The sequence below is a fragment of the Camelus bactrianus genome, chromosome 18 (assembly GCF_048773025.1).
Source record: "Camelus bactrianus isolate YW-2024 breed Bactrian camel chromosome 18, ASM4877302v1, whole genome shotgun sequence".
In the NCBI taxonomy this organism is placed as follows: domain Eukaryota; kingdom Metazoa; phylum Chordata; class Mammalia; order Artiodactyla; family Camelidae; genus Camelus; species Camelus bactrianus.
This window is the reverse complement of record NC_133556.1, coordinates 41255260-41327348: the sequence shown is the minus strand read 5'-3', so window position 1 is coordinate 41327348 and position 72089 is coordinate 41255260. Positions and strand designations below refer to the sequence as shown.

The 72089-nt window shown below is 40.8% G+C and overlaps 1 long non-coding RNA gene across 1 annotated transcript; it reads right to left on the bottom strand.

The window, feature by feature from the left end:
- Positions 1-23470: 23470 nt before the first annotated feature.
- On the bottom strand, positions 23471-60291 carry LOC141573950 (uncharacterized). Its single transcript, XR_012500458.1, has 4 exons — positions 60062-60291; positions 57366-57586; positions 28251-28408; positions 23471-27422 (listed from the first exon to the last, which is right to left on the bottom strand). It is a non-coding gene; the product is annotated as an uncharacterized LOC141573950 (long non-coding RNA).
- Between the last annotated feature and the right edge of the window lie 11798 nt (positions 60292-72089).

Sequence of the window (72089 nt, the reverse complement as noted above, 5' to 3'; positions counted from 1 at the left end):
CCTAGTGCCGGATTGAAGTTCCTGCATTTTTCACTGTAAAACAGAGTTGGAGCTAGTACCTCCCCATATATATGTATGAATTGGTGTTTGCAACTGCAAAGAAACTTTGTGTTCCCAACAAGCTAGTTGAAGGACGGCTTTCACACACACTTATCTCTCAGAAATGAGCATGTGGAGAGACGTTCGTTCATATAGCACAAAGGGAACGGGTTGCAGGAGAAACTTTTTCTCTGGTTTCTCAGTCTGTTTCCTAGTGCCGGTTTGAAGTTCCTGCAGTTTTCACTGTAAAACTTAGTTGGAGCTAGTACCCCCCCATATATATGTATGAATTCTTGTTTGCTACTGCAAAGAATCTTTGTGTTCCCAACAAGCTAGATGAAGGACGGCTTTCACACTCACTTATCTCTCAGAACTGAGTATGTGGAGTGACGTTCGTTCATCTAGCACAAAGGGAACGGGATGCAGGGGAAAGTTTTACTCTGGATTCTCAGTCTGTTTCCTAGTGCCGGTTTGAAGTTCCTGCAGTTTTCACTGTAAAACCGAGTTTGAGCTAGATCCTCCCTTTATATATGTATATATAGGAGTTTGCAACTGCAAAGAAACTTTGTGTTCCCAACAAGCTAGTTGAAGTACGGCTTTCACACACACTTATCTCTCAGAACTTAGCATGTGGAGAGACGTTCGTTTATCTACCACAAATGGAACGGGTTGCAGGAGAAACTATTACTCTGGTTTCTCAGTCTTTTTCTTAGTGCCGGTTTGAAATTCTTGCAATTTCACAGTAAAACCGAGTTGGAGCTAGAACCTCCCCATATATATGCATGGATTGGAGTTGGCAACTGAAAAGAAACTTTGTGTTCCCAACAAGCTAGGTGAAGGAAGGCTTTCACACACACGTATTTCTCAGAACTGAGCATGTGGACAGACGTTCGTTCATCTAGCACAAATGGAACGGGTTTCAGGAGAAACTTTTACTCTGGTTTCTCAGTCTGTTTCCTAGTGCCGGTTTGAAGTTCCTGCAATTTTCACTGTAAAACCTAGTTGGAGCTAGTACCTCCCCATATATATGTATGCAGAGGAGTTGACAACTGCAAAGAAACTTTGTGTTCCCAAAAAGCTAGGTGAAGGATGGCTTTCACACAAACTTATCTCTCAGAACTGAGCATGTGGAGAGACGTTCGTTCATCTAGCACAAAGGGAATGGGTGGCAGGAGAAACTTTTACTCTGGTTTCTCAGTCTGTTTCCTAGTGCCGGTTTGAAATTCCTGCAGTTTTCACTGTAAAACCGAGTTGGAGCTTGTACCTCCCCAAATATATGTATGAAGTGGAGTAGGCAACTGCAAAGAAACTTTGAGTTCCCAACAAGCTAGGTGAATGTCGGCTTTCACACACACTTATCTCTCAGAACTGAGCATGTGGAGAGACTTTATTTCATCTAGCACAAATGGTGCGTGTTGCAGTAGAAATTTTACTCTGGATTCTCAGTTTGTTTCCTAGTGCCGTTTAGATATTCCTGCATTTTTCACTGTAAAACCGAGTTGGAGCTAGTACCCCCCATATATATGTATGGAGTGGAGTTGGCAACTGCAAAGAAACTTTCTGTTCCCAACAAGCTATGTAAAGGTCGGCTTTCACACTCACTTATTTCTCACAACTGGGCATGTGGAGAGACGTTCCTTCATCTAGCACAAAGGGAACGGATAGCGGGTGAAACTTTACTCTGGATTCTCAGTATGATTCCAAGTGCAGGTTTGAACTTCCTGCAGTTTTCACTGTAAAACCGAGTTGGAGCTAGTGCCTCCCCATATATATGTATGGAGTGGTGTTTGCAACTAAAAAGAAACATTGTGTTCCCCACAAGCTAAGTGAAGGACGGCTTTCACACACACTTATTTCTCAGAACTGAGCATGTGAAGAGACGTTCGTTTATCAATCACAAAGGTAACGTTTTTCAGGAGAAAATTTTACTCTGGTTTCTCAGTGTGTTTCCTAGTGCCGGTTTGAATTTCCTGCAGTTTTCACTGTAAAAACGAGTTGGAGGTAGTACCTCCCCATGTATATGTATGGAGTGGAGTTAGCAAATGAAAAGAAACTTTGTGTTCCTAACAAGCTAGTTGAAGTACGGCTTTCACAAACACTTATCTCTGAGAACTGAGCATGTGGAGAGACTTTCGTTCATCTTGCACAAAGGGAACGGGATGCTGGAGAAACTTTTCCTCTGGTTTCTCAGTCTGTTTCCGAGTAACGGTTAGAATTTCCTGCAGTTTTCACTTTAAAACAGAGTTGGAGTTAGTACCTCCCCATATATAAGTATGGAGTTGTCAACTGGAAAGAAAAATTTTGTTCCCAACAAGCTAGGTGATGGACGAATTTCACACACAGTTTTCTCTCCGAACTGAGCATGTGGAGAGACGTTCGTTCATCTAACACAGAGGGAAATTTTTGCAGCGAATATTTATACTCTGTTTTCTCAGTCTGTTTCATGGTGCCGGTTTAAAGTTCCTGCAGTTTTCACTGTAAAACCAAGTTGGAGCTAGCACCTACCCATATGTATGTATGGAGTGGAGTTTGCAACAGAAAAGAAACTTTGTGTTCCCAACAAGATAGTTAAAGCACAGCTTTCACACACAATTTTCTCTAAGAACTGAGCATGTGGAGAGACTTTAGTTCATCTAGCACAAATGGTGCGGGTTGCAGGAGAAATTTTACTCTGGATTCTCTGTCTGTTTCCTAGTGCCGTTTAGAAATTCCTGCATTTTTCACTGTAAAACCGATTTGGAGCTAGTACCTCCCCATATGTATGTATGGAGTGGAGTTGGCAACTGCAAAGAAACTTTCTGTTCCCAACAAGCTAGGTAAAACTCGGCTTTCACACTCACTTATTTCTCACAACTGGGCATGTGGAGAGACGTTCGTTCATCTAGCACAAAGGGAACTGGTAGCAGGTGAGACTTTACTCTGGATTCTCAGTATGTTTCCAAGTGCAGGTTTGAACTTCCTGCAGTTTTCACTGTAAAACCGAGTTGGAGCTAGTGCCTCCCCATATATATGTATGGAGTGGTGTTTGCAAATATAAAGAAACATTGTGTTCTCCACAAGCTAAGTGAAGGACGGCTTTCACACACAATTATTTCTCAGAACTGAGCATGTGAAGAGACGTTCGTTCATCTAGCACAAAGGTAACGTTTTTCAGGAGAAATTTTTTCTCTGATTTGTCAGTCTGTTTCCTAGTGCCGGTTTGAAGTTCCTGCATTTTTCAATGTAAAACCGATTTAGAGCTAGTTTCTCCCCATATATATGTATGGAGTGGATTTTGCAACTGAAAAGAAACTTGTGTTACCAACAAGCTAGTTGAAGGACAGCTTTCACACACACTTATCTCTCAGAACTGAGCATGTGGAGAGACGTTCTTTCCTCTAGCACAAACGGAACGGGTTTCAGGAGAAAATTTTACTCTGGTTTCTCAGTGTGTTTCCTAGTGCCGGTTTGAATTTCCTGCAGTTTTCACTGTAAAAACGATTTGGAGGTAGTACCTCCCCATGTATATGTATGGAGTGGAGTTAGCAAATGAAAAGAAACTTTGTGTTCCCAACAAGCTAGTTGAAGTTCGGCTTTCACACACACTTATCTCTGAGAACTGAGCATGTGGAGAGACTTTCGTTCATCTTGCACAAAGGGAACGGGATGCTGGAAAAAATTTTCCTCTGGTTTCTCAGTCTGTTTCCGAGTAGCGGTTAGAATTTCCTGCAGTTTTCACTTTAAAACAGAGTTGGAGTTAGTACCTCCCCATATATAAGTATGGAGTTGGCAACTGGAAAGAAAAATTGTGTTCCCAACAAGCTAGGTGATGGACGACTTTCACACACAGTTTTCTCTCCGAACTGAGCATGTGGAGAGACGTTCGTTCATCTAGCACAAAAGGAACGGGTTGCAGGAAAATATTTTACTCTGGTTTCTCAGTCTGTTTCCTTGTGCCGTTTTGAAGTACCTGCAGTTTTCACTGTAAAACCGAGTTGGAGCTAGTACCTCCACATATATGTGTCTGGATTTTTATACTGAAAAGAATCTTTGTGTTCCCAACAAGCTAGGTGAATTACGGTATTCACACACAATTATCTCTCAGAAATGAGCTTGAGTAGAGACGTTCGTTCATCTAGCACAAAAGGAACGGGTTGCAGGAGAATATTTTACTCTGGTTTCTCAATCTGTTTCCTAGTGCCGGTTTGAAGTTCCAGCAGATTTCACTTTAAAACCGAGTTGGAGCTAGTACGTCCCCCTATATATTTATGGACTGGAGTTTGCAACTGAAAAGAAACTTGGGCTTGCAAACAAGTTAAGTTAAAAAACAGCTTTCACACACACTTCTCTCTCAAAACTGAGCATGTGCAGAGACGTTCGTTCATCTAGCCCAAAGTAACGGGTAGCAGGTGAAACTTTTACTCTGGTTTCTCAGTCTGTTTCCTATTGCCGGTTTCAACTTCCTGCAGTTTTCACTGAAAAACAGAGTTGGAGCTAGTACCACCCCATATATAGGTATGGAGTGGAGTTTGCAACTGAAAAGAAACATTGTGTTCCCAACAAGTTAGGTGAAGCACGGCTTTCACACACAATTATCTCTCAGAAATGAGCTTGTGGAGAGACGTTCGTTCATCTAGCACAATGGGAACGGGTTGCACGAGAAATTTTTACTCTGGTTTGTCAGTATGTTTCTAGTGCCTTTTGAAGTTCCTGCAGTTTTCACAATAAAAGAGAGTTGGAGCTACTACCAACCCATATATATTTATGGAATGTAGTTTGCAAATGAAAGTGAACTTTGTGTTCCCACCAAGCTAGGTGAAGTCGGCTTTCACACACACTTCTCCCTCAGAACTGAGCATTTGTTGAGACGTTCATTCATCTAGCACAAAGGGAACGGGTTGCAGAAGAAACATTTACTCTGGTTTCTCAGTCTGTTTCTTAGTGACGGTATGAAGTTCCTACAGATTTAACTGTAAAACCTAGTTGGAGCTCTACCACCCCATATAAATGTATGGAGTGTATATAGCAACTGAAAAAAAAAATTTGTGTTCCCAACAAGCTAGGTGAAGACGGCTTTCACACACACTTCTCTCTGCCAACTGAGCATGTGGAGAGACGTTCGTTTATCTAGCACAAATTGAACGGGTTGCAGGAGAAACTTTTACTCTGGTTTCTCAGTCTTTTTCCTAGTGCCGGTTTGTAGTTCCTGCAGTTTTCACTGTAAAACCGATTTGGTGATGTACCTTCCCTTATATATGTATGGATTGTAGTTTGCAACTGAAAAGAAAATTTCTGTTCCCAACAAGCTAGGTGAAGTACGGCTTTCACACACAATTATCTCTCAGAACTCAGCATGTGGAGAGACGTTCGTTCATCTAGCACAAAAGGAACTGTTTGCAGGAGAAAGTTATACTCTGGTTTCACAGTCTGTTTCATGGTGCCGGTTTGAAGTTGCTGCATTTTTCACTGTAAAATCGAGTTGCAGTTAGCACCTCCCCATATATATGTATGGATTGGATTTGGCAACTGAAAAGAATCTATGTTTTCCCAACAAGATAGTTGAAGCACGGCATTCACACACAATTATCTATCAGAACTGATCATGTGGAGAGACTTTCGTTCATCTAGCATAATGGGAACGGGTTGTTGGAGAATATTTTACTCTGGATTCTCACTCTGTTTCGTAGTGCCGGTTTGAAGTTCCTGCAATTTTCACTGTAAAACCGAGTTGGAGCTAGTACATCTACATATATGTGTATGGAGTTCTTAACTGAAAAGAAACTTTGTGTTCCCAACAAGCTAGGTGAATTACGGTATTCACATACCATCATCTCTCAGAAATGAGCATGAGGAGAGACGTTAGTTCATCTAGCAAAAAATGAACGGATTGCAGGAGAATACTTTACTCTGGTTTCTCAGTCTGTTTCCTAGTGTCGGTTTGAAGTTCCTGCAGATTTCACTTTAAAATCGAGTTGGATCTAGTACTTCCCCATATATATTTATGGACTGGGGTTTGCAACTGAAAAGAAACTTGGGGTTCCAAACTAGTTAGTTGAAAAACGGCTTTCACACACACACTACTTTCTCAAAATTGAGCATGTGCAGAGACTTTCGTTCATCTAGCACAAAGAGAATGGGTTGCAGGTGAAACTTTTACTCTGGTTTCTCAGTCTGTTTCCTAGTCCCGGTTTGAAGTTCCTGCATTTTTCACTGTAAAACCGTGTTGGAGTTAGTACTTCCTAATATATGTGTATAGAGGGGTGATTGCACCTGAAAAGAATCTTTGTTCCCAATAAGCTAGGTTAAAGACGGCTTTCACACACAATTATATCTCAGAAATGAGCATGTGGAGAGACGTTCGTTCATTTAGCACAAAGGGAAATGCATGCAGGGGAAACTTTTACTCTGGTTTCTCAGTCTGTTTCAAGTGCCGGTTTGAAGTTCCTGCAGTTTTCACAGTAAAAGAAAGTTGGAGCTAGTACCACCCCATATATATTTATGGAATGTTGTTTGCAAATGAAAATGAACTTTGTGTTCCCAACAACCTAGGTGAAGTCGGGTTTCACACACATTTGTCCATTAGAACTGTGCATGTGGAGAGTCGTTCGTTCATCTATCACAAAGGGAACGGGTTGCAGAAGAAACATTTTCTCTGGTTTCTCAGTCTGTTTCCTAGAGACGGTATGAAGTTCCTCCAGATTTAACTTTAAAATCTATTTGGAGTTCTACCACCCCATATATATGTATGGATTGTAGATAACAACTGAAAAAAAAAATTTGTGTTCCCAAAAAGCTAGTTGAAGACGGCTTTCACACACACTTGTCTCTCCGAACTGAGCATGTGGGGAGACGTTCGTTTACCTAGCACAAATAGAACTGGTTGCAGGAGAAATTTTACTCCGGTTTCTCAGTCTTTTTCCTAGTGCCGGTTTGTAGTTCCTGCAGTTTTCACTGTAAAACCTATTTGGAGCTGTACCTTCCCATATATATGTATGGAGTGTAGTTTGCAAATGAAAAGAAACTTTGTGTTCCCATCATGCTAGGTGAAGAAGGATTTAACCCAAACTTATCTCTCAGAACTCAGCATGTGGAGAGAAGTTCGTTCAACTAGCACAAAGGGAAATTTTCGCAGGAAAAATTTATACTCTGTTTTCTCAGTCTGTTTCATGGTGCCGCTTTAATGTTCCTGCAGTTTTCACTGTAAAACCGAGTTGGAGCTAGTATCTCCCCATATATATGTATGGACTGGAGTTTGCAACTGAAAAGAAACTTTGTGTTCCCAACAAGATAGGTGAAGAACGGCTTTCACGCACACTTATCTCTCAGAACTGAGCATGTGGAGACACGTTCGTTCTACTACAAAAATTGTAACGGGTTGCTGGAGAAACTTTTACTCTGGTTTCTCAGACTGTTTCCTAGTGCCGTTTTGAAGTACCTGCAGTTTTCTCTCTAAAACCGTATTGGAGCTAAATCCTCCACATTTATGTGTATGGAGTTGTTAACTGAAATATACTTTCTATTCCCAACAAGCTAGGTGAAGGACGGCCTTCACACACACTTATCTCTCAGAAATGAACATGTGGAGGGACGTTCTTTCATCTAGAACAAAAGGAAGGGGTTGCAGGAGAAACTTTTTCTTTGGTTTCTCAGTTTGTTTCCAAGTGCCGGTTTGAAATTCCTGAAGTTTTCACTGTAAAACCGATTTGGAGCTAGTACATCCCCATATATACGTATGGATTGGAGTTTGCAACTGAAAAGAAACTTTGTGTTCCCAACAAGCTACGTGAAGTAAGGCTTTCACACACACTTACCTCTCAGAACTGAGCATGTGGAGAGACGTTCGTTCATCTAGCACAAAGAGAACTGGTTGCAGGTGAAACTTTTTCTCTGGTTTCTCAGTCTGTTTCCTAGTCCCGGTTGAAATTCCTGCAGTTTTCACTGTAAAACCGTGTTGGAGTTAGTACCTCCACATATATGTGTATAGAGGGGAGATTGCACCTGAAAAGGAACTGTGTTCCCAATAAGCTTGGTGAAACACGGCTTTTACACACAATTATCTCTCAGAACTGAGCATGTGGAGAGACGTTCGTTCATTTAGCACAAAGGGAAATGGTTGCAGGGGAAACTTTTACTCTGGTTTCTCAGTCTGTTTCTAGTGCCGGTTTGAAGTTCCTGCAGTTCTCACAATAAAAGAAAGTCGGAGCTAGTACCACCCCATATATATTTATGGAATGTAGTTTGCAAATGTAAATGAACATTGTGTTCCCAACAAGCTAGGTGAAGTTGGCTTTCACACACACTTGTCCATCAGAACTGTGCATGTGGAGAGACGTTCGTTCATCTAACACAAAAGAAACGGGTTGCAGACGAAAAATTTACTCTGGTTTCTCAGTCTGTTTCCTAGAGACTGTATGAAGTTCTTCCAGATTTAACTGTAAAACCTATTTGGAGTTCTAACACCCCATATATATGTATGGAGTGTAGATAGCAACTGAAAAAAAAAATTTGTGTTCCCAACAAGCTAGTTGAAGACGGCTTTCACACACAATTGTCTCTCCGAACTGAGCATGTGCGGAGACGTTCGTTTACCTAGCACAAAAAGAACGGGTTGCTGGAGAAACTTTTACTATTGTTTCTCAGGCTGTTACCTAGTGCAGTTTTGAAGTTCCTGCACTTTTCACTGTAAAACCGTGTTGGAGCTAGTACGTCCCCATATATATGTATGGAGTGGAGATTGCAACTGAAAAGAAACTTTGTGTTCCCAACAAGCTAGGTGAAGGAAGGCTTTCACACACACTTATCTGTGAGTACTGAGCCTGTGGAGGGTCTTTCGTTCATCTAGCAGAAATGGAACGTTTTTCAGGAGAAACTTTTACTCTGATTTTTCAGTGTGTTTCCTAGTGCCAGGTTGAAGTTCCTGCAGTTCTCACAATAAAAGAAATTCGGAGCTAGTACCACCCCATATATATTTATGGAATGTAGTTTGCAAATGTAAATGAACATTGTGTTCCCAACAAGCTAGGTGAAGTCGGCTTTCACACACACTTATCTCTCAGAACTGAGCATGTGGAGAGACGTTCCTTCATTTAGCACAAAGGAACGGGTTGCAGGAGAAACTTTTACTCTGGTTTCTCAGTCTGTTTCCTAGTGCTGGTTTGATGTTCCTGCAGTTTTCAATGTGAAACCGAGTTGGAGCCAGTACCTCCCCATATATATATATGGAGTGGAGTTGGCAACTGCAAAGAAACTTTGTGTTCCCAACAAGCTGACTGAAGGACGGCTTTCACACACACTTATCTCACAGAACTGAGCATGTGGAGAGATGTTTTTTCATCTAGCATAATGGGAACGTGTTGCAGGAGAAAGTCTTACTCTGGTTTCTCAGTCTGTTTCCTAGTGCCGGTTTGAAGTTCCTGCAGTTTTCAATGTGAAACCGAGTTGGAGCTAGTACCTCCCCATTTATATTTATGGAGTGTAGTTTGCACCTTAAAGGAAATTTTGTTTTCCCAACAAGCTAGTTGAAGGACGGCTTTCACACACACTTATCTCTCAGAACTTAGCATGTGGAGAGACTTTCTTTCATTTTTCATCATGTGATGGGACGTTCTTTTATCCAGTTAATAGGTAGAGTGTATTTTAATAACACCTTCTCTTATTTCTCTGTAAGGATTCAACGGTCGGTTTTCATGTAAATCTTTTTTGCTCTTTAAAATATTTTTGCAGTAGTGCTTGCCCTGTGATATGTAAGTAGTGTAGTTTCTCTAGACCAGTAACTCTTTTTTTCCAAGAATTTATGTGAAGGACTTCTCCAACACACATACTGATGTGGGAATTCACCATGTGCTGAGCCATTCTATCATCCAGTATTTAAGTTAAATAATACAGAAACACTTACTCTGTTTTCTCTGTTTGTTTGTCAAAACCGGTTTCCAAGAAATTTTTTTGCACTGGAAAACCGATTTGGTCCTAATACATAGCCATATATATGAAAGCAGTGTAGTTTCCCCTGGCCAAAATCTCTGGTTTCCCAAGAAGCCAGTGTAAACATGGCTTCCATACGCATACAGACCTAAAAATTTAGCATGTATAGAGGCATCATGTCTTCCAGCATAAAATACAAGGGGACTTCTAGAGACACATTCTCTGATTTCTCAGAATGTTTCCTGATGCCGGTTTCAAAGTTAAAGCCGTTTCCTGTGGATAACCGTTTTGGAGATTATGCCTCCCTTTACATATTTAATTAGTGTAGATGCTCTAAGACAGAAGCTCTGTGTACCCAAAAATCTAGTTTTACAACAGCTTCCACACAGATTGAGATGTCAGAAGTGATCATGTGGAGAGGCTTTTTACATCCGTCATAAAAGGTAGAGTGACATGTAGAAACACTTACTCTCTTTTCTCAGCATGATTCTTAAAGCCGGTCTCTAGTAAAATCGGTTTGCAATGGAAAAGCGCGCTGGAGTTTTTGCCTCCCCTTTGATATGTAACTAGCCTATTTCCCCGTGGCCAGAAACTCTGGGTTTCCAAAAACCTAAGTGAAGGAGGCTGCAACACATATTCCGTTCCCAAAATGGTACATGTGGGGACGCATTCCTTTATGTAACGTAAACAGCAAGGCTACACCTCAAGCACTTATCATGATTTCTCAGCATGATTTCTACAGTAGGTTTAAAGCTAAAAGCATTTTTCGCTCAAAAACCTTATTAGAGCTTGTTCCTTCTTTTATATTTATAGGTCGGGCAGTGCCCCTAACACCAAAATTCTGTGTTCCAACAGGGTTGGTGAAGGATGATTTGCAAACACATTCGGTTTTCTCTCCTCCTCACTCTTCTGCTAAGGGAACCATGCAGGTTGTCTATTCTGGAAGCCAAGGAAAGTTTTTTCATTTAGGGTCAGCCTCTGAGAAAACTGAGACCTGCTTCTGCTTCTGCTTCTTTTCCCTGCTAGATTTCCTCTTGATGCATTTCCAGATCCTCACGAGTGAGTTCCTGTAACCAAGAAATTATTTCAAAGAAAATGAGCAGGTTTCCGTAAGGCCGCTACTTCTTTTATATTCTTGCTTTTTAATACCTCATTTCCATCTCTTTATCTCCAGGTGTCTTATTTCTATGTTCTTTGGTTGGGGCTGAAGTCTAATCAGCAATAGTGTAGAAATTATTACTTGATATTACTGATCTACTTTCTTTCCATGGATATTTGAATTATCATTGGATTTTAGGGAAGATACATTCTTTAAAAAAATTCTGGTAAGTATCTTGTGAGTGATTCTGATTCTCTTTGTCTAGAATTATAATGCTTAATATCTGAATAAGTGATGCTTTCATAGAGCTCAAAATTCCAAAGGTTTGAGCGCCACCACTGTCCCGAAGCCTTTCAAATTTTCCTTGGGGGCACTCAGAACTGCGTGTGTCTCTCTCTGTGTGTGTGTGTGTGTGTGTGTGTGTGTGTGTGTGTCCTTCTGGACTTAGTTTAGCCTGAAATGAGCAAAAGGAAGTACCCCTCTTTTTACACAAACAGCAGACGACTTTCACAAATTTATAACTTTTAAAAATATATGAACTGTAATATTGTAGAATTTTACAAGAGGCAGTGACCTTCAGAGCTGTCAATAATGGAGGCAGAACAGTTGGAAGGACAGAAGGTGCTCGTGCTCAGTGGCTGAAGTCACAGAACATCCACGGCCACCTCTGGTTAATCTTATAGAGTTGGTGCTGTCTGCAGGCATTCAAGGCTGTGCCCCCCTCCCCACCAAATATATGTATTAGGAAAACTGGTGAGCCTCAGTATGAGAAACAATAAAGTATTAGAAGGGGAAATTGAGTATATTGTTTTAAAAAAAAAATTAGCATCCAGGTAGTTTAATTTCAGCTCCTAATAGACTGATGTGATGACATTGACAAGGATGCGTAAACACCTGTAAGATCAAGGGACAGGACCGGAGACTCTGAAGCAGCAATCACCACACACAACCTTCACTGCTGTCCTTGACAACCTTATTGAATTACTTGATTTAAAATAGACTATAGATGTTAAACATCATCATTTTGAGAAAGCAGATCTTTTGAATTCTTATATATTAATGTAACTGAATTGGATAAAGAAATGCTAAATTTGTAATAAAGTATCCAAAGAGGTAACGATTACTGTAAACACCACAAACTGAAGAGGACCACAGCATAATGTGCATATATAGTTTAATGATCTGGAAGAATCACTCACCATTGTATTCAAGACATCTAGAGATGATGTTAAATGTGGTTGTCCTTGGATAGATTTTTTGTGAATGTTAGAATGAAATCAGGGTCAAGCACACAAGTTTAGTTTAAAAGCAAAAGGTGAAACAGACTTCTTTTCAAAAAGCTATTGTGTCTGGTTAGAAATCATCGAACCCATGGGTCAAGGGAAGGAAAAAAACCTAGTGACCACGTGACTGTTTCAGGAGCTGGTAGTAAAATGAAAGTTGACAATAGTGTAAATAAGATATGATATTGATGTCCAACTGACCCAATGATTTTTAGTCCATGTGTAAAAAATATATCAAGGAATAAATACTGATTTATGTGTTCTCAGCTCTGTTGCCCCCCTTCAAGCCTGCATTCTGGTTGGGAAAATAAGATCTTCTACTGCAGGGAGGAGGATTTTCAAAAAAGCAGTGTCCCCCAACCGAGAAAATAAAGAAAAAGTAGACGACCACTTTAGAGACACAGGGAGATCTGTTGAGCCAGATGACACTTGCTTTACTGTCAATTAGTAGGAGGCACAGCTTTTTGATGAGTTGGGTAAAGTATTGCTGCCTTTCTCAAGGTATTGCCCACGGCTCTTGAGAAGCGATGAAGTGGGGCCAAGGAATTAGCCTCCTAATGCCCTTTGCCATGGATGTTGTCTCTATTTTCCACTTTTAATCTTTAGCTTAGACAAGTTTCCGTGTCTTGCCAAGTGAGCTACAGACAGTAAGTACATCTTGAAGCACACGGCTCTTTCCTCCTCACTGCAGCAGAGAACCTCTGCATTGGAGCATCCTGAGATGTCATTGGTGGTCATTTTTCATGTTAGGAATCAGTAAGGATGCTATGTCCACATGGATGAGGAGGGTAAGGTTTCAGTCTCTAAAGTGTAATGATGGGTTTACCTTTTCACTTAAAGAGTCTCACATCAACAAATGCGGGTCTGTTCTGGACCAAGAAGAAACAAGTGTTTCAAAAATAACAGCTTGAAAGTTCAGTGGGACATGCCAGGCATCTTCTTCATGTCTTCAAGTTCGGGTATCAAACATGGGTTTCCTATCCTGAGTGATAGTGATAATTTGTCATTCTCTGTGCCTCATGTATACCAAAGGCTTTCCTAGATAAAATGTCTAGAAATGGTAACATTCTTGATATCTGTTAAACAGGGGAAGATGAAGGAATTAAATTTAGTCCCTAATGTGCATTGATTCTTTTAAAGACATCAATTTTATAGAAACTTTTGAAGAATTAAAGTGACAGAAAATTGTAAAGCACCTTCTCCTTCTGGTAGAAAACTATTCTGTTTTCGTTTTTTGAAGAATGTGACATAGAATCAGTACTAATATTTTTTGTATTGTACTTAGTGTTTACAGAGTGATTCACAGATATTCTCCTATTTCATCTGTGCAATGACCTCTGGAAGATAAGATTTCCTAGTTATGCTTTTTAATGTCTGTTTCCTAACTCTGTCTAAAAGCAGATTGATTGAGCTCCATTTGCTCAATTTAGAAGGCTGGACTGATTAATTGTGTCAGAACATTCCAGGAGGCAGAGGAAAGGAAGAGACAGGGGTTCTACACGATGGAAGCTGCTCCTGAATTGATTTGACCAGCAGCCTTATCCATTTTTCCCAAGGCTGGAAAGAAAAGACAACCCAAGGCAAGGAAAACAGGGAGCCCATGAGACTCCAACCTTGGCACGTAGAGTCACGGCTGTCCTCCTGTGCCTTGGAGAAGAGGAGGCTTTGTGTCTCTGTTCTATAATCTCTGTTTTGCTTTTTCTCCACAGTGTCTTGTTTTACTAGCATATGCTGAAACTTGATTTACATTTCATAGCATTAAAACAAAAATCAGGAACTCTTTATCATTTATTAACTATTTGGTAAATAGTTTTTGGTGAATCTTAAACTTTATTATTAGGACTTACCGTGGCAATGTACAACACCTACTTCCCCAGATAACAGCGATAGCTTACACATGCTAAACTTGTATTTCCCTCTTACATAAAGAAGTCAAGCAATCGGTACCACAGGGCTGGTTTGCATGAAGGTCCCAGGGTCAGAGAACCAGATGCCTCTTATTTTCAGCCCGTCAACTTGATGGCCCAAAGTGTCTGCCTGAGGGTCAAAAATCAGGCCCACATTCCAGGCAGCAGAAAGGAGGGAAGAAAGGTGCTTCAGTTCCCTTTTGGGTTGATTCTGTAAAGTCCCAGGTAGCTTTCCTGCTTTTATCTTGCTTTAGACAGAGGGCTGAGAGACAGCTTGCTATGAGGTAAGCTCAGCTCAGGACCAGCCATCTCCATCGAGGGGAGGGGAGGGAGGGGGCGGGGAGGCACTGCTCATCCTGCACATGGTGTAAGACACCACGATGAGACGCCGGGGGCCTCCGCAGTCCGTCCATTGCTTTGGGCTGCACTGATCGGTTGGTAACGGTTGAGATTTTCCCGTAGAAGTGCATGTATGCTCGAACAATTGCTCGGTTCATTTAAACTAGTGGCTACCAGAGCACGTTGGAGAACACATTTGTTCTCACCTTCTAGCCAGTGACTCTCCCGCCATGTTTCTGTCCTACTGTTCATTTCCACCTAATTTTCCAAGACTCCCAGAGGAAATGTAAGCAGCCTGATGCTCAAATGCTTTTCTGTGTGATTCCCCCCTTGTTCTTTGAAGGAAAAACAAATTCCCTAGAGAACAGTGGACGAAATGCCAACCCCCCATTTCTTTAAGGGTCTGAGATTTGGTGTTAGGAAATAGAAGAAATTTCCAGAAACACCCTTAAGAAACATTATTTCTTTCAAATGTGATTTGGAACAACAAAGGACAATATATTTTATAGCACAGCTTTTAAGACAAATGAATTGGCAGTAAGTTCGCATAATGAAACTTCCAACGTCTTTATATTTCTCCTGGAATTTCCTTGGTTCTTGGTGTAAATTTTTAATAATTAATATCAGCTTTCTATTCTTTCTCTTCCTGTAGTTGTAGAGTTAACGTGAAAATAGCTTGTTGTGTCACTGAGAAAGCCTCCTGGTCAGCCTTCTAGTTAAACAGCTTGTGTGCGTTTCAGTGGCAGGTGTGCCAAATAGTAGTTTTCAGGCACTTGAGGGATGCCCATCACACCAGCACTGCGGGAGCCTATTTCTCACCCACGACAATGTGAGACCCTCCTTTCCTCCGCTGCCTCGCCCAGGCCCCCGCATTCTGGTTCTTTCTCATGACCCATTTTCATAAAGTTCAGCCCTGCACCAGCAGAGCAAGTCTTGGTTTCTCAAAGACCAGGAACTTACTTCTAGGCTTTCTGTTAAAGGACAGTGTATAAAATCAGGCAAATTGATATGTCTTTTGAGGCCTCAGGATCTCTGCATTTAAAACAAGAACTTAAGTTACAATACTATTCTCTTCCACTTTTGAAATTCTAAATCTCCACACAATAGGTTTTTTAATTGCTAAAATTTTTTTCTAGACTATATTTTTCGAAGATTCACAAATATCTGTTAATTTATATTTAAAGATGTTATATTTAAGAAATGGAATAATTATTTACATTTAAATAGGAATTTAAGTCAAGAAATATTTGATACTGAATGTTTACTCTGAGTTCAAGTATGTAAGCTTAATTTTTGTGGTACTGTCGATAAACCACAAAACGTGAGAGTTGTTGGTTAAAGTTTATCTGGGGCAAAATAAGGACCAAAGCCCAGGTGACAGCATCTCAGAGAGCTCGGAGGAACTGCTCTGAAGAAGAGGGGGAGCTCAGAATTATATAAGATTTCAGTGAAGGGGGACGTGCGGTCCAATACAAGTTTAGGCAGAGGCTGCTGCTAGTCAAGAAGCAGGTGTCTCTGTTAATGATTTTAGTGCTTTTCTAGATAGGAGGGGATGCAAGAATTTGGGTGCATAAAATTTCCTGAAAATGTCTAACTATCTGAAGACTCTTCTGCCCATTTTCCCAGAGCACAGAGCACCCCATTCCTGATTTCCACACTTAACTACTTTCAGAGGGTGTTGAAAGTCAGCAGCTGCAGTGGCTCATGACTTAACCAAATCAGAGGCAGATGACTAGTGCCAATTTTTAGTTGACAATATGTATATATTGTAGGAAAAAATGTTACTTTCCAACCCTAACCGTGTTCTAGTTTTAGTTAGAGATCAACGGATAACTGTGTTCGATGACTTAGGTCAGACGAGGGGGCGACGGGGTCGTCTCATGAGCCGGCCAGTGCTCTATGTCAGCCTCCTTGATCACATTCAATTTTCTTTCTCTTCAAACAGTATGCTTCAGATTTTGTGAAGTTTTGAGCCTGTCCTGAGCACATGGGACCTGGAGGTGGCCCTGTTCCTGTGGTCTTTGTTTATTCTATGAATTATGGTGTGAATCTTTATGTGCCCAAGCTTCATCATAATTTCAAACTTAAAGGATTTAAATATGGGAGATGGATGCCAAGTTCCGGGAATAGATTTTCAGGATAACAGCCAGGATTGGTAGAAAGTAGGGAGAATGGATACGGCCTTCAAAAAAGAAATGCTATTTTACAATTTCTTGTAGACAAATTAAAGTGCTTGTTGGGATTCTATCAGGAATGTTTAATTGGGAGACTTGCCTCCCATTTTCATGAAATAAAAAAATTTTATTATTTGTTTAGTGCCTACTGTCTGGCAATGAAGTAGCCCCTTTGCATACAGTTTTATCATTTAATCTCTACAAAGAGTCCCAGGAGAACACATGTGTCACCGGTGAGGGAACCAAGATCATCCAGGGTATGTGGCTGGAAGGCAGATGGGCTGGAGGGCTTACCCTCCTTCAGGCTGAGACAGAGACACCAAGGTTTATTGACAAGCATGTTGCAGAATGGCTTACTTAATACTTTGCTTCCTTGATGAAGTGGATCTCTTGAAATTGTTTATATCTGGCTTATATTCCCCTCTCTCCTCTGCCTCAGGACTTCTCGTAAGTAGAATGAATTCAGCCTGAACTGATTCAGGAAAATCAGAAAATATAAAATTAGCTCACACAAATGTCTGATTAGTCCTTGTAATTCAGTAATTCCTAAAACTCCTAGAAATGCAAGGAAGGTGTGTTACCTCAGGGACTGAGTGCATTTGAAGAGTGAGAAATTTAGTGTGATCTGGTAAAGGCACAGGCTCTATAGACAAAGATCCGGGTTTGGATCCTGGCTCAACCAAGTACTGGAAACATGACCACACATAGCCTCAGTTTCTTCATGTGTTAAATGGGCTGATGGTGCTCACCTCTAAGCAGTCAGGTCAAAATAAGATGGTACGAGTGACTCTCAGGCAGAATGCTTGGCAAAGTGCTAGTTGCTCTTGCTGCTTTTAATGTCTTCTTAGGTAATTCCGTTGTCCATTGGCTTGCAAATATCTCCTCATTTGATTTAAGAAATATAGCATGCCTTAAGAATTTTAAAATAAGCAATGAAGATTTACTGGTTAATGCTGGGTGTATTTTTATAGGTCATTTATTAAAAACAAGTAGTTCTCTAAACAGAATTTATTCAGTGTGCCTAGAATATGATTCAGTTAAAAATGATTTTCCTTTAAATTCTTTTCAGAAATTTTCTGTGATATTTTTATCGAATAGTAGTCGAAGTTTTCTGAGGAGGGGTTACATTTTGAAAAGAATATTCTAGTAACAATTGATATATTAAATAAATGATTCATATCCCTGGACAGCGTAAAGCCCTGTTTTTTTTTAAATATTTATAATTTTGGGGCTTAGTTCTATGTCATTTTATTGGGCAGAAGTATTTCCCATTTCCATTTTACAGGCAGAGAAGATGAGTCATACGATACTCATTATACAAGAGCAGCAGAGGCTGATTAATTTGGGCAGAGGAGGAAAAGTGTGTGGAGAAAAAATCTTTATTCTCAAACTGGACACATTCTGCAGTGCTGTGCAGCTGGAACGGTTTTGAATTTGCTTCTGGGTTGTCCTAGGTTTCGGCCCATGTGCCTGGAAAGGTCACTCGGGCAAACATGCTAATTTAAGAAGTTTGTCATTCTAAATGCTCTTAAGAGGATTAAACAAAGTCCACAGCAAATAAATGAACATGTTTGGAAGGTTTTCCACCCTCATGTAATTTCCAGAAAACACACATGATTCACTTGCTAAACCAAACACACAGGTATATTAATGAGCCTGGTTCACATGACTGGACAGCACGGAGGGAGCCTCATCTATTGGCGTGGGTTCTGCTGCAGGAACCGCACCTGAAGGTTTAATTAGAATTTATTTCCAGCGAGTGCTGCTCCAGCCTTTTTCTCCCCAATGTAAGAAAGCGCCCTCCTTGCCTGGCCATTAGTCTGCAGAGCCCCGCGGCTCACACACTCCCCTGCTCATCAGGATGCTGATGGAGCCAGGTTGCTTAGACACACTTAGCTACACTCGCAGCGGGGATCATCAGTCTCTTCTGTGTGTTCACCTCCACGTGCAGGGGAGAAAATCGAGTTTTGCTGGCGACAAACGCTAATTGACCACCAGTTGTTTCAGAGGGACTGTGATGTTGAAAACTGGAGTCCCTTTCATTTTTATATGTTGGATGCAGACAAACTGCACGGCGACACCCCCACTGTAACTACACCTACCAGGGAGGGGGTCAGAATTTGGATCTGCACGTATTCAGATCCTGGCACTGGTCAGCTTACAGTGTTCTCGCTGGGTTTGGGAGACTGCTTCCGTAGTGATTTATTTGGTTTCCAATAAATTTGCACAGCCGTCTCCTTCAGTCGAGTTCTGATGAGTTCAGTTGGGAGGGGCATGTGAAATTGGGGCAGGCAGAGAGGTGCAATGAAGACTAGACACCATCTGGTTACCTCTCATTTTTTATGGGCCCCAAAATGCTTGTCTTGTTTTCTTTTCTCCTCCATCTAACCCTTCAGGTCAGGGAGTCGTCTTCAAGAATTTCATCCTAAAATATAAAGTAATGAAGAAGGCAGTGTGTCTCTTTGGTTGATTTCATTTGACTTGGGTTCATTTTTAAAGATTTTCCAGTGAGGAGTTTGTGAGCTTTTAAAAGCTGGAAGTGCAGCACAACCAAGGAGAGAAAGTCAGAGAAACGAGTCAGCGGCCCCTGTGATGTCTGCAGGACGAAGGCAGGAGGTGGGGCGGAGGCAGCACCGTGGCCTCCCCTGTAGCCCTGAGGCCAACGTGGGCATGAAAAGCCAGCGTCTCTTGTCGCCATGTGTTCTACCAGGTCTCCAACTAAAGGAATGCGAGGAGATTTGGGGAGGCCTTACCATTTACCCTCTTGTCAAACATCTTTAATGCTGACTGTATTTATTCAAGATGACACAGAGATCACCTGCAGAGCTTGAGGGAGCGGTGCTTGCTTCCTGACTTGCCCGCCCCAGGCTCACTCATCAGACACCTGATTCTTGCAGGCACTGCAGTGCCCGTGGGGGGCGCTGTGCTCCTGGGGGGTCTCTGCTCCTGTGGGGGGAGCTCTGCTCCTGGAGGAGCTGGGCACTGGAGTGCTCACATTGGAGCCGGTCGCACAAGCGCTGATCCCTCACCACGTGATGAGCCCTTTGTGTAAGTAGTAGAGGTGGGAAACAGAGTCTTCCTGTGTCTACGGAGTTCTCCAGTAAAGCCAACTTGGAGGAAAGAAAGAAAATGCCTACTGTTCCATGACTGTGTCCTAAGGGTTTAAAGCTCACTGCGGGGCACACGTGAGATCTCATCCATTAAATACTCTGGGGTCTTGACTCTGACATGTCATGACTTTGGCATTCTCATAATGTTATTTCTCTTAAAATATGTCTAAGCAGTCATTTTTGTGTGATGGTTATATGTGCATAAGTGTCCTGAAGAAACTGTTGTGGATGGAAGTGTGGGCATCAGTGGTACCAGAATGGCTGGTGGTCCTGGGGGCTGCCCGAGCTGCACACCATTTGTTACCAGCAGTCTTTCAGGTCGCATCTTATTCCAGAGCTCACCGGGGCTCCCATCTCTCACTATGTGTCTTGAGAGAATATTTGTTCAAAGGGTAGGGGACAGGGTGCTTCCAAGTCTGGGTTCTGGGGTTCCCTGTCTAAAGGTGGCACTGGCACAAATCCTTTATTCATGGGGTAATTAAGCCACACAGTCTCGTGGTTAATTTGGCCTCCCTGTCCTTCTTCATGTTAGGAGCTGGAGGGCTTGGGTAAGGCCCCCAAACCTGTTTTTGGTAAGCTTTCAGCCCTACCACACAACCTGGGTTGTCCCGTTTCAGTCACATGACTTTGATATTTGCAGGTAGGTGTGACTCCTGGACAGTGCCTGGGACTTCCAGGTTTCCCCTACAGTAGGAACACTGAAGAAATTTCAACCCGTAAGTTGTGTTTGGGGGCCTCGAGGACAAGTAGGGACCCACAGAAAGATATCTGGATGGGTGGCGATCAGGCCCGAGTCTTGGAAGGACAGAGATTCCATTATTGTTGTAACAGTGAACTTAAGGGAGGAATTCGGGAAGGTCTGATGCAATTGAGGTTAAAAATATTATCTGGCTTTTATTGTTAGCAGTAGTGGTTTTTAAACCTTAGACCCATTCCCGCTTTTTATAAGAAATATTTTGCAACCTTTCTTTTTTGGTGCCCAGAATTGAACATCATGGAAAGTGTAACCTAAGTATAAATATGATAAACAAATAGACAGGTAGATGGAAAAATGGGGTACCTAAATTCTTATATTATGGGGTATTTTATATTTATGCTAATTAGTGACCTCTCAGGACAAAAGGCACATACAAAGGGAGTCACTTCTAATAAACTGTTTTTCCAAGCCTTACCTAACTGGGAAACAAGTGGCTTCAGAATGTTAGAGCACCTCCCAGGTCCCCGGGGAAATCTCCTTGTCAGAGTTACACTTGCTGATGGTGTCCTGTGCCAAGTGCAAGCAGATGCCGTTTGGAAGCTGCCCGGGGGCTGACTCCGGGGATTCCTTCTCCGTCGCAGCTGTGAGGGAGCCTTGCCTTTCCTGACCACAACCACAGAGGCGATTTTGAATCTCTGAAAACTGCCATACCAGTATATATCACAACCCCCACAAGATATGTTGAATAAAGTAGAAAACTTTAAGTGCCTCCTTTAGGATAGAAATAGGATATAAAATAAATCATGATTTAAAAAATTCTAGTGCCCGAATAAGTGCTACATTACACTGGCTGCATTATTAGGTTAGACAACTTCATTATTGCTTTCCATACCACATCTTCTAGTTAGATTTTATTTATCTTTTTTTTCCCTAAAGAAAAAAATCATATGATGCATTCTTGTGTCAGAGGTGACAAGAAGAGAGCAAGTGTAAAACCGGAAATCGTGATGCTGGTCAGTCTAATATCAGCTCCGTCACTGCACAGATCATCTTAACTCATTTTACTGCAATTTTTGGAATTACCTTCTCACTTGGAAAATCCCCTGTGTCAGATAGATTTGCTAGTAAAACAATTTTTTTTCTTACTTAGTGCATCAGTGATGTTTTCAAGATGATAAAAAATTTTGCCCATGGTATTTTAACAGTTGCTTCTTCTCGTAATTCATGGTTCACGGTCTTGTATTTGTCACAACTGGAGAACTGTGTTTTCTGTGTGCAAATTCTCATTGCTTTGGTGACGCAGGGACACTTGTCCTTACTGGATGGAGTATGATAGTAGTTGTTTGAATTCTCTCTCTAAATCTGGAGTCCTGTGTTATGATTCCTGTTAACTTAAAAAATATGAATATTGTTATTTACCTAAATAGATAACATCACACCAGTGATGTATATCAAATTTGTCCAACTAGGAATTCCAATATTAAATGAGACAGTAATTTCACAACTCACTATTCCAAAAATTTGGATTGATGGTTCAATTATACCAGGGACATTACCTGTTGTAATTGAATCAATCATTGCTTTCTTCAATAAAAGTTTCCATTCCATCTGTTCTTTTGTTTTATTGTCCTTCTGTGTTTTGTTTGCTTTCTTTCCCAAATATATATGATTTTGGGTTTTGTCATTGAAAATCCTTGCTGGTTTTGCTACCTCATGCTGCAGAGAAAGCCTTGTGACTGTTTTATAGTCACTGATTTCATGGTTGTATGAGTGCTTAATGCCACCTTGCAGGGATGTGGAGACCTAATGAAGTGTGTGCATAAAAGGCTTAGTCTACATTGAGTGCAGGGTTAGTGTGAGCAGCTCATGTCATCAGTATCATAGTTAATCCATTACAATCATCCTCTGTTAATCAGTGTTATCATTCTAACGTCTCCAGGAGAGGAAATGTAGTATTCTAAATGCAAATCTTTGCCACTCTTTTAGTCAATTCAACACCTTTAAAAATTTGCTGTAATAGGACTGTGTGCCTGGTATCCCTACTTTTGCTTCTCCTGACCCAGGACGCGGTCTCCATTGCTGATGATCCATGAGACACTGGATTCTTGGTCCCATGGCTCTGTGTGTTCTGGGACATCTGGGGACTTCAGCACTGTTTTAGGGGCTTTGGGTCCCACCTCTTCATAGCATTGCTGAGATGAGATCTGTGGGTTCACCCTCATTCTTGAGTGTATGGTGCATTTTTTCTAGAACCAACACACGCCACCGTGGCAGCACTGCTTTGGCCACGTGCTGGGGCAGCGTGTGCTTGTCAGTTCTTGGGTTTAAATTTTCTGTTCTAATTTCTATAATGGGGTATATTGACAGATACTCTCCATGTAAACAGAAGCTCTGTGGGGTTTTCAGCAACTTCTAAGAGCATAAATATTCCTGAAGCAGCTAATCTTCCTCCCAACAAGTTAGGAGCAAGCTGGCAAGTCCTGGGTGCCTGTGGCGGCCAAGCTGTGCAGCCCAGGCTGCTCACCGAGGAGCAAGGAAAAAACCTTAAAAACCTACTTCCATGCTGTCTTTCACAGAATCTCATAACTGAATGTTTTAATATTTAAAGAGGGGTGATTAGTTTTTTTATATATTATTTTATTTTTTTCCATTTTCAGTATTATTAGGTATAATTATTACAGTTCAACTCCACATACACATTGCATGTAAATACATGTATAGAGTATACTGCATTTTTGTAGTTACATATATGTACTAATTATTGTTTCTAAGAACAGATTAGAGTTTCAGATTTTTAAACTTACATAGTTACCAGAGGAATAAAGCCAACTACAAAAGAATAATAAACAGAATATGGTAATCCAATCACAAAGGACAGTCATATGTTCTTAAGCATATTCAAGAAATCAAAATAACAATTAGTTCATTTGTGGTCTTATTATTATTGCTATTAATTTTAGATTCCTCATAAATGAAGTCATATGGCATTTTTCTTTCTCTTTTCACCCCACTTCACTTAGAATGACAGTCTTCAGGTCCATCCATGTTGCTGCAAATTGCATCTGTTTTGGCTGAGTAGTATTCCATTGTAGATATGTATCACCTTGTCTTTATCCAGTCATGTGCTGATGGACATTTGTGTTGTTTCCATGTTCTTTGTTCTATGTCCCTTCTGGCAACAATTACTGATTTTAAATATTTTCCACCTTAAAATCCTTCCTGAAGGAGACGTGGTAACAGGAATCAAAAACAGTTACAGCACAGGGTTGTGTGTGATAAGCCCTAGGGGCTTGGTAGGAAGGTTGGCAGAAAAGATTTCAGATTCTGATCAAATGATTCCTCCTCTTGTAGCCCTGCTGACCGCCTCTCTCACGGCCTGCCCTACTAGTCTGACCAGTCCCTTCTGTGAATCCCACTGTATTGTGCACAAATTTTTTCCAATTGGTGTCATCCCGCAGGGACCTTAGGTGAGGCACCTAAGCTCCTGTGTTGGTTTCTTCCATCAGCCCTAAACTTCCTTGGGAGCCAGGACTGTCTCATTGCCCCAAGGATTCCTAATGCCTAGTGAGATGCCTGATACAGCTGGTACTTAACAAGCACATAAGTCAAATGGAAAAACCTGATCAAAGAAATGGCCCTCATTTTTCAGACATGCCTACTTGAGTACATAGGGTAAAATGACATGTTTTCTTGAATTTGCTGTCAAATACTTCAACAAAGGACAAGTAAAAGAACAAAGGTCTGAATAAAGGAAATATGGAAATGCTTGTGAATTCCTTAATCTGGGTGATGGGCTTATTGTACTATATTTATTGATGTATACTTAAGTTATTTTATAATTTTCTTATCATTAGCTGAATAGCAAGTATTAATACGTATTAATTGAAATCCTTTGAGCCGACCAAACTTACCCCACACAAAATCCTTAATGTCCTAGTAGTGTGTCTTACAGAAATCTTTTCCCATAAAGACAGGAAAAAAGGGAAAGACAGATCTGTGCAGTATTTCCACATTGTCAAAAGACCAAAGACCGACACAAAGAAGAGATTCTAAAAAAGATAAAGAGGCTGAAATCAATGTCCTGAAAACCTAACCAAGAATTCTAAATGTCCCAACTTAACTAACCTCAGCACTGCTGCATCAAGAATGGGGCAAGTAGAACCTTGAGGATTTTTTTTAAATAAATAAATAATGATCCAGTTCCTACCACAGGCAATTATGGTAAGAGTGAGTATAAGTTCTAACACCAACTAGTGTACAAATTATAATTTATACTTGATTCAAACTGCTTCTTCTATAAAATCTGAATCTTTTTATTCTTAAGACAGATTTGTGGCATATGACCTAGTGATAAAATTTTCAACTTGCTTGTATTCAAAAAGTTCACCAATGTGAGAGTTTATTACAACAACTATTGCTTTTTGGGAAACCCATGTGCCTTGTCACTCTCTTCCATAATATTTCCTGTGGAAAATTCAATCCCTCATTCAGGAAGGGGCTGAGCAAACAGTCTGATGGAAAACCTTCATACACTGCAACACAAGAAAATGAAAATGACAGTGAGCAGCCCGTGAAGCCGGCAGACACACACAGCTCACGGCTGTGTTCCCGCAATGACTTTCTGTAACCAGCAGGGAAAATGTGCATTTCAAGAAATAGACATAAACACTTTTCAGGACCTGAGCACATAATTTCCCTTTCAGGGTTTAGTGGGCTTCCATTTAATTCTATGAGAAGTGTTTAAAACAACAGAACAACAGCTGAGGTATGGTTTAAAGTAACATTTGTCTTAGTGAAAATAAAGCCAGCTGATAGTTATCATTTTTACTTTATTTGATCTCACTCTCCTACTTTACCTCCCCAACCTCCTCCACAAAATGATGGTGAACGTCCCCTCCTGGGTCAGAAGGCTAAGTAGAAAGTACCAATCACATGGAGGTGTGCTTTGTTGTTTTATTTTTCAAAAGAAACATGTTTCATTCATGTGATTTAAAATTAAGATCAAGAAACAAACTCTATTCAATGAATGGTAGCCAACACATGTCGTCATAGCTGATCATCAGGTTTGGCCCCACGTTACACACATTTACATGGACATGTGACATGTGCTGTCATGGGACATGGTGAGTGGGGACAGGGTCTCTGCTCTCACAGGGCACACAGCCTGGTCGGGGAGGCAGTGTTCAATCATTGCCTTTTTTTTTTTAATGTACTTACAAATTATGGGAAATGCTATTTAAAAAGAACAAAGTGAGTCAATGAAAGTGAAAAATTCAAGGACAGTATTTAGGCTGAGGGAAGACAGGGAACCTCTTTGAAGAGCTGACACTCCACTGAGACCCAAAGGACAACTCCGGTGCTGCAGGTGAAGGGCAGGGACACATTGATAAAGGGCTGATATCCAGAATACACCAAAATCTCTTTAAACTCAACAAGAAGAATGAATAACCTGCTTAAAAAATGAGCAAAATGCCTCAACACACACCTCAACATAGAAGGAAACTAGATGCCAAAGAAATCTATGGAAAGATGCTCCACAGCATCTGTCATCAAGGGGCTGCAGACTGAAACAGCGAGGTATCACTGCACACCTGTCAGAACTGCCAAAACTCAGAACACTGACAGCACCAAATGCTGGTGAGGATGTGGAGCGTCAGGAATTCTCTTGCATTGCTGGTGGGAATGAAAAATGGCCCAGATACTTTGGAAGACGGTCTGGCAATTTTTTACAAAACTAAACGTACTCCTACCATATGATCTGGCAACTGTGCTCCTTGGTGTTTACTGAACAAAATGGAAAATTACGTCCACACACAAATCTGCATACAGATGTTAATAGCAGCTTTATTCATAATCACCAGAACTCAGAAACAACTAAGCTGTTCTTCAGTAGGTGAATGGATAAATAAACTGTGGTCCAGGCAGAAAATGGACTATTTATGGTGTTAAAATGAAATGAGTTATCAAGGCATGGAAAGACATGGAGGAACCTTACATGCATATTACTAAGTGAAAGAAGCCAATCTGGGAAGGTTCTGCAACTGTCTGATTCCAACTGTATGGTGTTCTGGGAAAGGCAAAACCACAGAGACTAAAAGATCAGTTGCTGTCAGAGGCTAGAGGGGAAGGAGTAATGAATGAGGTGCAGCACGGAGCATTTTTAGGGTCACTAAGACAGACTACTCTGTATGATGCTGTGATGGTAGAAACGTGTCATTGTACATCTGTCCAAACCCACAGAGTGCACACCACCAAGTGTAAATCCTAGTGTCAAGTATGGGCACTTGGTGATGATGACGTGTCAGTGTAGGTTCACCCATTGTCGCAAATGCACGCTCAGGTACAGGCGTCAATAGTGAGGAGGCTGTGGGGACAAACTGCAGTTCATACACCCAATCCAGCCCCAGCCACTGCTGTGAATAAAGCTCTGTGGGTGTGTGGACTGTCCGGCTGCTCTGGCGTCTGAACAGCAGAGCTGAGCAGCTGCACCAGAGATCAGGAGGTTTGCAGATCCTGAAATATTGACTCCCAAGCCCTTGACAGAAAAAAGTCTGCTGTGTCCTGTTCTACACGAATCACAATTCACCCTGATGAGACAGGAGAGCAGGGCCCAAACAAGGCATGGTTAATCGGACTGAAGCAATGTTTTAGTTCCAAAACCTTTGTTGAAGTCCTGCAGAATCAGTGACAGACTGTAGCCAGGAAGCGTCTGCAGAAGGAGTCGGTAGCAGGCCTTCCCTCCAGGCTCCTGGATGCCGGGGGCCATGCGCTGCACGGGGGCCACCCGCTTGAAGAAGACGGACTTGCAGTGGAAGCCGATCAACTCATAGAGCTCGGAGAGGATGCTGCACTGCTGAATTCTCTCCTAGGAATGCTGAAGCACAGGGAGAAAAGCAACAAGCATCTGAACGAAACATGTAAGTGAAAAAAGACACGTAAAAAAGGTTTTCCATAAAACAGAGACCTGATGACACAGGAAGGAAGAGGAAGGCTGACTTCGTGCACTGATGGGACCGGATGCAGAAATGCAGCGAAGCAGCGCTGTGCAGATGCTCCAGACCCCCTCCGGCCCCACCTCTCCACGTTCATCCTGTCCTTTTCCTAGAAAGGCCTGTATTCCCTGAAACAGAGGAATCTGCTCCCTACACATGAAACCCAGAGAAAGGAAGGAGCAAAAGAAAGGGAAAGTAAAGGAACAACGTTTCATCTAGACCCTAGTATTTGGGCAGGACTTTCACCAAACACACATCTTCTCAAAGCACAGAGCACACAGTGAGAAGCTGACAGAGTGACTGCGACTTCTGCTCCTTAAGCACCAGCTACCTGCCAGCACACGCTGCCCCCCTTACTGAATCATTACAATCATCTCAGAAACTATTACTACCCCGGCTCACAGGCAAGGAAATCTGAAACTCGGGGAGGAATTATTAACATCCTGGACAATGTCCCACGACCCAGAATTGTCAGAGCCTCCACAGACCCTGGACTAAAATTCTCCACTTCACCACGGGCCCTGAGCCTCAGGCTGAGGACACATCAGGTCTGCACGGACCAGAGCACGAGTATGTGGGACAGGGAGTGGTCCCACTCGAAGTGCCAGGCCAAGGCCCTCAGAAACCTATGAAATGAAACCAAATCCCCAAACTCATTTCCAACCCACTGCCCTGTCCGGGAGGACTGCTCGGCACATCTGTGCTGTCACCTGTGCACAGGCTGAGCAAGGGGCCCAGACAGTGACGTGACGTCCCAGTGGAAGTGTCTCGGAGACCGCTTCATCACAGGACAGACTCTCCCGGCTTCCAACGTTACTTCTCCATTCCATTTTCAACTGGAAAGTAAGTTTAGACTTGTTTTCCTCTCCTAGAAACAAAGAGAGTGGTAATATCAGCAGGAAACTCAAGACTGAGGAAGAGTCTCCTGGCCATCTGGAAGGATAGGCCGGGGAGGGAACAGAGACAGGGATCAGAAAGACACGTGTTCCAGTCCAAAGTCTGCACAGCACTCGCTTTGACAGTTTACTTATTAATACAGGTGAAAAAAATCTAATTATGATTGTTGGGAAAACTAATTGAAATAACTTATGCCACTAGCATACGTCTAAAATCCTTCATGAGTGTCCCAGAAATGGAAGTGATCGTGGTTAGTTACTGTCTGCCAAGTCTTGGGTGCTAAGCCCACATCAGCCAGCCAGAGATGAGCCAGAGAATGCCTCACCAGCTAGCAGCCTTCTCCAACTTGGAAATTCACAGTGTCTGAAGAACAGGCAGTGGTGGATGCTTTGGGACACTCTGGAGGTAGCACTCCAGTGATGACTTTAAAAAGCTGAGGAGAATTTAGGGGACCATACAGTTCAAATACAGAAAACACATTCCATGTCTGCCCACATTCATCTCTAGCCATGATGATTCAGAGAGGAAATACATATTCAAACGTACACCATTTTCCCACATAAGTGCATCAAAACAATTTGGAAAGAATGTAACTTTCTTCTCTAGATCACACAGCGGGGATTACAAGGTTTGTACTGAGAGCCCTACTTGTAAAATATCTGCTAACATAAGTGGGTCCACTATCAGTTCATTCAAAGAGAAGGATGGAAAAGAACAAAGCCAAGCTAATACGCTCCGGTTTTTGGTGGGTTACAATGTCACAAAGGAGATGGACAGGTCATCAAGGAACCACCCTGCCATGATCACGGAGCCGGGCAACGGGGTGGGCGGCAAGATGTATGACGCAGCCGCAGCTGTGCCCGCGCTTCTAGGCAGGTATCCAAAGTCTCCTCGACATGGCGTCCAATGCTTGTGCCCACGTCCTCATCACCTGAGATGTATTTAAGAGAAATGAAAACTAATAAACGGAAAATACCTTTGGTGGGCACACCGTCCAAAGAGCAAAGTCACAGTTTGACAACTGGCCATCCCGGTTCCCTGGGATTCATTCTTGGAGAACCTTAAAAACCACCCCTCTGTCCTCAAGAAGTGCTGCCTAATTGTCCTATCTTTGGCTCAGGGATACAGCACGTTCACGTGAACTTCAATGTCTGCACAGATTTGACTGTCTTTCTCCAGGTTCATTTGTCCATTCTGAAGAGGCCTGAGTTAAGTCCATCTTCTGTAAGATCAATTCCCTCCCGTGAAAACTCATCAAGCCTGCAATTAAAAGCCAACTGAACAGGACTGTCCTCAGCTAAAAAGTTCACCCACCCTTCACTGCTTTCTTAATTTCCTTTGCTAGCTAATTGCAACAGACTAAAACCTCCCTCCACCCAGATCCCCAACTGTGTCAAACAGAAAGTAAGGTCCATAAGAGAGGAGACAACTCCATAGTCACCTCTGAATTCCTAGCATATACTAATGTCAATAAATAGAACTATGTTTATGGCTTCTTTCCTTTAAAACCTTTCTGGTTATTTAAATGAGACCTTGGAAGAGAGCTGTTTGGGTCTAGTATCTTGATCCAGAAGACTCAGGAGGCCTTTTTTAGGAATGGCTGTTCACTGTTTCATTCAAAACACAATTTCTCATTCCGGGAGGAGCTGTGATTTTCTGCCAGGAGATTGTGGTCACTCTCATGCCAGAACAGCTTTAAACTAAATCCTTACTTTGGATTTTTTATTTTTCCCTGCTTCCCCAAAAATTGACTTTCCTTAATTTCTTGCCTTGAGGAATGATATTTTTCTTTCTTTCTAATTCACCCTTTATTAAACAGGATTCTCAGGATGTGCTTGGCCTTACATACGATGAGCCATCCAACTCCCAGTGTGAGAGGCCTGGGGTTCACCTCCCGCCCTCCTGCCAGGGCAACTAACACTCAGTTCAGGAGCCAACCGGCACCCCAGGGCTTCTAAGGCTCGTGTATCTCCCAGAATCCCTGCTTTCTGGTATGACTTGGATTCTGAGGATTTCCCCTCACTTTCTTGAAAATTAGCTGTGCAGCTTGAAAGATGAGGAAGGAAGGATTTATTTCTTAATCAGCATTTTAAGGAACTTGTGTAATGAACGTTTTCACGAGTTTCTAGAACCCTCCATTGCCGAGACAGAAAACACAATAGATATTTTCTAAACTTAGGTATCATGTGCATTGTTTCTTTGCTTTTGTTTTCTTAACTACTAACACACATTTTTCAATTAAAAAAAATAAGGCACGAAATAGGATAGAAACTTGAAGGGGCAAACAAAATTTAAGGGCAAAGAAAGAAAAATGATAAGTACTCTACAAAGTTAATATAATACATACACTATGGATCAGATCAGCAATTCTCAGTAACAGCTAATTGAAACATGACCATGAGGTAAAACGTCTCTCCTGTCAGGAGATGACCAACAGATAATAGAATTAAAAAAACAAATTAAAATTCTAAGTCTGGCGAGGTATAGAAGGCTACCAGCTAAATGTGTCTTCTTCTGGAAAAGAGGGAGGCTCACCATCTCTTTACTGTGGAGCCTGAGCCTAGGGGAGGGCGGTGAAGAACCGCCCTGTAAGTATCCAATTAACAAAGTGGGTTATGAATAAAGAGACGTGAGCTTTGATGACAGAGATGATATTACTATTCACTTGTCCTGTAAAGAATACTTCACGTTCAGCCATCAATACCTCGGCGTCCTCAGGGATTGAGATTATAGGAAAATGCACAGCCCGGGCCCAGACCTCCTCTGTGAGCTCGTGACACTGCACTTAGATGTCTCAAGAGCAACTCCAACTCCACCTGCAAAGAGCTGACTTCACGGTGCTCCTCCCATAGCCGTCCTGCCCAGGGCCCCTGGTTGGGAGGGAAGGTCTCTCTGCCCCTCCCAGCTCAGACCCATCACTCACAGATGTGACTGGACCCCTCCTTCAGGGCTCAGATTTCCTCAGTCACCGAGACCCACCACCGACACCTGACCTACCAGGTACTCACAGGCACTCCCTCAGCACTGACTCTGGGCTGGGGACCACGCTGCACACTGTGCGAATGTTATCTCACTGGATCTCCACAACAGTCCTGGGAATTGGGTACATCACTGCTTCAATTGATTAAATAAATTGTTTCACTTCCTTGAGTGAGTCATCCAAAGTGACACGTCTACTGAGCCACAAACATGGGACTGAAAACCACTTGAAAATTGAACACTGCTACACCTCAGAGCCACCCTACTCTGATTCGTCACATCACTTTCTGCCGAGCCTACTGAATGTTTGCAAGCATTCTACAAACACAAAAGTGATCTACGAGAGCACCCCACTCCCCTAATTAAAATCTGTCAATGACGGTCCACTGCTCTTCAGAGAAAGCCTCACCAGGCCTGAGCACAGCCCAACGGCCCGGCATCCTCGTTCCCTGCGCGGCCACGCCGCCTCACCCACCACGCAGCACAGTGCCGTGTCCAGGACTGGGATGCTGACTCTGTACAACACGGGGCTCTTCTCACTCGAACAATGATCACCCTCTTCAGTGGTCACCCTCTAAAATGCTGACTCTCAGAAAAATATTTTCTCAGGATGAATCAATATCTTTTTCCTTACAACTTCCAGTCATTGATAATGAGCTCCCCCAAAAAGAGAGAAGACTTAATCCTCAGTCTCCTTATCTGTAAAGTGGGAATAACAAGGAAATATGTAAGGTTTTCAGAGAAATAAAATTCATGTGAGTCTGAGGGACAATTCCCAACATACAGTAAGCACTCAATATGGGCTTACTTAGTATTAATAAGAATATGTTGCATTCCAGCAACCTTAAATCAATGATTTATGGCTTTATCCAACAGACTACTGACAAACAGTTGGACGAACCCCTTTGAGCAGATCAGCACAATTGTATTGGGAGAGGTAAGCGCTGCCTCCAGTTACAGCTCAAACTCTTACATGTTGTTTGAGCATTTTGTTGTCGTTATTGAATAAAGACAGGTGTTCTTTAGTCAAAGCTCCTGAAACATAAATCTTCAAAGATAGATACAAATTAGGTTTCAAGTACAACATTCTCACTAGAAATTATTTGAAAATGATAGTCTTAGCTCCTCTGTACATCAAAAGGGCATGTTCTTAATGTATCTGACTATATACACTGAAAGGATTGTTTAAAAGAAATTAAGATGAAGCCATCCTAAATAAGTTCTCAGTATCATCTGCACAAAGCCCCACCCAAGGGTCTCATTTCTCACTTCCACATAGGTGTTCAGGTAGTTTAACCTGGGTCTTGGTTTTTTAAAACACAGGGGAGGGAAGAGTTGTGGATAGATTTATGTAGCAAATATAAACCTAGTGTATTTGATGTGTAGGAATCCTAGAAATAAATTGATATATAGTCCCACCCTTAAGAAGCTCAGCCTTTCCATTTACAACAGCATTAAAAATAAAATGGGAGATACATTTAACAAAAATTTACAAGATTTGTACATTGAACAATTTGAAGTATCACTGAAAAAATTTTAGAAGATCTACATATACGGAAGACATCCCATGTTCATGGAATAGTAGACAATATTGTTAAAAATGTTAAGACTCCCCAAAGTGATCTACAAATTCAGTGGAATCACTATCAAAATTCCAGCTGACTTCTTTGCAAAAATTGAAAAACTGATCCCAAAATTCATATGGAAGTGCAAGGGGCCCAGGACAGCCAAAGCTATCTTGAAGAAGCAGAGCAAAGTGGGAGGACTCACTTTAAATGTTACTACAAATCTATAGTACTGAAGTCATTATGGTACTGTCATAAGTTTGGATACATAAATCGATGAGACACAGTAAAAATTCCAGGGGGGAAACTTATATTTACAGTCAGTTTTCAACAAGGGTGCCAACAACACTCCATTGAAAGAATAGTCTATTCAACGAATGGTGCAGGGAAAGCTGGGTATCTGCAGGCAAAAGAATGAATTTAGAATCTGAAACCCCCTATTGTATATAACAAATAAAAATTAATTGAAAATGGATCACAGACAGAAACGTAAAATCTAAACCTATAAACTTTCTAAAAGAAGACATAGTATAAATCTTTGTGGTCCTAGGATAGGTTATGGTTTCCTAGATAGAATACCAAGAGCAGAAGTGATAAAAAAAACCAGATAAACTGGACTTCATCAAAATTAAAACCACTTGTTACAAAAGACATCATCAAGAAAGTGAAATGAAAGGGGAAGTGGGTAACTCAAGTGATAGAGTGCATGCTTGGCAAAAACTAAATAAATAAATAAATAAAATGAATAAATCTAATTACCTCCCCTATAAAGAAATTGTCTTAATGTTTAAAAAAAGTAAAGTGGAATGACAATCTGCAGAATAGTAGAAAAAATTTGCAAAGCATATATCTAATAAGAGACTAGTATCCAGGATAAAAAAAAAGTTTACAACTGACCAATACAAAGAAAATCGACCCAATTTTTAAATTTACCAAGGAATTAAATAGATACACAAATGGCCAATAAGCATATGAAAAGATGCTCAGCATCACTAGTCAAATCAAAATCAAAATGAGATCTCATTTTATACCCACTAGGATGGTTATAATCAAAACACGGACAATAACAATTGTCGGTCAGGAGGCAGAGGAATGGGAACCCTCAATATGCAGCCATTGGAAATGGGCATGGTGCAGCTCCTTTGGAAAAGTCTGGTGTTTCCTCAAAAGTTTAGTGTTATCATATGGCTCAGCAATTCTACTCCTACATATAGGGTCATCCCTCAGTATCCTCGGGGGATTGGTTTCAGGAACCCACCACCCTGGATTCCATAATCCAAGGATGTTCGAGTCCCTTTACAACCAGCCATCTGGATCCATGAAGTGGAAACTACAGATATGGCGGGCCAACTGTACAGCCAACAGAATGAAAACATATTCTCACAAAAATTTGCACATCAATATTCATAGCAGTATCATTCAGAGTAGCCAAAAGTTACAAACAATGTCCATTCATCAATGAATGGGTGAAAAAATTATCAAGAATAGTCCCAAAAACTTTTGGTTATTGAATCTTTGACAAAGGATGTGAGAACATACAATGGAGTAAAGACAGCCTGTTCAGAAAATGGTGTAGGGAAAACTGGACAGCTGCATGTAAATCAATGAAGTTAGACTACTCCCACACAGCACACACAAAAATAAATTCAAAATGGCTTAAAGACTTAAACATGTAGACAAGACACTACAAACCTCTTAGAAGAAAACGTAGGCAAAATATCTGACATGCATCTCAGCAATGTTCTCCTAGAGCAGTCTACTCAAGCAATAGAAATACAAGCAAAAATATACAAGTGGGGTCTAATTAAACTTACAAGCTTTTTCACAGCAAAGGAAACAGTAAGCAAAACAAAAAGACAACCTATGGAATGGGAGAAAATATTTACATTAAATGAGACTGTCAAGGGGTTAATTCCCAGAATATATAAACAGCTTTTACACTTCATAAGAAAGAAAAATAAACAATTCAATCCAAAAATGGGCAGAAGTGCTAAAGAAACTTTTCTCCAATGAAAACATACAAATGGCCAATAGGCACATGAAAAAATGCTCAATATCATTATCAGAGAAATGCAAATCAAAACTACAATCAAGTATCACCTCACACCAGTCAGAATAGCCATCATTCAGAAGTTCACAAACAATAAATGCTGGAGAGGCTGTGGAGAAAATGGAACCCTCCTACACTGTGCTGGGAATGCAGTTTGGTGGAGCCATTGTGGAAAACTGTATGGAGATTCACCAAAAGACAAAAAATTGACTTCCCCTATGACCCAGCAATCCCACTCCTGGGCATATATCCAGAAGTAACCCTAATTCAAAAAGACACCTTCCCCCAAATATTCACAGCAGCACTATTTACAATAGCCAAGACATGGAAACAACCTAAATGTCCACTGACAGATGACTGGATAAAGAGGTTGCAGTATATTTATACCATAGACTACTACATAGGCATAAAAATATAATAAAATAATGCCATTTGCAGTAACATGAATGGACCTGGAGAATGTCATTCTAAGAGAAGTAAGCCAGAAAGAGAAAGAAAAATACCATATGAGATCGCTCATATGTGGAATATTAAAAAAAAAAAAAAAGAAGAAAGAGAAACTTATCTACAGAGCAGAAACAGACACAGAGACATAGAAACCAAACTATGGTTACCAGAGTGGAGACGGTGTGGGAAGGGATAACTTGTGAGTTCAAGGTTTGCAGATACTGATTATGTATAGAATAAACAGCAAGTTTATACTGTATAGTACAGGGAAATATGTTTAATATCTTATAGTAACTTATGTTGAAAAAGAATATGAAAATGAATACATGTATATTCCTATATAACTGAAGAGTTGTGCTGTAAACAAGAAACTGATGCAAAATTATAAACTGACTAGACTTCAATGAAACTATTTTTAAATAGACCAAAAACAAAAAAAAAAAAAAAAAAAAAGAAAAAAGATATTATTAAACCAAAAGAATAAATTACTGTTTCAGGCTACAACATGGATGAACCTTAAAAAAGTATGCTGAAGTAAGCCAGACACAAAAGGACAAATACTGCCTTTTTAGGTGAAGTGTATCTAAGTGTTCATTGTACTACTCCTGTAAATTTTCCGGAAGTTTGAAGTCTATTAAATTAAAAATAAAGTGTATTATTCATTAAAAACATAAAACGATCCCTCACAGGAGGGCTTTAAATAATAAATGAAGAAATGCATGTAAATCTCCTGGAACAACACTTTGCACGTCCACAGACAGTCACTGCTGTCACTGCCACTCAGAGGTTGGTACCAGCGCTGATGAGAGCTGCCTCCACTCGCTGCCCTGCAGACAGGTGTGAGGGCCTGGGGTCTGACAGGCAGGGTGACCTGGAACCTGAGTCAGACACAGCAATGCCCCAGACTTTGTGTTACCCAACTTTCTTATACAAGCTGCTACATGTAACATAAACACGCTAGAGGGATGTATCTTACAACATAGGCAATACAGTCAATGTTTTACAATAACAATAAATGGAGCAACTATTGTACACCTGAAACATATCATATTGTAAATCAGCTATACCTTTTGAAAAAATTAAAAAATAATGTAAAAATATTATAACTTTAATATCAGTCCAGTTTTTAAGTAACTACTAAACAGCTTAGAATGTATAAAAGCATTTAAGTGTGATGTTTATTTACATATTTATTTACTTTCAGCCTCCTGCTAAAAGAGAATTAAAACAATTTTTTAAACACAGCTTAACAACCATAACAACAAAAAGACAAAAGTGAGAGTGAAAAGAAAATGGAGATTCAATACTTAAATGAAACCAGGGGGAGGTAAAGTCATAAAAATGGATGCCATTAAGTCAGGGTAAGTGTTAAAGGCCGACTAGAAATTCAGCTGTAAGATTTTTGGCAGCTAAAGCAAAAAGAAAAAGATGAAGGGGCGGGTGGTAGAGCTCAGTGTTAGAGCGTGTGTATAGCATACACAGGGTCTGGGTTCAAGCCCCAGGGCCTCCACTAACAGATAAATACACCTAATTACCTACCCCCCCAAAAAGAGCCCCAAAGCAAATAAAAAGAGAAATTTGTTTCCTAAAAAATCCTGATATTAAATTTAGATTAAATATTTAAAAAAAAAAAAGAAAAATAGAAACAAATGAGTGACACAAGCGATAATGCCCGTGAGATAAATCTGCGGTGGCAGCTGGCAGGTCCCCATGTCCCACGTGGGAAAATCTGAAACATCCTTCACACCACCCAGAGTCATCCTCAGCCTACACCACCCCTCCCCCTGTTAAATGCAGGAGCACAGCCAGGGCCGGGCCTTTGTTCTCTCTGTGTCATCACCGTGAGACAGGATGGAAGCGGGCAGAGCACAGCCATTCAAGGAAGGCCACAGTAATTAACATCAAAATGGTGAAGGATTCAACCCCCAATAGGCCTTGAGGCTCAGGATGAAGAGATTTAAGTTCTAGCAGATCTTGAGCTTCATTACACACCCATTGTAATAGTAACATGGTGAATAACAAGCCCCAAGGCACCATGGCAGTCCCAAGGCTAGACAAAAATGGTCAAAGGGTGGGAAATTGCCAACTCCCTGTGAATTCCAGCCCCTTGCCCTTAGGCTGGTCCTTCTACTTATTAGCATATGAAACCACCAAGCCCATGAATACAAGCAACACAGCACCGCCTAGGGGTCACACCTCTCTCTCCCACTTCAGAGAAGGCCCACACTCTGTGGAGTGTGTACCTACTTTTAATCTGAGCATCAAACCCCCACACATCGTGGAATTTCTCTTGCCTTTCAACGAATCTCTCTGAATAAATCTACCTTTACTCAACAGTGGCTTGCCCTTGAATACTTTCCTGCATGAAGCCAAGTACCCACATCTGGCAGGGCACATCCAAGGGGCTCAACCAAAGCCTGGGACACAGCCCTTCTCATGCCCCACTTATTTTTTCTAGTATCAACAGGACTGGGTTGTGAAGGGAGCTCTAAGGCCCCGGCTAAGGGACAGAAGCAGCCCCAAGGGCTCGAATTTGTGGGCAGCCTCTCCCCCAGCAGGGGCCCTGGGGTCTGCCCAGTTCTCTGTGTTTCTTTGTTGTGCTGACTCCCCAGCCACAGAGCGTTCTCCCTAGGCCTGTCCCCACAAAACCCTTCTCTCCAAAATACAAGCACATCATGTCACAGTCCTCTTGTTCAACCAGGAAATGTTCAGCCCACTATTTCCCTCCCCAGTAAAGTACCTAACTGTCCTCCCTCCCATCCCACCACTTCTTTCTTTGTGACAACTCTGCACTCTCCACCCACCATCCTGAACGCAGGTGACTTGCTGGCTGGGACCGAGATGTTTCAGTCTTACACAGCCTGCGTCCTTTCACTTTCCCCTTTCTACCTTAAAAAGCCTTTCCTGAGTCTCCCACCCATCTGATTCTGAACTTCACAAAGTGCTGAGTTTACGGTCACTATGTGCATACATCCCAGGTTTTGACTAGGTTTCCTTCACAAGATCAACATTAAGGCACTGCATCAAGAAGTTTAAAGAGGCTATTCTTACATCTGAGCGGAGGAGCCTGCATAAAATTTAAATGGCTTTGAATAGACTGTTAACCAGGGACAGAGAGGTCGCAGGTCCTAGTCAACAGTGTCATGAGGCAAAATGTTCTTCAAAGACTCAGAGTGGCTTCTGAACACGGAGTCGGCAGGGAGGAGGTGACACGCAGTGAGTGGGGTGTGTGACAGAGCTTACGCTCCCCCAGCTTGGGAAGAATTGGATTTTTTTCTAGTTTTCCAAACAATTTCTTACTACCTTTTTCTCCTACTGTCACATACCATTTCCTACGAATTAAGAAAATCAATATCAGTCATTTGGGCCACTTGGGAGAAGCTACACGATGCCATTCACAGGGCTGGGGCATGACAGCCACGCCAGTCTAGGTTGAAAGACCAGTGGGGGTATTTCCAAGGTGATCACGGGCATGCAGCAAACTCCCCAGCTTCAATGACCTCATCTCAAAGTGGGGCCAATAAAACTACCAAGCAAAGTGCGTGATGATTATGGCCAACATCTGTTTACTAGGTAAGTGCCGATGACAGCTGCCGCTTAATGGGGAATGAGTATGACTAACGAGGCCCAGTCTACCTGGTCACACGTGCCCTGCCTTCCTGCCTTGGTGCAGCAGCAGAGCTTGTTTAGCTGAGATGAACGCCCCCAGAGCAGCCCCGACGGGTAAGCTCCCAGCGCTGCACGGCGAGGTCTGTTCCTTTCCTTCTCAGAGCTGATCACAGTTTGCAGTCATCTGTTTTTATGTTTATCCATTTTGTAACTGCCTCCACCCCGGAGTTTTGCTCAAGCAGCACAGGGCCAGGTATGTCTTGCTCCCTGCTGGATATTCTGGGCTGGGAGACAGCCGAGCACACATCTGGCTCAGGTGCTGAAAGGAGAGGGCAGAAGGCCCAGGGGCCCATGCTGAACTGAGGCCCCTGCACCCAAAATTATGGTCTGACTTTGGGCAAATTACACAGTCTTCTTTACCCTGAGATTCCTCATCTGTCCATGAAAATAACTGCCCATGGCACACAGATTTACCAAGATAAAAGGAAATAACCAAATTCACAACCTATTCAAAGGGCTACCAGTGCATCCTCAACAGACAAATGCTGCCTTTACGACTCTGACACACGCGAAGCGGGACGTCCACACACATTGAACACTGCTAAGTGCCAGTGTGTTAAGTGCTTCATGTGTGCTATAATACTCTTTACAACTTACAACAATCCCAGGTAGAAACCAATATTATCATGCACATTTCACAGATTCACCAACAGGTTAGGAGAGGTTACATTCTAGTCCAAGGCCCCATGGTGAGGAAATGGCGATTTAAACCTGAATCTGGGCCCAGGCCTGGGCTCAATCTCTCTCCCATCCACTTGACCACTTGCCTATGAAATCCACCTGTCCAATACACAAGTTTGCAGCCGGCCAGCTCTTGAATGCAATGTTTGCCACCGTTTCTCAATGTTCATTAATTACCATAAACTGTTCTCAGGAACCACTACAGAAAAGAAAGGTGGGCTTACGTCCCTGCCCACAAAGAAAAGGAATTCTGCCTTCTCCTGTAATGTGCAGAACACCTTCCCTACACCACCAAATCCTTTTGTATGCTTCCTCCATGTTTATGTTTGCACACGGCTTATTAAATTAGAAGGTACCTGAAGTAATTCCATCTTGGTTGCTTTCCAAGTTTGCAGATTATCCATAATCATTCTGTGACCGAAAATACTACAGTGTGAATGAAAATACTGCAACCATGTCAGTAAACAAAGAATGCTGAAACCAAATCATCAGTGGCTGCCAACAGACCCCAGCGAGGACAGGCCTGCAGCCCAGCCTCTACAGCCACTCACAACGGTGCCCTCTGAGCAGACTCAGAATAAGAAAGGACAGGATACTTGCCCTAGATAGCTAGGTGCTTGTCTAAAGAATGAATTCAGTGAGTCAAAATGTTTTCTTCCTCCCATACATGGAAAAGCACTAAATTCTTGAACTTGAGATATCTGGCTTTCTTTAGATAACAAGCAATCTTTTATTGTTCCAACAACCTTGTCTTTGTTGTAAAGCTCCTATATATCCTAGCTCCTCCTCAACCACTTGGGAACAGTCTCTCCGAGCGATCTGAGAGGCTGTCATCCCGGCTCGAGTCCTCCCGCCAAATAAAACATAACTCTTAACTTTTAGGCTGCACATGTATTTCAGTCAAAAGTTTTGGACACCAGGAAGGGACCCAGAGCAGACTTCTCTCCAGCTGAACTCTCCGAGTTACCGGAGCCTTGGTACCAGCATTGTCACTTTGTGCCCATCTGCCTCCTTGGGGAATCCAGATGAATTTGGGTGAGTCTCTCCTGGTTCTCGGATCTCCCATATTGGTTGATGATCCTGAGTTTTATTTGGCGGTGTATCCAGGTACCTGGCCCTCCAGTTGAAAGATACTGGGGGGGAATAACCCACCCAGTGGAGACATACTGGGTGGGGCCTGGTTGAAAGATAACAGGAAACACCCACCTTGAGGAGACGTCTGAAGTGGGGCTGGTGGAAACATACCAGGAAAATACTCACCCAGTGAAAACGTCCTGAGTGGGTCCCAGTTGAAAGACACTGGGTTCAGGACTAAGTGGTTAGGTAAGAGGCTGGTCTAATGTTTTCCTCGATTTGGTTACCTCCATTGAATTTTTCGGAATAAAAGTAAAACTCTTATGAGGAACCTTTCAACTCCAAAAATGGGACCCTCCTCCTGGCTGGTAACAGCTTTCTTGGGTGATGGAGAAACTTACAGGAATGGTAGAGGCAAAGACTTCATGCCATAGTGTTGTCCCTGCGGGAAATTTTACCAGCAATTTTATTCTGAGAACCCGAACTTACAATGGGAAATAGAACTTTCAAAAAAAATTAAAAAAAAAAAAAACAGAACAGAAAAGAAAAAGAAATGACAGATTGCCAGCCTCCAACTAATACACTAGCCAGGTTTATATACGTACAAAACTTACAACATTCATTAGGAATTAGAAAAAAAAACTCACCCTGAAAGTAACTAACCAGGCCTGATAAAATATTTTTTGGAATTCTGAACTTATAAGAACAAAATCCCATTTAGGGGGAACTTGGATTTCTCTTCCTGTGTCCTTGAAATGTAAATGTTTTATCTTTCTCTGGGTGTTTTTTGTGTGTGTATGTATGTATATATGTGTTTCTTTTTTTTTAAACGACACCTTGGACTCTGTCATACAAAAGGTACAAGTATTGTGTACATGTTGTGGCCACGCAAATAAACTGGGATTCTCAAAAATCCTTTGATTGTACCAATTTTCAGATATTTTGCCATCTTAACCATTGTTGCATCAGCCTGGACCACAAAGGCTTTTAGCTTTTAGAAAGTAAACTTTTGAATTTTATTTAAGCAACACCCCCACTCTCATGTGGAAAAGCCTCTTCATCTTATTGGTTTAAAATCACTATATATATATATATATAAATATAAATTGATGGCCATATGATGGATCCTTTAATTTGGGAAAACTTTTAAATTGGTGAAAGTTGAAAGAGCTCTCATTATAAACAGCCGTTTTATTGGTACCTATTAAAATCAAGTTTAAAGGTAGAAAAATATATCTAGTGGTTAACCTAAGAAATTTGTTAAAAAAAAAAAAAACTGGTTTGAAAACCTACATTTGTGTTTTTCCTTTCAGATCAATGGTTTTAGGGATGCTAATAAATACTTAGAATAATTAATGTTAATTATGCTGAATAACTGGAAAAAGGATTGTAAAAATGTCAAAAAAAATAAAGATAAGGGGCTTATCCCAAATGGATAAATATTTTTATATGGTTATTTTGAATGAGATAAATAAAATGGACATTTTTGGATTTAGATACAAGGTTTTGATACTACACTTTGTAAAGTAAAAAAAAAAAGGGCCAAAGAGATCACCTACTCCCCCCCAACATTAAAGTTCAAACAAGTCTGCTTTAGCACAGTTTAAAATATATGTATTTATAGAGCTAAAAAAATACATATTTATAGACTGAAATACTTGATCAATGATTGGGACAACAGACCTATTAATCAAATTGAAAATTGAGAAGGGCCTAAGCTCTTTGGCTGAAACTTGGGAATCCCAGAGACTTTTCTATATAATTAGATATAATGCACAAAAAAAAAAAAAAAAAAGCTTCTGACACTCCTTCTAGAAATAGGAATTACTGATTAAACCTAATAAATATAAAAATTAAAGGTACGAGATTTAATAAAATTGAGATAAAGTTTGTAAAATTGGTATATTAAATGGGCTTTATATAAAATATTTGCTTAATTATATTGTGGGATAGATATACTTCAATGGAAAAACGCTTCCCCTTCTTGGTATTATAAGGCTGGGCACATATCTGTCCCTTAGAAAATATTAATTGAACAAAGTAAAGGAAACCAATAGAGTTTCGTGAGCCTTCCAATATAACGTAAAATTAAAAACTAATATTCAGTGGCTAATAGACAATAAAGAAAGAGGTTTACCCTGGGTTTAACTTATAACCCAAGGAAAAGAGACCTCACTAAATAACTTATGCAAGCTTTGGAAGACATGCTAAAGTAAATCTTAAAGTTTTAAAACATGGAATTCTTTGTTTACAGCTCTTCTCACTGATACAAAAAAAGCCAATTAAGGAGATACAATTGGACCTGCGTGACAGAGCAGTTCTCTGGGGAACTGGAAGCGTCTGTCTTTGTCTTGCAGGTCAGAAATATAAATACAGCAAACAGTGACCTAGACTGGGCCTAATTAGCTCAACGAGATAATACTTAAGGCCAAGAAATTTTTGGCATTTTAGAACTCATAACTCTGACGCGTCCTTCAGCATTTGTCAAGAAATCTTAAATGTCGGTTTCATAAATAGTAAGCCTTAGTGATTTGAGCAAGCAAATTCAGCTTACTCCAACTATTATTATACCTATCTTATAAGTAAGTTTTAAAGTGAACCTATGAGATCTCTAGCTTTTGTCTGTTTATAAGCCTGCGTACACATTATAGATGTGAGATATTTCTACAGCTGAAAAAAAAAAATCAAAGTCAAAGATCTCTGCTTAATGGACATAAAAAAAATAAGAGCTTACAAATTAAGTATTTTTAAAATAAAAGCTGACCAAATTGACTTTCAGCGTTACGTGAACTGGAAAATATTCAATATTAAGATTACACTTGGTATTGTTTAGTTTAAGTATGTTCTAATTAATATTGACATCTTTAAAGTCATCAATATTAAGTACAATGCCTTTACTGTACCTAGTTTTAATGAAAGTCAAATAAGATCCTGTTATATCTGTTGCAGAATTGTCAAGAAAAAAAATAGTAATGTGGTGTAGTAAAATTTTAAGTAAATTAAATGCAAATGAGATGAGAGCTTTGGGTAAATTTTTAAAATATATTTTTAAAATGTATGGTTAAGATAATCTCTAAATGTTTGGTATCTTTAAATTCTAGAGTTGTGCTAAATTAAGTTAAATAATAGGAGTTTATTAAATAGCTATGACACTTTCAGATAAAATAAGATTGTAATATGAATTATTTAACATTTAACTTACCCTTACAGAGAAAGTAAATGTGTTTAGAAATATTAATAAATGGTTGGTGCTACCCTGAAATAATCTCTATTATTAAGGATATAATCTCAGTATCCTAGGAAAGTAAGATAAATGTGTAAAGGAAGATATATGAATGTAATTATATTTTGTTAATAAAAAATAGTGACTTTCTTCTGAAGCTGGTTACTTCTGAATGGAAGAGAAAATAAAGGACACACTAATGTGAGTATAGAAAGCTGTGGAACGCTTGTGGAAGAGGAACCCTGAGGAAAGAGTTTTGTACATTGTCGGAATTGTCTAAGTTTAGAATCAACTTGGGCAAAGTAAATGAATCTTAGAAGTAATCTGGTACAAGACTAGATTTGGTTTTCTGTTAAGATGACAAAATTTTCTAAAAATGTTAATCCACTTTCAGTAACAAATTGTAAAGCTTCTTATACCACATAACTGACCTGTTCTGCTTTTACCTTTAACGTATTTTCTTGTTAATGAAAAAGAACTACTTTACAGTGATCTATATGTTTATCTGACCAAGTGTTCTGAAAACTTTTAACAAGCTCCCCAAATATCAATTTCTAATTAAAGTTCTTTTAATCTCCAGTTAAGTTTGGGATGCTACAGAGGGCCCCTGAAACATCCCAAAGAGAGATTTTAAAGTAGTAAGTTTCATTTGGCATGTTAAATAACATGGTATTGTCAAATGAATAATAGATCTTCCTAGGTTATATTGTATGAGAAAATATTATTAATATAGATATTCTATAAATTATATGGATTCCCTAAAATTCTGGTATATCTGAAATGTTACCAGTCATAATTCTAGTTATAGTGACCAGCTTTCTTTATCGATTATAGTGTAACGTTGTTTAACCATGCTTTTAAATCACTTGTCATTTATATACAGTTAATTGTTTCCTTCTGATGATTTTGCAAATTGCTTTCTCTTCAAGGAGATTTATTGATTTCAAATGAATTTCAAATTATAGCACTGAACTAAACTGGGTAAGTAATTTTAAAGGTCTAATGGAAACTCTGAGTAAAAGAATTAGTTACATGGGACTGAGTAAACTGGTGAATATGGTTATAATTTTTGATTTTGTCTGAAATACTACTGGCTTTTAACCTGTTTCCCAGACATAAAGAAACTCTTCTCCTTAAGCTAGTTATGTTTCACAGAAATTTGATAAATTATACTTATGTACGCAGACTTGGAACAGTTATCTTTTATCTCTATCTGATCCCTTAAGAGACTAAAAACTCTAAGGTCCCCAGTGGCTCTATCAGACAAATGAGGAAGATCATCTCCTAACAGATATAGCAATCTCAAAGTATTTTAAGGATTTTAAAGAGAAAAGAATTTACCTAAATCTGTAAGGCAGAAATCCATGACAAGCCCTTGATGAGGCATTCTGGGCCTAAGAAAACCTTATTAACATTCTACCCTGAGAGTCCTGATTAAAAGTTCCAACACAGCCAATTTAAAAAAAAGCCTATATAATCAAATAATCAGACTTAGCTTGTAAATAAATTAATCTTGATTTGACTATATTTGAGAAAACTGAGGGTAACTTTAGAGAGAAAAAAGATTATATTTTAGTGGATATTAATTTCTAGTTTTGTTGATTGAGGTCTATAGTTACTTAGACATTTCCCAGATCATTCCTTGCTGTTATGTCACATTGCTGTAAAGTTTAATTGAATTATGAAAAGAACACTCTAGGTTTGTTTCTGAGGCTCAGTAATCTATCCTTGGTAAAGATCCAATGCCCCATGACCAGAAGCCAGGGGATTATACATACTGGAACAGGCATGACTTAAAGAACTGTCTCCAACCTGAATGGAAGGACCCTTTATCAGGTACTCTTAACAAGACCATACACACCAAAGCTGAAGAAACGGACTTTCAGATTCATTTCCTATCAGAAACAGCCCCTGCAGTGCACTGGCCTATAGAGCACTGCTCACCTTAAAACAATGCCCAAATGGAGAAGAATCTACCAGGTCAGGATGAGAAGAAGTCAACATCTGAAGAAGACTGCAGACCCAAGACACAGAACCAGGCCTGTATGCCAATTACTTTGATAATTTCTCCTACCTTTGATTATGAACTACACCAGCTGCTAAGTTTATGGTAAATTACCTATGTCTAGTACTTCTGTGTTACCTTGGTGGGTTTCCCTACTCCAAGGCTCTAACTAGATAGCCCTCAGAAACGTTATTCTAAAAAGAAATTATAGTTCTTTTTAGGCCACTATTGATCTTACAAGGTGGGAGACCTCACCTGGCCAATTAATACCTGCTCTGACCCTGACCATAAATATGAAATTTCTGATAAGATCACTCAAACTCAATCAGGAAAACAAGGAAAATTTTAACCCAAAAATATAACTTCTCGACTATTAAATTCTTACTCATGACTTTATAAACGTTACTAGCTGAATTACTTATATTCTGTCTATATAATAAAATTGTTGTCTGTTACATTTCCCAATGTGTAACTAGGCCTACAAAATTGATGATGGCTAAACATCTTGAAGGAATAGATAAAATTTATAACTCTGTGTAAAATAATTGTAATAGTGTGATTCTATTTATGGTAATGAGCAACGAAAGGTAAACAATTCCTGGATCATAATAGACTAGTAAGACAGGTGATCCAGAGAACTTTTAGTATCAACAGGGTCTGATAAAAAACTAACACCTTGAATGGCAGCTCAGAAGATACTTCACCTGAAGTAGGAATGAGCCATCCTAGCACCGTGGGACAAAATTGGTCATGAAACGTCTCTCAAAATATTGGTCGAATTTAGGACCAAGGGGGAGCACTGTGAATGAAAGTACTACAATGTGAAAGAAAATACTGCAACCATGTCAGTAAACAAAGAATCCTGAAGCCAAGCCATCAGCAGCCACTGCCACACCCCAGCGAGTACAGGCCTGCAGCCCAGCCTCTCAGCCACTCATATTGGTGCCCTCTGAGCAGACTCAGAATAAGAAAGGACAGGATACTTGCCCTAGATAGCTAGGTGCTTGTTAAAGTATGAATTCAGTGAGTCCAAGTGTTTGCTACCTCCCATACATAGAAAACCACTAAATACTTGAACTTGAGGTACCTGGCTTTCTTTAGATAACAAGCAATCTTTTATTGTTCCAACTACCTGGTCTTTGTTGTAAAGCTCCTGTATATCCTAGCTCTTCCCATACCTCTTGGGAGCAGTTCCTCAGAGTGATCTGAGAGGCTGTCTCCCGGCTTGAGTCCTCCGCCAAATGAAACACAACTCTTAATTTTAGGCTGAACGTTTATTTCAATCAAGTCCCAGAATAGACACAACTCATCACTTCTGTAATGGAATACACTGGATCAGGAACCAAAAGCGTGTTCTAGTCCTGAAAAACTACTGGTTCCTCTTTCTTCCTGTCATTATACAGTCCCACCAGAACTCATTATTTTGCTGTCTGCTCATCTGGTAACCAAACTCAGAGAAGAGTCAACTCAGCAGACTGCCCTACTGGGGAGAACAGCCTGCAAAAGCACTATGGGTTGCCTGCCCTCCCGCACGCTCTGCTGACCCCTAGTGTCCTCCGTGGAGACCAGGGCAACAGAGCTGTTCCCAACAACTGCAAAGTCCCACACGTTAAGAAAATCATTTTATTTTATAAGATATGTTACGTATATACCCATCTCTGAAAACAGATTTGCCAGAAGCCCAAATCTTCAACATTAATCTGCAAAGGCAAATCCGGTCCCTAAGTGAATACAAGTTTTAAGACGATGCTAAGGCCTCCAAAGTTCTCTCCACGACCATCAACCAAGCTGCTTGCAGGTCTGCAGCTGCAGCCGGCAACATGTCTGCTTTTAAAGCAAACCCATCCTGCACTTGGGTGCTACAATGTCCCTCTACGCCCTCCTATCTCAGGGTAAGAGCAGCTGCTGCGGAACCTCACAGGGCAGCACTGACAGGACTGGACACAGAGGATCAGAGCTAAACTAAGCCTTCTGATGACACTAGCTTGTCACTGTGTCACTTTACAGATGAAGATATATATATAGAGAACTGGGGTGATCTTGCTCAAAGTCACACAGCTAATAAGTGGCAAAGTCTATAACTCTGCTCCTCCCTCCGGCGTGACGCCCCAGCTGGGATGCCCACAGGGTTCTCTCATGCCTGCCTGACCAGTCCTTTCCTGTCACTCATAACCCACCACAGGGTCTGAACCTAGCCTGCCATTTCAGCATCTTTTACCTCCAGTCTCTCAGGAACAAGGCTGCTCGGGCCACTGTATGACTTCCGGCTTCCCAAACCCTCCGTGCTCAGGGTGGTCTTGCCTGTGCATCCAGCACCCTGCTCAGAGTCTCTTCCTCCCCTGCAGGAGGACGTTTCCACTCTCCGCAGGGACACCCCCTCAGGGAAACCCTCTTCTCGCCCTCAGCACAGCAGGTGTCCCAGGCCACATCACGAGCTGCCCCATTAGGACTGCGTGTGCCCAGGTTTGCCAGTCAGACCAGAATCCTCAGAGCAAGGGATTATGCCCGGGTCTCCCTGCAAACCTACTGCCCGCCTAACAGTCCCCAGCCAGCAGGTCACCTGGAAGTCACAGCAAGTGCCCCACCCAATCCAGAAGTCTCTTCATTTACCAGCACCGCTGAAGACTGGTTTCCAACATTTGGTCAGTTTTGCACAAAAAGGCACCTTTCACTGTGAACCGGGGGGGTTTTGCTTATGCTACCCACCCTTACTGGAAACGTCAAGGGAAACCAAAAGGCCTTTTCTCGACAATTTTTTGATGACACCCTCCCACCCACAATACTCAAATATTCAAGAGAATTGGGTCCACGTGATTTTGTTTTCCTTACGCTAAGTGGCTCAAAACACTGCGGGTTTCTTTCCCTTTTGAGGGTATTTGTACTAAGTTTATAGGCTTTAATCTGCTTTTGTCTCACTCTTCAGTATCCCTAGCAGTTGCCACATCTTACTCCCTTCAGCAGCCTCCCTCCCAACATCAAGTCTAGGAAATCAGCTGTGATGAGGGGCCCAGGGGCAGTCACAGAAGATGCAACTAAGGCACAGAGAGGCGACATAATTTGCCCAAGGTGATCAGCTTCAACCCCTAACAGTATGTGTCACGTCCCTCTGTTTAACTCTTATGCTAAGCAAGTTAACTTTTTGTAGATTATAGTTATAAACAGATGAGGTATCAAAATATACACAAGGACACACATCAAATCTAAGATGTTGATTAACTCCACTATTTTGTTTCTATTTATTTTATTTCTCTTAAAAAAATTAAGAACCTCTGCAGTCAATAATGCAAAATGTTACTGGGTTTTAAATCCAGAATATAGAGGTGTTAAGTGTGTCATTGCTCATCCTTATTTGTATGTTCACAAGACAAAATGATTTGAAAGACTCTCTCCCCTCCCCCTACTCACTACTGGATCTCACCAGAGCTCCCAGTCCACACATCTAACAGCCTTTCATTTACCCACAGCTGAACTCATCAGATTTTCCCCAGAATTCCCTCTGCAGGTTTCCCTCATCACAGCACAGCAGGACTATCATTTACCTCATTAATCCACCCAGAAACCTGGGCCTTACTCCATTCTAACTTCACAGACAGCATTCATCCTTTCCTTTTTACCATCGAAACATGTCTTCAATCTGTTCGCTTTAACACACTAACCGTCCCACCGCTCAAGTGGAAGCCACCAACACTGCACTCCTGGACTCACGAGTCTCCCAAGTGGCCCTACAGCCGCTCTCCCCTACTTGAGACAAATGGGATTGTGTCACTCCTGCGCTTTTAGGACTCTTTTCAAACCCACTCTTCTTAGAAGAAACTCCCAGTTCTTCACCTGGTGAAGGTCTTTGCCATCAAACTGTCAGCTCAGGGAGGGCAGGACACGCCCTCTCCCCTTGGCCCCACCCTCTGGCAGAGCATCAGCATGGGAGGACCTGCTGAGCTACACCAGCCTGTATTCTAAACCTGGTCTTGATTTCTTAGCAAACTGCTTCACTTATCCATACAAATCCAAGGTAGATTAGAAAGATTTTAGATGTTGAGCTAGACTATTGATTTGGGGATTTTGCACTAGCAACCTGCAAGTACATGTTCTAATGATTCTGTCTTCTAAAAACCACACCCAGATTTAAGTAGTACTTGTGGAATGTCTTCGGAGTAAAAGGGACTGTATTTTACAGACTTTATATTTTATAACATGAACAAACCTGACAGGGTCACAAATGGAACTGCCTCACAAGTGACAGAAGACAGGTGAGAGGCATATAGCAACAGGTCACAAAGATGGTAAGAGAAACGTTGATTCTCCAACCCCCCAAAAAATTTTTGAAAGAACCGAAAACTCTGAATTTTGAAAGTAAAACACTATCATATAAAGAAATAAAATAAATAATCCTCTTCATCAGTGTTTCAAGATCTGACTGCAGAATTTTTAGCAGGCCATACTGAATCCTAGCACAGAAAAATCAGATGGACTAGTGGTGAGTAAGTTCCAGGGAAACGGCAGCAATTCCTCCACTTGTAAGAGGACACACACTCAATTGTCGAAGGTGATTTTAAACCACATTCTGGAGAAATTCAGAAGATTCAGGCACCGATTCTACATGGTGATGACACGGAAGGACGGGTTGGATGCATGCTTCTAACTGAGTCACCGGCATTTTTACACTGCAGGGGGAAACAGAGGCTCTCAGTTATGAGCAGAGATGTTCCTGTCATGTCTCCCAGGCCGTGCCTCGGGGACTCAGTGCCCTGTAGCAGCCTGGCCCCAGGCGAGGACCCGCAGCGTGGCCCACTCAACCAGGAGGGGCACTGTGCTTGAGAAAGCCCATCCCCGATGGGAGAAAGAGGGGCTGGTGGGGTTGTGTGTACCTATAAATGATCATAGAAATACACCTGCATACATTCATTTGATACAATTAATATTAGCAGGCTATTTAACAAAATTTCAATTGTCAGTGTTAATTTTACCATTCCTTTCCTCTTGTCCCCTGCACTCTGAGACAGGCTTAGGCTCTCTCACACCTGCAGCTCTGATGCAATAGTTGTGAAGTCATTTTACTTTGCTGCAAGTGTCCTCGCTCCCCGTGTCGCTGTGACTGTCGTCTCTTAACAGAGTCAGATGTCTTCCTGGATCTCTCCCTGATTTCCCTGCTCCTGCTTCTCAGATCCTGAGATAAAGAACAGGTGAAGACACATGACTAGAAAAGGCACTGTGGACTTGACCAAAGTCCTCAGTGAACCCCTAGGTGAGTGCTGCCCACCCCTTACCTTCGATTCTCAACGTTCTGCCCAGGGTGACATCCAGACAGGAAAGAGTCTTGGGCCCAATTAAAAGCTGTGAGGCTTGGGTGCAGGAAAAGGTGCAGGAGCTGGTTCTGGAGCCGGGCCCCTCACCACCTCTGCTACTCTCTCTCCCGAGGCCCTGCCCCCAAGCCCCCAGGCTCCCTGATCTTCTGTCCTTCTCTTCTACACTACTCCAAGCCCTTTTCCCCTTCCTTTATTCCCTGATTATCCCCAGCTGGAGTGATTTTTTCATCACAGCATCTAAAAAAATTTCCTACAGCTGAAAAAGAAGTCTCCAGAAGTCAATGCCCACATGGTGGTTCCTGAAGAGAGCCCCTGGTTAGGGGGACCCTCACCAACACTCACAGGGCATCAGACATGTTGCAGGGTCGACCACCCCCAACAAGTGTTTGCTGTGACCCCTATGCCCGCACAGCATCCCTGTTCACAAAACTGTAGTTGGGCCACTAATCCGTTATTAAGAAGCAAAAGTAAAAAAATTGCTCATGTTTCTTACTAAAATTATCTATGAGGTGGAAAAAGAAATTGTAATAGAAAAGAACAAATTTGACTCCATGTTAGATGTGTTCGTTTGGCTTTAAACCTGTACCCTGTTTTCTAGGCTAAGACTTGTTATCTCTGCACCTTTTGTAAAAGAAAGTTGCCTTTAGCCTGAAATATCCAGGAGGGCCTATTCTGCGGGCTCTGATCTTTAAGGATGTTAGCTCTTCTACACTTATGTAGAGATGGCAAGTTGCAAAATAAAGAATAAACTTTGTTTTTTTTGAGGTTTTACAGGGGCGCCATGATTTGACCCACATGGACAGCTGCATGAACAAAGGATTCCAAGGAAATCAATTCGTACAGCAAGAAGTTTGCAACAACCAACCACACCCCCACCACTTTTTAGTATAAAAGGAGACTGAATTCTGACTTGGGGAAGAGAGTTCTCCTGGATATCTGTATGCCATCTTCTGAGTCTGCCAGCTTTTCAAATAAAGTCACTACTCCTTACTCCAAAAGCTCATCTCCCGATTTATTGGCCTGTCATGCAGCAAGCAGAACGAGTTTGGACTTGGTAAATAAATGACTGCATTAGAGGTAGTATGTCTCCACTGTTTCCTCATTTCCAGTATGTCACAGCCAATCAATTTTATATGCTGTTTAACAACACGACCAAAAAACCTATTATACGGAATTGATTCCATGGAAATAAAATTATTTCTACTCCTTCAAAACTTTGTTCTTTTCTATTTTATTTTGTTTTGCTTATTGAAAAGAAAATAAAAGTCAAATCATTTTATTTCACGTATTTTTTATAGCTACATATTGTAAATACTACAAAGATATTTAAATTGCAATAAAAATTGTTCATATATTAGTATAAAGATATATACACAATCAAAGCAGAGTAGGAAAGGAGTGGATATTTACTAAAAATCCACAGCACATCCAGTCTTTTACAAGCATATCCTGGAATATAAGCTCTATTATCCAGGGGTCCACCACCTCCATTCTCACTGCCGAGTCCCATAGTAATCAACCTCCAAGGCACCAGCATAGAACCACACGATCACTATTTTAGGTATAAATGAGGGAATTAGCTCATTCAATTCTAAAACAGAAACCTTAAAATAAATACTGAACTTATTTACAAACAAAGAAAATTGGACACAAAAAAGTACAGTTTCTCCCCCAAGTCACAAAGATAATTACTGGTAAAGGCAATATTTGAACTCATCTGCCTGATTCTAAAAACTAAGGTGGAAATCCCCTTCAACTGTGGAGGTCCAGCAGCACAGCCTATCACCCTATCTTTCTTCAGATCTAGCTTTAGACAGCCTGAGACAGCACCCCATTCCTATGGAACTCGAGGGCAAACGATAACAATAAGGATTTTATATTCAGTAGTTTCTTAGGTCTCATTTATATAAAGTGTCAGCAGGTCAGCAGAAAACTCTGGGAAATATGAGTGGGTCCAGAGCTTTTTGCTGATAAGAAACAATCAATCAGGACAGAGTGACCTTCCCATGAGAGGCCTCATGGACATAAACTAAAGGCAGCTGAGCAATGAAAACTAGCAAGACCATGGAACTCAAGCAAGAAGGATCCCTGCCATCCCCCACCCAGTTGCCTTTTCACCCACATGGACAAGATGGCAGAAGACCCAGGTTCTTGTCCAAGTTACACCAACATGGATTCTCACCCATAAAAAGTTATGACTCTATGCTGTCTTAAGCCCTTTCCAACTCAAATATGTTGACACCAATATCTCAGCAGAATGTCTATGTCTTCACTTTCTCTCTTCTATTAGGATACTATATCTATGGACAAAAAGCAGAAATCCAATTAAAAACACCATGCACGAAGGCTGGTGAAAGTCTGCCGTAAGAGACTTTGTTTTCACGCTCAGTGAATGAAAACTCAGAAAAAGTGTTCCTTCTCCCTCTGCAAGTGGGAGGTAGCCTGATTGTGTGTGTGTTTGTGTGCACGCGTGTGTGTGTGTAAATCAAATACAATGCATTCTGGGATGTGTACAGATTTTTTTTATGTTACTGTCATTTCATGAGGATGAGCCAACCTTTAAAGTAACTTGAATCTAGTGTTCTGAGAGAGTCCCAGGATCTTTTGATGGAGGAGGGGAAAGGGGAAAGGAAAGGAGGAAAGAAGTAAATGAAGCAAAGGAGTAAGAATACTACTAGGGAAAGGCAAGACTTTAATTTTGTTCCTACTTGCATCACACACAAATTAGGGACTGGCTTTCCCCCATGTCTCGTCAAGCACTGAGATGCAGAAGAAGAGGCGACAGCCCATTTCTCACTGAGATTGTGACTGTACATGGCATCTTATAGACACAAATTATTTACCCTGATCAAACACTCTAGCAGCAGGCCGTAATTCTCCTGTTTTGAGAGACAAGAAAACAGGAGTTCAAAGAGGATGTATAACTTGAGAAAAGTCAGAGGACCAGTAAACTAAAGAGGATGAATTCAAACTCAGATCTGAATGCAGAGTCTCATCTTCCCACTCCCAGGGCTGGAAAATCCTTAACAGACAGGCTTCCCAGCTCCCTGCATTGTTCCTGGCACGAAGCATTTCCCATGGCGATGGTAACCTGTTCTCACAGACACAGTGCTCTGTGCAGCCAATAACCTCCATTCGACCTTGATCATATACCTGCCTCACTCACCAGGCTTCTCCATACAGGCAGGAAAGCTGGCTTTCAAGTGCGTACAAAGCCACCCCTGGTCTTACCTGGGCTCTTCAGTGGCTTTTCCAGCATAAAGGCAGCCATGAAAGTGCTCACAGTTTGTACATGAGCCACACTACCTCTCTCCATCTGTCTCCCCACCTATACTACTTAGCTATGACCATTTTGAGAATCTTGGAAACAAATTTTTAAAAACAGAAAAGAAACTATTCTGTAACAAGTACTTAATACTTACAATTTTAAATGACAAGTTACAAAGTGAGTATTTACAAATTGAATCTGCCTTCCTAGGTGTCAGTTTTAACAGTTAAAAAATATAATAGCAAAAATTCTCACTTACAAAATTAACAAAAACATCAACAATAATCTGGAATAAACTCAAAAACAATGCCCATGTTGTACATGGAGAAACACAGGACTGTACTGAGGGGTAAAGTAAGAAGTGTGAATGCAGAGACATCAACATATTGTATGGAGGAAAGCAGTTTTGTAAAGATGAACGTTCTCCTAAAGATAATTCAAAACTTACTAAAAAATCCCATGACAGCTCTTATCTGTTTTTTTTTAACTTGAACAAAATATTTTGGAACTCTTCAGGAATAATAAAGTCATAATACTAGACAAGAAAATTGGGGATGGAAAAAAGAATTAAAAAATCACACTGTCAGATATTAAATAAATTTTTACAATATGTAAGATATAGCACTGGAGTAAGAAAGTAAGACTGACAGAAATAAACCATGAGCTCAAAAAGAGACTCTAGTGTACATAAATATTTTGTACAGGTGGGATTTCAAATCAAAGTGCAAAGTATGAATTCAATAATTGTCTTGGGACAATCAGAGAATCACCTGGAAAAATCAAATTCTATTCCAGTCATAATGACCACAAGAAAAATTACAGATAGTGATGTAAATATTAGAAAGTACTAATAACAGCAAATACAACACTTTGCTTATAGTAATTCAACTTCTCCTCACTATAACAAGTAGTATTATCATCTCCATCATAGAGATTAAAAAATCCTACAGAGGAGATATATACCATTATAAGAAAGTATTTCTAAGAATACTATCAAGGATAAAACCCAAAAAGAAGACATTTACTGTCTTAAGATTATTTTCGGCCACAACAAAAATAAACCTACTGAACAAAATGAAAGGCAAGAAATGTCAAGAAAAAGCTCTGTGATACATGTTAATGAAGACAAGGGGTTAATGTTCATAACATACAAAGAGCTGTCACAAAGCAACAAGAAGCTCCCTCACTTAAATGTGTGCAAAGGACAAAAGGGATCATTCACCTCTTAAAAGTCAGATGGCTAATGAGTGAAAAATGCTCAATACCTCACTGGTCATCAAGTGCAAACTAAAACAATGAAAAAGCAATTTTGCTCATCATATTGGCAAATGTTTTTAAAAAATATTCTAGGTAGTGTCCATCTTTGAGAGAACAAACTGAGCGATCTTTTTGGAGGATGACGTGTCAATGTATATGTAAACTCTGAAAAATGTGTGTACACACAGACTGAACCCAATTTTAGGAATCGTTTCTTTTAGAAAAAAAATCAGTTCAAAAAGATGTACTCATCAGAGCATTTACACAGCACTGTTTACAATGGTGGGAAGAAAAGCTGAAGTGAAATCATATCCAGCGATAGAGAATTGGTTACATAAGTTATTCTACATCTTTTCATTATCCACAGGAGAAGGAATTTCTAGAGTCACTTGAAAGGAACCTGTGATGTATGTAATTGTCACATACAGGGATTGAATTTCCAGAAACCTTAACTTAAGGAATACTCATTCAAGGTCACAGGAATGTTTGTACAAGAAGGACGCCAGTCAAACACCCTTTCTGACAGTGGAAAATGGAGAAAACTTAAGTATCCACCATCAAGACAATGATGCGGTAAATCAAGGCGAGCTGTGGGCATTAAGGGGCAGGCGTTTTTGCGTGGTCCAAGGACTTGTCCACAGTACTCTCCCACCAAAGGTGTCCTTACACAAGAGACCAAATCTACTGCACATCAGGAGACCCCTCTACTCTATCTGAAAGGACCGGGTGAGTCTGGAGTGGGAGGACGTCTATGATATACACCTCAGTGAATAAACCGAGCTGCACAAAACATATAGTATGGCCTTATTTTTCAATAAAGCATATATACACACACATATACATAGATTTCTCATATACATGTGTGTATGTATGTGTATATATATATGACAGGCATAAAGGTCATGAAATATATACACCACATTGTCAGCAGTTTTTACTCTCAGGAAAAAAAGGGGAAGGGATGTAGGGGCCTTTCGGTACCACCACAGTTCTCTTTTCAGTATTTCAGTTAAATATACTTGGAATTTAAAAGGCTATTTAAGTCCGAAGTAAAATGGACGATGCCTCCACAAGACAGAATGCTATACTGGTCATTAAAAATCATGCCAGGGGAGAGAGAATACTGTAGAAAAACGTGTAATAAGCCGAATGGAAAATGGAGGTCTCCACACAGTAAACAGGCACAGAGTGCTCGCTGGTTTTTATGACAGACGTAATACACACTGATGAAAAGAACAGAAAATAGATGTTAAAGTCTTAATTATTATCTCTCAGTAGTGGGACCAGGATAGACGCTTTTGTCCCTTTTTTCAGACTTATTATATTAAATACACATTATTTTTCATCTGAAAAAAGCATTTTTAGATGTCTAGTACCACACATTGAAAAAAATACACGAGTACTTACAGAAATAACTAGGAGACACGGCAGCAGCGTCACACAGTGTAGAACGGGCGATCCTGAATAACACCGTGCAGTTACATAAGGACCCACAAAGTGAGAGCACCTGCTGTCACAGGGCGTGGCCCCCTTCTATTTGTCAGTTGTGTCTTCAGGGCTGAGGCAGTTCTGAGCACGGCCAGTGTCAGTGCTGGTGTCTGGATGGATGCCACTGGAGGTGAGGGCACCTGCAAGCCGAGGGGAAGAACAGAAATCATCCTCTGCTTTTTCTGTCTTGTTTCTTTGTTACTTTTGAAGAGAGGTGTAAATAAGATAAACTGAATCTTCCCTACTAAAATTTCAGTAATGAAACCGTTTTTAAAGTGTTCATAACTTATATTCTGCCTATAACTGTCTTTTCAACAAAGCATCATATTTCTTAAAAGTTAATTAACTCAGTTAATTAACTACCTGTTGAAACCTTTTAAAGAACATGAAATGCACTATGTAAAATCACCACGCCTGCAGTGACTGGCACAGCTGTCTTGATAGCAGTGCAGTCAGCCCCCACCATCCCGTGGCTCTGAGCTCCTGATGCTGCTAAGAGAGCACGCTGCCACCTCAGATGGAGAGAAACGGTGAAAGCGTTTTCTGAAATCTACAGCACTGACAAAACATAACTGAGAAATCCCAGGCTCCTTTGAGGCTGTCATTTTCTGTTTCTGGCCAACCCCCGTCAATGAGCAGAACCACCCCATTCCCGAGCCATGGGACTCACGTGGGAAGCAGTTTTGGAGAAATTTCCAGGTATAGAATGTAACAAACTATACATAGATCTCTGAAAAAAGAAAAGATGCAATACTCTGATTTTGGAAGAAACTCAAAATATTCTCCTAAGCCTTAGTAGCTGGAAAGGCTGGGCATCTCCTAAGCCACTTATTTATTTCGCAGCCAGTGAGCATCTCCCACAAACCCTGTTTCCCTGTGTCTGCTGGGAGCCTCAGGCACACTGTTGCTGTCGATCTTATAAGTCACAGGGCTGAGGCGTGTGTCTCACGCCTGCAACTCTCACACAGGCTCGCCTCCTAGCCTCACTGTCTGAACTTGGCCCCATTTCCTCACCTGTTTATTTGGTATCTGTTCTTCTGTAAGCTGCCTGAAATGCTTTTGGAACAAGTCAGAAGAATCAGTGGGTAGAGAAATGGACAGATGGACAGGTGAGAGTTGGGGAGACAGAGTGACTCCAAGAAAAGGGGAACAAAGAAAATTTCCTATGCAGAACCCTTTCTAGTCAGGGAAGAAAACCACCACGGAGAAGTGTGAAGAGGCAGGTGGGTTAGGGCTGTTTCCTGGATTCCATGAAAAGTCACACCAAGAGATGAGAGGGTAGAACTGTAAATAATAAAAGAAAAAAGCATGCATGCTTGAAAAATATATCTACAATATGTACTTTCTAAAGAATAGACTCAAATCAGCACGGCCTAATAACACAATCCTTGGGTATTTACAGAAGTGAGAATCCCATCTCCAAACCACAAGGCATCCCTTCGGAGCACTAAGAGTCTACACGGGACGGTCATAAACTTGTCACCGCAAAAGCGATGCTATCCTGCCCTTACGAGGAATGAGCAGCTGTGCTCGGGCTGCCCACGCGCGCCATTTACACCCCACAGCACCTCTACGGGAGAGGGACGCCTAGCGAGCCCCATCTCTGCAGGACAGAAAACAAGTCCGGGAGAGGCTAAGCCGACCTACCAGTTCTCCATCTCACAGGAATTGTCACTCCAGAGCAGGACTCGAACTAGGACCCACGTTTGTAACCGCAGTACTACCGTGATTTGTGTGCTTTTTGTGTGTATAATACATTTGTTTCCGGCATGAAAGGATATTTAACAAATGTTCGGTTGTCTTGTCTATCTCATTAGCTCACAATCTTTATATTTTTGAATTGTACTCTTTTTCCCTGGAGAAAGGAACGGAAAGAGCGGGGGTCAGAATGAGATGGGGCTCCATTCTTTATCTGTTACCTCATCTCATCCAGTCCCCAACCAGGGAGAAGGAGCAAATGTTCTCTTCATCTTTAAAGAGAGAGCTCCACTGATGGTGACTTACTCAACTCCAAAACCAAGTCTGGGGGAAGGGCACAGACAGCAACCAGAGAAGTATCACCCATAGGAAGGAGAAAAGAGCTCAGGGGAGGGCTCAGGGGGTCAGCCTGATTTAATTTCAATGGATAATATAATACCACAGACTAAAAATACTAGCATGCAGTGAATTTGCTATTTCTTGACATCTAGCAAGTTTTCATAGCCCGCATGAAACATTATTGTGAACTAGTGAAAGGAAGAGTCCACACTCAGGGAAAATCAATGCCACAGGCAGGCTGAAACCCAGGCTGGAGGAAAGGAAGAGAAAAGGCATAGTTAAGAAAAGGGGAAAGTCTGGGAAAAAGACATCATCACAAGGACTCTCCAGCATCATCCAGCAATCATATAATCATTCATTCAAGAGAGAGTTACTTAGGTCCTATTTTCTGCAAGATTTTACACAGGGCAAAGCAAGAATGCAGAGTCCATGGTGGCAGCAAGTGGCGGGGCTATAATACAATTCTGATCCTAGTACCTTGCACAATTGTACTCAGTATAAAGGCAAAAAAAATAAGGTAAAATAATACTATGTAAACTCTACACATTGTTGAAAAAAATTAAAGAAGACCTAAATACCTGGACAGACACACCACGCACATTCCTGGATCAGATGACAGCGCTCTTGGGATGGCAGTGCTCCCCAGAGCGATCTGTATACTCAACGTGGTCTCGATCACAATCCCAGCGGGCTCCTCTGCAGTAATTGACTAGCTGCTGCTACTATTCATATGGGAATTCAAGGGACTCAGTAACCAAAACGTACTTGAAAAAGAAGAAAAACATGAGAGGACTTGTAATTCTCAATTTCAAACCTTACAATTGTATCTCCAGGTGAGATTAGAGGCCATTTTTAAGTTATTACTGGGTTTATCCTTATTTTCAAAATTCTGTACAATGAATATACCTGTTAGAATAAGAAAAATAAAAAGTAAGGTATCTTGTAAAACATGCACAGTGATTCATTCATTAGGAAAAAATTTATTTTAACTATAAAGAGGTAAACAAATATCTAGTGAAAAAGGACTACTTAAAAACAAGTGTGCATTTACAATTTTCATAAATTGAGAACTGAAAAGCACAAAAACATCAAGTTTCTAGGGAGACTAGTGAAACATATTAATAGTTATTTTCAAAAATTCTAATTGAACAATGAAAACTCAAGAAAGGGAAAATTGTGATTGACACCCAAGTGCAAACACATGGAGAGCAAAGGCCTAGAAATCACAGGTCCTTTAAATCTGCTTCTAACTCAATAGGAGAGGAAATTCCTCACTTAGGGGACAGTGGAATCCCATACATAAGACAGGATACACAGTACAAACTGCAGTAGTATCGGGAGTGAATTTCTTAGAATTCTAATGTTACAACATTGCTGAAAAACTATAAAAACACTGACAGACAGATTAAAACACACAGTCATATATATTATATAGAAACATATGAAGTCTGCTCCCATGTTGCATAGAAATACAAACATATTTGTTCATTTATAGGCACTGATTACTTTATCCCAGATAGAATATTTCAACTAAAACAAAAAATCAATAATACACTCCTCTTGTCAAATCTACTTGATAAGTTACTCTGCTATGTAACCATAATGTGTTTAAGATAGATCTAAAATTAGTGAGAAATATTTGTATGGTTTCTTGAATTGTTCTCAAAATTCCAAGCTTAATTTTAAAATAAATCTGAGCAGTATTTCTATATTATCTTTTCCCTTGTGAAATGAACAACACAGTCTGTTGTCAAAATTCTGTCCTTACAATGATTCACGAGCACCGTTTCCTAACAAAACTGCTGAACAGCAAGGCACTATCCAGACACTGTGACCAAATAAATGAAACACAAGGAAGACAGTGACCCTATCCTGGAGGGCTTATAATCTGTGTCAACAGCGGGTTTTTATTTGATTGGTTTGTTTGGGTAGCAAAATAAAATCAATCAAGTACTTTCTGCTTTTAGCATTCTGTAAGTCATGACTGTTTTTAGTGTCATGAGAATGAAAGACTTAAGCATGACTTGATTAGGTCAACTAGCAACAATCATCACTGGAGAGTGAGTAATAAAGAAGTTAACTGATAGAAATGCTTCTGCCTTCATGAGACCTAAAATAAATCTACACTGATATCCGAAAGGAAAATGAGGAGATGAGCTCCCCAATAAGAAAACAAACAAGGAATCAAAAAAGGAAAGACGTTTTCATTAACGATTCCAGGCAGTAGTGGAGCATGGTGGTGAGGATCACAGATGTTTGGGACGAATATTAGTGCCTGAACTCCCACAGCACTGGGTAGCTGTGAAACTGATATTTCAGAGAAATTTTCTGCACCTCAGTCTTCTATCCATACACTAGGGACAACAACCGCACCCATCTCCTAGAACGGTCCTACGAATTAAGTTATTTTATATATAAAATTTTAAATAAAATACCTCAGATTTTAAATAATACCCCAAAAGCACAAGGAACAAAGAAAACAGAGATAAATTGGAGTTCATCAAAATTTAAAACTTTGCTTCAAAGGGCACCATCCAGAAAGTGAAAAAACAACACACAGGAGAAATTTTTTTCAAATCATTTATCTGATAAGGAATTTGTATCTATAAAAAAAAAAAAACAGTACCTCCAACAACTCAACAATAAAAAGGCAACTCAATTAAAAGGTGAATAAAGGATCTGAAATGGTATTTTTCAAGGAAAATATACAATTGGCCAATAAGCACAATGAAACGATGTTCAATATCATTAGCTGTAAGGGAAATCAAGTCAAACCCACTAGGAGAAACCGCTTCACACTCACAACAATAGGTTATAATAAAAATAAAAGAGTAACAAGCACTAATAAGGACACAGAGGAAGCGGAGCGCGCAGCCCTTGCTGGTGAGGACGTAACACAGCGTGGCCACTTTGGAAAACAGCCTGGCAGGTCCTCAGAGAGTTGAACATTTGGTTTCTGAATGTCCCAGCAACTCTGCTGTCTGGGCACAAACGTAAGAGAACTGAAAACAAATGTCCACATAAAAACTCCTACAGGAATATTCATGGCGACACTACTCATCACAGCCAAAAAGCAGTAACAACACAATTGCCTATCACCTGATGAATGGGTAAACAGTGGGGCCCAGCCATACAGTGGAATATTATTGAGCAATAGCAAAGCATAGAGTATTGACCCAGGCCACAACGTGGACAAACTTTGATAACGTTACTCAGTGTGAAATAAGTCAGTCACAATAGACGGTTCCACTTACATGAAGTGACTCGATTTAAATGAAATGTCCAGCACAGGCAAATCCACAGAGAGAGAAGAGTGGCTCCTTGGGGCTGGGGGAGGATGGGGAAGATGGGAATGACTGCTTATGCATACGGGGCTTCCTGTTGGGGGAATGAAAATATTCTAAGATTAAATGGGATGCACAATTCTGGGCATAGAGTAAAAACGACTGTATATTTAAATGGGTGAATTGTATTAAAACTGGTAAGAAAAAAAGCACCTCGGGCCAGTACCTTCCCTAGTAAATGCAAATTGCTAACTTTTATTAGAGGAAGAAGAAACTGCCCTCAGCATGAAAGTAGGAGATCAGCAAATGTGAGTTAACTAAAATTGGACAAGAGCATTTCACTTGAAACAGTTGCTGAGTGTACACGAAATATTCAGAAATAGGAAAATCAGTTTCACATCAGGAAGAAGCATTCTGCTTCAAATGCAGATCAAGGATTCGCCAAGCCCAGCTGCTACAAATGACCAGAGAAGAAACCTGGTTCTTAAAACAAGCACCAGAGCCAACAAGGAAATGGTGGTGAGGAAAGCAGGCGGCCGAATATCTGGAACAGTTTGCTACAAATAATTTCTCCACTGAAAATTTAAAAATAAAATGAAAGTGATAAAATTCTCTGTTGACCTCACGTGAATGAGCTTCCTTCGGTGCTCGACTGTTCTGTAACCCCGATTGAGAGACTCAGGAGAATCAGCATGTCTCCTGGGAGTCCCCAAATGACTGCCCACCAGCACGCTGACCACCATCACATCTGCCAGGGTTGAACTGCAGAGAAGAGAACAACTTCTGAAAGGCACAGGAAATGTTGACAAGGGAAGAAAAGGCTGCAGTCAGTCCTGGGACAGAGGCCCTCTGAGCAGAGGCCAGAAGGCTGTAGGTGAACTGCAGTGGCCGTGGGACAGGAAGCGACCATGGGGGAGCATATCTCAATTCTCTCCTCTCTCTCCATCGGGTAGGAGGGATAAACCTGTATCCTTCTCACCTGGAACTGTGGGTTGGCTGGCAGAAGTCTTACCGACATGGAATGATTATTCAAGTCTCTGTGGAAAAAGTCAATAAATCGAGAGGGAGTAGGGAGCCAACTCCACGAGCCTCTCAATTGCACCCTTATTTATTGTGTATAATCAAAGGAAAAATTCATTAACAGTTGTGTGATAGTAATAGGAACTTCGGGAATGACAGTATGAAGCAGAGATTGTAGAATACACAATGAGTACAAAGGATTAGTGTATCTTTAGGGAAGTAATGGGGTGAGGGGAACAAGATACATTTTTAGACATGTGAATTACAATGCAGACCACCAGACCAGCCAGGTCCTTGTTCTGTGGATCATAGACTATCTAACAGCACACAAGCTCAGCGTTTATAGCTGAGGGCCTCGGTCCTTGCTTTGCAACCAGCAGAGTGCTATCTAAAAGCTCAACTATGCAAGCAAAGCATTATCTCTGCTTTTTAATGCAAGGAGACTGGAGTGAGGATGTACAGGCACTTGCTTGTAAAGCAGTTTTTAAGCATATATTTTTCTTCTTAAAGTTCACAGGCGGCTGGAGTGTGTTACAATTTTTTAAACCAATCATGGGCTCCCACATGGAACCATTATGAAGGACACCCTAGGATGACAAATCCTGCCTCTGGGTCTTTTCCTGCCATCTTCAGCCACTCTAGCAGGGTCTAGGCACATCCGTGAATAACGATCCTACAGAACTACCCACACTCTTAACTCCTGGTGCTTGAAACTTAATTTTAGCGCTACACAACTTACCGTAGAAAAGTTTCAGAAATAAAAGGTATAATATTCCTTTTATATCTCATCATATTACTGATTTTTCTGATTGCTCTAAGTTGCTTCTATTTGGTAAAGCACATAATTCTGCAGGTGAATTCAGTAATTTCCATTGGGCATATCTAGCCATTTTGGGCTCTCTAACTTCTTTTGGTCAAATACCGATACACTCAATTGATTTCTTTGTTTATCAATTTCAGCCGGGAGGAGAGGGAGTGTCACTCTTTTCCTCAGCCCACCCTCAACCCTTTTCTCATCAACTCAGGCCTCCTGAAAACAAAACAAAGGATTTGTTTCCCTTCTACTCTTTCCACAAATCCAACAGGAAACATCAGCCTGGAGAAAGAATTCAACACAAATGTTAAAACAAAAATCTACAAACCTGAAGCAACTCCTTCTCCGAATCATGATACACAATGACATGAGAGTAAGTGTGTCAGGCACAAAGCATGCGTGAGCCTGACCACCTGATTTCTATTCTTCAAAGGAAGGAAGGTTTTCATATTTTTTCTTATCATTCTTTGTCATTGTTTCTGAATATGCCAAAAAATAGTTTATGAAAGAATTATGCACTGCAATAACAGATTACTATTGTATCAATTATAGAAGGCATTCAGAGGGGATAGGAAAAGCCACCTCTGTAAAAAATGCAAAATTTCTTCCCCTGTTAAGAACACGTATACAAAATGCAACAGAGAATTCAAATTCTTGTGGAGAGGAGCAAAAGCCACAGAACCAAAGCAAAGTCAATAGAATGAGTTAATTCAGAATTCACTGGACAAACATGCTCAATGCATTCAAATAATTTTAAAGGCACACTGCAAACCATTCACTAAATGATCTGCAGGCTAGAGGAAGCATTTCCTGCTTTAACAGACAACAGAAATCAATAGGGTGCCCCAATAAACAAGGACCAAAAACAATCAGGTTTTTAACAGCTCTGATAAATCAGCATGTTCTAAAGATCAAAATCCAGAAATTTTAAACATTCATTCACACCACAATGAAACAAGCACTTAAAAAAAAAAACAAAACAAAGAAACTAAGCACATAGATCATGTACATAGATCAATGAGGACTTCATGTACCGCTGGAAGAACAGGCTATAGCCTTTTACTTGAAAAATAAAACTACTTTTAATGATAACTGCTAAAACACATTTCATCATTCATGTTGCCTTGAAAAATCTGAGGCACTTGTATCTGATCAGAAAAGCAATTCTGGGTAATAGTAGTTACAATTCAGTGCCAGTTTGCTTTAGAAGAAAAGAGAAAAAAAAGCTACTCTTCCTCAAATCCTGCACAAAGTGTGAAGTGCCTCCCGGCCTCTTTCTCCTCCCGTTTTCTATGCTCATACTCCCCAACCCTTCTGAAACAAGTATGACAACCTCTTATTCCCAATATGCCAAATGACAAAAGAATATCACTTTATTTGTGTAAATATATGCCTATACCTTGAACTGTAGGAGAAAGGTATCAGAAGTCCATATGGAACTTATTTCTAGATTCCTGAAATCACACACACAAACGTTCACACAGACACAGACACATACCCCCTGGATTACTGGGCACTTCACAAGTTTAGGAATTCCAACTTCTAGAAGATAACTTTGTAGTTAGTTTAAAATCCAAATCTGTCAGCTATTGAAAGCCTTGATCATCTGCTAAACCATCCAAATATCAAAGAGATCCAATTAGCTTTCTCTGTAGAATGTAATTTCACTTGATGGCAAAACAGACCCTAAGAAGTACTGGATCAAAGATTCGTGTTTATCACTACCTATGATCGTTTTTAAGCACATTAACAGATTCAGAAATGTATGTCTCAACAACATTTATTCTTATTGAAAAAGCATACGTGTTCAACTCTCTATACAGAGACTAGGTCCCATGATGGTGTTTAGGAGCTATTTTGTGTATTGAAATATTTATTTTCAAGTGCAGACAAGGAGGGTGGGTATTACTCAGTTGTAGAGCACCTGCTTAGCATGAACAATGTCCTGGATTCAGTCCCCAGTACCTCCAAAAAAATAAATAAAAATAAGTGCATATTTAAAAATAAGAATAAAGTTATAAAAAAAAAAAGCAGACTAAAAAGCACTGCAATCTATGTGCTACAATTATACTAAAAAAACAAGAGTTTCTTTCAAATATTGACTATATGCCAATCACAGAGACAATCACAAATCACACCTGAACCATCACGTGTGATTCTCAACAACCCTAAGTAGACACGGATGAGAAACCCGGCACTGAGGATGAGGAGACGGAGCTTGGAAGATCCGGGGACTCTGACCGTCCTGCTCCCCGTGCCACCACGTCAACCCAGGGCAAGCACTGACAGACCTGCTCTGAGGGGACACCCAGCTGCATGAAACCTTGGGGCATTGGGGAGTCCCAGAAAACACTAAAAATTGTTCAGTGAAAAACCAGCTCAAATATATTACACTTTGCCACATCCTTTAAAAAGGGAAAATGACTGAGACCTATTTGATGCCTCCGTGTCCTTTCTGCCATCATCAATTATTTGCCCTCTCAGGGTGACCAGTGATGAACTGGACCCCATATGAAATGCACTCAGATGGACGAGCTTTTAAAGTTATTTTACGAAGTTTGTAAGACCCTGTCTATGCCTCACACAGGTGGTCATCCATCACTTCTCACCGGTTTGGACGTACCACCTGAAATCACTCCTTTCTGCTTTTTAAAACCCCTTCATCTAACCCAGGCTTTTCAACAGCAAAGAAGCACCTCAACCACAGACACTGGACAGCTTTTCACCAAACGGACTCGAACAGCCCATCGTACTACCTGGAAACCCTTTTCTTCTATTAAAACCACTTCCAGGTACTTCATCATTTTCTGATTGGTGGACTTGGCCTCTGACTGGCCTACTCAGAGAGCTCCCAGCCTCACATGCGGGGGTGGGAGAGGACCCTGCTGTTGGGGGAAATCAGTGAGGAAGGCGGACATACTCCCGCCAGGTCTGCACGGGTAGAAGTGCCACAATGTGCTCAGAAATTATACCGTCATCACCCCTGGGCTCCCATGGACTTGTTTCACATTAACCAAACTCATGACACACTGATGAAAGAAAACCAGAAACTTAACTTATTAATGTAACAGAAGACGTGAAACTATGAACCAGACTGATATATCAGAATTCAACCATGAGTACATTTTCTCAATGGCCTAATCACGGAGAGGCAGTCACATGGCAAGCATGGACAGAAACAGAGCAGGAAGTGTTTCTAGATTAACTCAATGGACTAAATTTCTGTTATAAGAACTGATCTACTGCCTGGAAAACAAATAACTCCAATCATGATGCACTCTCTGTGGACAGTGGCCAAGACATGACTATGAGCATCTGTATAACTCTCCTTTCCCTGTCCTTTCTGGGCTAAAATATGCACAGAGGTACAAAGATTCAGGGATGCAGATAACGCTAAACACCCAAAGCCCATCTCTGGGAGCCTCAAACCAGTCAGCCAGGGTTTAAATACCAGCTCTGCCACTTACTAGTTCTGTGATTTTGGCCAACTTATGCTCTGTGTGCCTCAATTTCCACACTGTAAAACTGGGATAACAATCAAACCTTCCTTACTCGCTTGTTGAGAAGATTGAAGGATTCATTTCTGTAAAACTCTCAGAAAAGAATGTAGCACATTTTGGGTGTTCAACAAATGTCAACTTAATATCAAAGTGATTTACAATTCTCCCTTCTAATCATCTTGTGTTTCCTGGCTAGTCTAAGTCCCAAAGAAAATCCTTATTTCTCCTTTTATAAACTCTTGGGGAGGACCCTTCTCTTCCATCCCACCACCTGTTTAAACCGAGGGAGGGAATGCCTCCTAACCACTCCTCTGGGCCAAGGAGAGTGCTTCTCCATTCACACCCCTGGCCCCTGGCCCACAGCTAGCCCTCGTCACACTAACAGAGTGAGGTGTGAGTCCGGGGAGACAAGCAGGGCATTTGAAACCCTTCCTTTCCCTCCAGTGTTGATCACCATCGGGAATCACTTGTGATGCTCGGCTCCATGGCAGGACAGCCTTGTGCATGAACGGGCAGGTCCTCTCAAGGGAAGGCTCGCTGTGTCACAGAGCTACATGGGACAGGGTGAGTCTCTAATTCTGGGACACAGTATCATGACATGCATTTTCCCACAGCCCTGAAGTTCATGGAGAACGTGGCTTCATCAGTAACAAATAAGACATTTATCGCCTGGCTAATCTTTTGTGTCATCTCTCAGTTGGCTGCTGGAGACAACATGTGTATAAGTATTGGATCCCTTTAAGCCCCAAAATATATGAAGTAACAAAGAATTCTGTGGCTTAACATTGGTTCAGGGCGACTGTGTAACAGTTCTGACTCTGCTGATGCTTAATTATGGGTATAGGAACTAAGGAACCTCCTCAAATATCTTTCAGCATAAAACCAGCTTTTCTTATTTTCCTGTTTCTTAGTAATTGCCAAAGACTCTCAAATGATGGCTTCACACAATAAAGCAGCTAAAGTTTATGAGCCCTCTTGACATACCCACTGTGGTAAACACTTTACATAATTTCTAATTCTCACAATTCTACAAAGCAGATATGAATGTCCCCACCTCACAGACGAGGGAAAAACTCAGAGCAAACTGACTCAGGCTCACGTGGCTCAGTGGCAGCACGTGCACGCAAACCCAAGTCAAAAATCTACACCCCTTCGTATATGTACCAAATCTCCTACCACCAATTAACACAGCAGCGGGGTCAATACTCAGGGAACCCAGTACACTTTTCAGCTTTAAAGTGCTCCAGAGGCCGCTTCTAGCTGTTTTATAAAATCCCGGCTCACTGACTTCTAACACTGGAAGAAAAGACCGATTTTGCCATTGTTTGCACAGCAAGTCTGAAATGTTCACAGCGAGATGACAGAATAAGTCTAAGACATAAGCAGAATAATTTTTCCAGGTAGACAGACATAATGGACATTGTGCTATTCTGAAGCACTAAGCAACGGAATCAAAACAAAATAACATTTGTTAAGCCTTCTTTTGCAAAAGGAATATTAATACTGTTAGAAGGTGCAACAGCGCCACCTATGGCTAAAATGACCTTCCAGGTTGCCGGGAAAGATGCAACACAAAAATTGCCTGTAGAATCAGAAAAGAGAATCAGATAACTAAAACTTATGTAGCACATACTGCACTTTGCTTCGGGGGAAGGGAAGGGTATTGAGTATTTAATCTGATATTGCTAATACTCCTGAATATAAACAAAAGACATAGGTTCATGGAAACTCATCTTAGAAGAGGAAGGAATCCAGTCCAGCCACTTCATTTTACAGGAGGGGAAACTGAGACATGGGTTCTGTCCTGCAATCGGCAGCAAAGCTCTCCCAGGCCTCATGTCTTGCACTGTAGCATAAACCAACAGATCTGTACTAGGCCTATATTCATAAAAGTCACGTTTGTATTTTTCCAACAGTAGGTTATCTAAGTATCTTGCAAAATAATTCTCAAAGAGCTAGGATATCATACAAGTTTGATGAAATACAAAAATATTTATTTACATAATAATACAGCATGAGGTTTATTCTATTAAAAAAGTGACTTGTTAAATCAATGTTTTGATATTTTAAACCTGTTAAGAGTGCAGGAAAAAAAATCAAAATTTTGCTTAATCACAAAAGAGAGAAGCTTATTCCCTGAAAATGATCAATGTGGATTTTACTAAACTTAATGAATCTGGTCAGAATCCCACGAATTTAAATGTCTGTGTGGATGGTTACATGGCAACATGAATTCTGAGTTGTAACAATACATATTCTGTGTAAATAATATTCAAGGTCGTCTGATTAAGGCAATTTAACTAGTCCCTGTCTCACTAGTATGATACAGATTTCATTAAAACTTCATACTACACTAAAAAAAAAAAAATGAATCCTTGTTACTTTAAACCATATTCAAATATATCATATATATAAGTATTATAAATATTGAATATGCATCAGAAATAAGCGACACTCTTTAGTATTCAGAGTTGATCCTTCTAAAATATCTGTCATTCTGACAGCACATTTTTATTAAGCACCTCTTGGGTTCTTTGTATACAAGGCGTCTAACTCTCACAGTCAGACAAGTTAAACGATATTACTCAAATTTCACAAATGAGGAAATGTACTTAAGCCATGAAAACAACTTACATATTCACCATCAGGAAAGAAAAGAGTAAAGATTTTACTTACTTTTATTCACTGACAATTTTTTCTTCCATATTAAGACTACATAAAACCAATTCAGTCTTTGTAACTATTTCTGTCAATAAAGGCCACTAGAGAAAAACAAGTAACATCATCAGCAGTGGTTGGACTTTCAAAGCCCCCTTCTCATTTGCACTATAATTATTTTTAATGTTTTGTTTTTTGTGCTAACAGACCACTAAAATAAAAAAATTAACTTTTTAAGTAATTACCTGAGAATTAAACATTTGTGAAAATGTACAATTTTAATTTATGCCACTCTGTCTCACATTCTCACTGGTGTCTCTCCTTTGAAGGCCTCATAAGACTGAGATCACTAAAATCGGCCATTTATGGAGTCACAGCATTTCGGGTAACCACTCAACGGGAGGCTGATTAGAGGAGCAATTAAGAATGCATCCTGTGCAGCCTGGGTTCCAGCACCGAGCTAGCCACCGCCAGCTGGGTGTGATTTAGGACAAGCTGCTCCATCTCTCAATCCCTCAGCTGCAAAAAAGGAGACACTGATACCTACCTTCAAACACCTGCTATGAAGTAAAACATGAGGAAAGCATTTTAGTGTTAGGTAGGTGTCCACTCAGAGCGAGTTTGGTCATTATGATGATGAGGATGGCTGTTAATAAATTAAGCTAGACCAAAAAGGAGAAATCACATTAAAGGAGAAACATTTTAAGTCAATGAGCATTTCCTTTTGGATGGATTGCAGAATGTTCCATTGATGTTTTTAATAAACCAAGATTTGTCCATTAATTATAGATTTACAGGTTCATGGACAAGTCTACAGAAAAAGAATTAGAGGCCTCTAACCTCTGAATACTAAGAAAGTAAATTTTAAAAAAAATCAGGGGGGAGATTATACCTCATTTGGGAGAGTATGTGCTTAGCATGCATGAGGCCCTCAGTTCAGTCCCCATAAACTCCATTTAAAAACTTTCTTTTTTAAGAAATGGAGAATTAAAGAAAAAGATGGAGGAATACAGAATTTTTTAGAGACTCATCTCAGATTTAAGATGGGGAGAAAACATCCATTTCTCAGAGGAAATCTTGAGAACTATGTAAACAGGATCTGAGATGTCTAGTCTTCTAACATTATTCATGAATTCATATTACCAAGTTTTAAAACTACCTGATAACACACAGAGGTGATACTGATCGTAACACCTGCCAACACGGATCGAGCTCCCGCTAGGACTGCTCTGTTCTGACATCTCTGCTCCTGAGGCCTGACCAGGCTGAGAGCACTAAATTCGGTCATTCATGAGCATCTCGTGTAAGTCCTCCATGTGTGCTTCTAACT